The 60,948-nt window shown below is 33.8% G+C and overlaps 6 protein-coding genes across 10 annotated transcripts; 3 read left to right on the top strand and 3 right to left on the bottom strand.

Moving 5' to 3' along the window:
• The first annotated feature begins 521 nt into the window (after positions 1–521).
• LOC115981170 lies at positions 522–1,800 on the top strand. The gene is made up of 4 exons (XM_031103341.1): positions 522–862; positions 975–1,056; positions 1,125–1,320; positions 1,406–1,800. Exons 1-4 carry the CDS (start codon positions 522–524, stop codon positions 1,798–1,800), a joined length of 1,014 nt encoding a protein of 337 aa, XP_030959201.1.
• Positions 1,801–7,580: 5,780 nt separating this feature from the next.
• On the bottom strand, positions 7,581–8,625 carry LOC115979241. Of its 2 annotated transcripts, none has more exons than XR_004088995.1 (3): positions 8,454–8,625; positions 8,272–8,337; positions 7,581–8,183 (listed from the first exon to the last, which is right to left on the bottom strand). XR_004088995.1 is itself a non-coding variant. In XM_031101221.1 (3 exons), exons 1-3 carry the CDS (start codon positions 8,454–8,456, stop codon positions 7,909–7,911), a joined length of 318 nt encoding a protein of 105 aa, XP_030957081.1. In that variant the 5' UTR covers positions 8,457–8,625; the 3' UTR covers positions 7,581–7,908. The 2 variants fall into 2 exon arrangements, 1 of the variants encoding a protein (XP_030957081.1); XM_031101221.1 differs by having other exon boundaries at positions 8,272–8,311.
• Positions 8,626–19,694: 11,069 nt separating this feature from the next.
• Positions 19,695–20,427, bottom strand: LOC115978798 (ubiquitin-40S ribosomal protein S27a). Its single transcript, XM_031100668.1, has one exon. The coding sequence runs from the start codon at positions 20,340–20,342 to the stop codon at positions 19,872–19,874; it is 471 nt and encodes a 156-aa protein (XP_030956528.1). The 5' UTR covers positions 20,343–20,427; the 3' UTR covers positions 19,695–19,871.
• Positions 20,428–21,381: 954 nt separating this feature from the next.
• Positions 21,382–27,970, top strand: LOC115982524 (CRS2-associated factor 2, chloroplastic). The gene is made up of 6 exons (XM_031105148.1): positions 21,382–22,204; positions 22,845–22,972; positions 23,630–23,855; positions 24,750–24,877; positions 26,352–26,496; positions 27,407–27,970. The coding sequence occupies exons 1-6, from the start codon at positions 21,520–21,522 to the stop codon at positions 27,820–27,822; spliced, it is 1,728 nt and encodes a 575-aa protein (XP_030961008.1). The 5' UTR covers positions 21,382–21,519; the 3' UTR covers positions 27,823–27,970.
• A 1,202-nt stretch (positions 27,971–29,172) lies between these two features.
• Positions 29,173–35,318, top strand: LOC115982523. 3 transcript variants are annotated; one of them, XM_031105147.1, is made up of 9 exons: positions 29,173–29,572; positions 30,382–30,736; positions 31,354–31,387; positions 31,707–31,931; positions 32,437–32,526; positions 33,614–33,679; positions 33,777–33,868; positions 34,028–34,075; positions 34,737–35,318. In XM_031105147.1, the coding sequence occupies exons 2-9, from the start codon at positions 30,411–30,413 to the stop codon at positions 34,852–34,854; spliced, it is 999 nt and encodes a 332-aa protein (XP_030961007.1). In that variant the 5' UTR covers positions 29,173–29,572; positions 30,382–30,410; the 3' UTR covers positions 34,855–35,318. The 3 variants fall into 3 exon arrangements, with proteins under 3 accessions (XP_030961007.1, XP_030961006.1, XP_030961005.1); XM_031105146.1 differs by having other exon boundaries at positions 29,174–29,447; XM_031105145.1 differs by lacking the exon at positions 29,173–29,572 and having other exon boundaries at positions 29,608–30,736.
• Positions 35,319–36,452: 1,134 nt separating this feature from the next.
• LOC115982522 (signal recognition particle receptor subunit beta-like) lies at positions 36,453–42,073 on the bottom strand. 2 transcript variants are annotated; one of them, XM_031105143.1, is made up of 7 exons: positions 41,983–42,073; positions 41,658–41,886; positions 41,454–41,536; positions 38,497–38,583; positions 38,091–38,239; positions 37,596–37,727; positions 36,453–36,993 (listed from the first exon to the last, which is right to left on the bottom strand). In XM_031105143.1, the coding sequence occupies exons 2-7, from the start codon at positions 41,857–41,859 to the stop codon at positions 36,804–36,806; spliced, it is 843 nt and encodes a 280-aa protein (XP_030961003.1). In that variant the 5' UTR covers positions 41,860–41,886; positions 41,983–42,073; the 3' UTR covers positions 36,453–36,803. The 2 variants fall into 2 exon arrangements, with proteins under 2 accessions (XP_030961003.1, XP_030961002.1); XM_031105142.1 differs by having other exon boundaries at positions 41,966–42,066.
• Positions 42,074–60,948: the final 18,875 nt, after the last annotated feature.

Here is a 60,948-nt window from a genome sequence, read left to right as displayed (position 1 = left end):
GAGTTCATGGTGAAATCAATCCTCTTGGTGAGTTTTTGATGAGTGGGTATGGGTCCTGCTTAATTGGGCTTCCTCTATTTTTTTCTAAGTTTATAATGTGTGTTTATGTTTGGTTACCAAGAAATCAAAGAAAAAGAAAAGAAAATTTTTCAAATCTGAAAATAAACTAATTCTAAATATTTTTATTTTATAAATTAAGGACTTATGACATCCTACGTGGCAGCTGGCATAAAAAAATAATATATTAATATCATCATTAGCCATGTTAGCTTTTTCCATCTTTTTTTTTTTTTTTTGGAGAAATTAAATTAACACATTTGAAATGATAGAAATCAAATTGAAAAACAATATAAATGTTAGAGACCAAACTTGCACTTCACATTAGGGTTTTCGTTTCACATATAACTATTTAAGCAGTTCTTAAAAAAAAAAACAAAAAAACAAAAACAAAAACTTCACATTTAAGCGAGAGGCGAGAGCAATTGTTAGAGCGAAATACGGGTCAATATCTATAATCAAACATGGAACGGAGGAGTCGAGGTTCAGATCCAGGTTCCAGGTTCAGATCCAGGTTGACACCCTATTTAACAGAAGACTTGTTGGAAGAGATCCTCTCCTGGCTTCCAGTGAAATCTCTAACACGTTTCAAGTGCGTTAAAAATTCATGGTCCACTGCTACTTTCTTCCAGAATCCAAGTTTCATTGCCAAACAGCAGCGCCACCGTTTACAAACAAATGCAGATCTTGTCGTCGCGAGCTGCGACCTGATGCACCTTGGGGACTGTCCGTGCATCCTCATCCTGAAAATGTTGATTCTCAAGGAGTACGCATTGTTGGCACGAAGGAGATTGTGGAGAGGAAGGTGGCCAACCTTCATAAGATATAATTGTTTGCTTGCATCAACGGCATAATTTGGTTGGCAATACCTTTTATAGTGGCTTCTCTGGCTTTTTCTTGTGGAATTTGACTATTAGAGAATCTAAGGTTGTTCGTTATCCCAGAGTCCCTAAGTGTCCTGCCCATCTTGCAATACAACCTTCTCCATGCAACCCTACTGTCAGATATGGATATGTTCATGACCACAATTCTAATATCTATAAAGTGGTTAGAAATGTCAATTATAGGGGACAAATGCGGGAATCACACAAAGCTGCAATGTTGTTCATGTTTACGACCTAAGTACTGGTTTCTGGAGGCAAATAATGAACTCTGTTTCTATTGATCATTCAAACATCACATTGCTAGATTATTGTAATTTTGTTTTCTTAAATGGAGTTCATCATTGGTATGGTTCCTCTGTCACTGACGACAATGGAAATCGTAAGTATACTGAGGTAATTGTATCCTTTGACATGAGACATGAGGTGTGTGGATTAATAAGGATGCCAAATGGGGTGTTTAATAGACAGTCTCCCACAGCGGGACAGCACTGTTTTTTCTTTTATGAAAGAGCTTGCTTTGTTCAATAATTGCCTTGCTCTTATTGTTTTTAATGCTTGTCGTAAAATACCAGAGAAATACTTCAATATATGGGTGATGCGCGAATATGGGTTCGAGTATTCTTGGACCAAAAAACTTGTTGTAGGATCCCTCGAAGGAATTCGGAGACCACTAGGATTTGTCAGGAATGAAGAGCTTATTCTACTGCGTGACAATGAAGATCATACAGTAGCTTTGTATATTGGTTCTCAAGAAATGAAGAATCTTCAACATTCAGGGCTTCGAAACTCGTTCTACCCACGCTGTGCTCTGCTCTATGTGGAGAGCCTAGTTTCATTAAATAGTGGAAATGTGTTTTAGAATTATTGTGCTCCTAATGTTGTGTGTAATTCAGAGAATATGATATTACGTCTTTTATCGATGATATCTTTGTTGAATTTCAATTTTTTATTCCTCTTCAATCTCTGTCATTTATTGATGGATCAGTAAATCATTGATTTTTGTTATGCATCGGAATTGTGATAGACTTTTGGGGAAGGTTTTGTCATTAATCTATGTAGAGTAAGAGCTAGTAGACTTTTCTGCAATGGCATCTCAGCTATTACTTGCTTTGGTGTCTTTTTGTTCTAGGGAAATTCACAAAGACTTGGTCACTTTTGCCCAATGAGGCTCCCTACCGCGGGAAAAACTTAGATAATCCCAGACCAATGCTCCAGGCTCTCACAATGTGGGTGGGCCCCACACATGGGTCCCACCATAGGGCCCACCCACTTTGTGAGAGCCTGGAGCACTGCTCTAGGACTACCTAAGTATTACCCCTACCGCTGGGTAATGTGACAAATTAAATTTCGTATACTTTGATGGAAAACAGGTCAGTGTAGGAAGATGAATTTAATAGAGAATGTTTCAAGAGGTTATAATCTAACCTTTTTATAGGTTTTGTGGTCCTTTGCATTTCATTTAGTTCTGAAAGCACCCGGATGCGTTGTCTGAACCTCAATGATTGCTAGTTTTTGTGAAATTGATTGTGCCATTGAGATTTTTGCTTACAAGTTTAGAAAGATGACCTTTCACATTCTAGTATTCTTCATGACAAGCATCTTCTAGCCAAGCCACAATTTTGTGTTCTGTTCAACCTTGTTTCCATTTGCTGCTGCTCTATTGCAGTTAAAATAAATTAATGGTCAGTAGTATATAGCTAGTCATAGGCATGGGATTCATATGCTGAATTGTGTGGTTAGTAGACTGTACCAAGTGCATTCTACCAATTTCATGACAAAATTTATTTTTTCTTCTCAATCCCCTAAAAATGAGAGGCATTGAAAGATTATTACAATATGATGTTACTATCCAACATGTCATTTCCTTAATATCCTTGTCCATTGCATGCCCAATACTCCGAATTAGAAAAAACTCGCTGCTTTCCTTCCTTTCCATTCTTTTCTTATTCCAATGAATCCTATCCAAACACAAACACCCTCTTAGTGTCTGTTTGGATAGCTTATTTTTTGCTAGCTTATTTTACTATTTAACTTATATTTGCTACTATTTATAGGCCCCACTGCACTTTTTGGTATTATTCATGAATCTCACTATACTCTTTCAGCTAACTTTTACCTTTATCTACAATACTTTCAGTAAAAAAAATTCAGTTTTAGCAAAATAAGCAGATCCCAAACAAACCCTTAGAGGACCTTGTATTCGAGAATTTATATTTCATACAAGGTATTAAAATGTTATCTATAGGTTGTACTTCTAGTTAAGTTATTCCAATCATGTTGTAAGCGAAGTTAGATAGAAATTGGAATAGTGGTCACTTTGGATCTCTCTCTCTCATATTGACCGAATCCAATTCCTCTAATATAAATAATTAATGCACAAATATAAATAATTAATATATGCATTTACTCTATTGGCTAATCCAACAAAATAATACTCTATAGCCATGTGGCACATTTTTTGAAATTTTCTTTATTTAGACTTTCACCACAACAAAGTTTGCATTTTTTTGAAATTTTCTTTATTTAGACTTTCAACTCAACAAATTTGTATTTATATCAAAGTATTATTTCAATGTATTAGCCAATACATACAGTAAATATATATATATATATATATAAATATTAATTATCTATAGTTGTGCATTCATTATTTATATTAGAGGAATTTATATGATTATTTTTTATGAATTTTATATAAGAAACTATTTTTGTTTGAGATCATTAATAGGATAACTACATTTATTTTGTTCAATAATTTATATTAAGTGGCGCATTAATTATTTATATATAATGAAATTTTATTGTTTATAAGATGTATATGGGAAACAATTATTGAAATACGGTATTCTTACTCAAATTTAGTTACTTTGCAATAGTTGGAACAAGTCCAACATAGAAAATATATATATTAACACACAATCAAGAATATAAAGAAAATAATTGAAGGACATTTACCTTTTTTTTGGAAATGATATTTGCATTCTTTTTTTTCTTTTTTTTTTAGAGAGTTTCAACTTATGGCGTCCGCTCCTGATGATAGCTCTTTATCATCAAATCAAGACACCAATCAGTTTTTGGCGTAGGCAGGGATTGAACCTCAGATCTCTTATACAACCATCAGAGACTTTACTAGTTGATATCATGCAATATAGAACAAATATCATGCAATTTTCAAATTATAAAATACATATAGTATGATCAGATCACTTCACCACTCAAATTGTCTTTCTATTTTGTCTATAATATAGAACATGGAAGATTACAATTTTTTGTAAGGAAAATTAATAATATATTGGAGGAAACTAATAACAAAAATTATTGAAGTATTGGAGGAAACTAATAACAATATGCACCGCAAGTGAATACAAAATCTAAATACCATAAAAATGACAATTTTTCAATTTTTTTCTTTCAACATTGGAAAAAGAAGAAAGAGAGAGAAAGAAATTACATGTGAAAAAAAAAAAAAAAAAAAAAAAAAAAAAAAAAAAAAAAAAAAAAAAAAGGAAGGACCTACCATTTCCAACAGCAATTCTCCATGATTGAATGATCCACGACATATTCAATAGGATGTGTTGGATAATTGGTTGCATGGTGGTGGGTATAAGAGAGATTGTGGATTCTGAAATGGGTTTGTTTACTCGGGTTAGATCAAAATGGTTTATTCTAGGGTTTTATTATTCCTCTTCTTTTGCTTTTGGATTTTTAATGTTAGTTTTAATTTATAGAAAATGTGTAAAGCTGACAACTAGTCCGAGAATATGTGTAAGACTACATCATCGTCACTATTAAGATGGTGTTGAAAAGCCTCACAACTTAGAATAATACTTTCCACCAAACGTGCAAATGAAGCCCTTGCCCTCAAAATCCTCTGTCTAGCTGGTTTAATGGTGGAATTAGACAATACAATCCGAGTTCTCAGCAAATGCAATTGTGATCTAGACCGATGCAAATGCCTTAGCAATATAGTGGCAAAAGTTTCCCTATTTCAGCATATAATCCTCCTAGCATTAGAGTATCTCTGAAATTGCCTTCTTACCAAGTTCAAGTCATCGTGCACATCCTCAAAAATCCTCTGAGCCCATATTAAATAATCTCTCAAAACAAAAGCAATCAGAATCTAACACAATAGAATCTAAATACCATAGATACAACCCACTCTTAGCCTTGGAGTATTTCTGATATTTCCCTACGACCAAATTGAAGTCCTTGCACACAGCATCAAAAAACTCCTGAGACCATTGCTATTCCCTTGACAAATACAAACCCATTAAACCATTTCCCAAAACAAAACCAATTAAAAGAATCCAATAGAATCTAACCCAATATAACTTAATTACCCATGAAAGCACCCATTCTAGTTGCATATTCGTCTAGTTCCTGACGAGATGTATTAGTAGGAATCACTGAAACGACAACAACTTATAAAATAATAATAATAAAAATAATAATTTTAGTACAAAAAGAAAGAGAGAAAGAAACTTCAAAAAGAAAAAAGAAAGAAAGAAAGAAAAGAAGGAATGATCAAAAAACTTACCATCTCCAACAACAATTCTCCGAGCTTGAAGAATCCAAGGCAAATTTGATAGAATTGCCTTCACAGACATGGTGGTGTGGTGAGTATGAGAGATTTTGAGTGGTCTCTAAAAAGGGTGTGAGAGATATTTTTTTGGTTCTGAGTGAGAGAGACCTAGAGGAAGTTCTTGGGTGTGGACGTGGGTGTGGGTAAGTGTGAGAAATAGTACAGAGCGGGAAATAAAGCGTGTGGAGCAAGAAACTATTATTTTTTAGTGTTATTTTGTTGTTAATTAACTTGTTTTATTTCATTTTTTTTTAACTGTTATTGTTAATTAACTGTTGTAAGGACACGATTCGTGGCGGACCGTAACAGTGTCGGGTTCGCACGTGAAAAGGCCCTAACAATATCATTTGTAGAGCGTGGGTTTGGAAGGCTAGGCCTTAATCGACAGGCGGTGGGTTTTTCGTGGTGTCCGTACAAGTTTAAGTTTTCCTTCACCCTTGGAGTCTTTCTCCTGGAGGTGGGCTAGGAGGCTCTGGTTTTTGGCCATTTTTTCCAACCTCCTCTCTAGGTTCCTTATTTTTCCTTTTATACTCGTCTGCGTCCACTATCCTTCATCCACGTATGGGGTCAACATTTCCAAGGCTGATACTTGTCCCGTCAGTCCATACCCAAAGTCGTTGGGAATGGTTGTAAAAGCCAAAGAATGCGGCTCTGTCAGGTTCAGAGCATTAAATGGCAGTAATAGCAGCTTTCCCTGAATATTTTAGATCTTTCTTCCAAGTTTCAGTCCTATACCGTTTTTACCCTTCTTTCTGGGGGTACTTTGGGTCTGCCGAGGACTGAACTGCCCTCGGCGGTGTCCAAAGGCTATCTTGTCGAGTTTGGGCCATAGCCCTTCTCGGCTTGGGCCTTCGGATTCTCCCCGGGTAGATGGGTCTGGCCCATAAATCATTTGGGCCCCACAACTGTTATTTCAGTTTTAATCAGCTATTTTAGTGTTTTTTTTTTTTTAAATAAAGTCTTTCTCTAATCTTTTTTTTTTAGTAAAAAAAAGGCTATAACTAAGCTTGTGGAGCAAGCAACTAAAATTTTAGTGTTAATTTTATGGTTAACTAACTTATTTTATTTCAGTTTTAATTAGCTATTTTAGTGTTTTTTTAAAAAAAATAAAGTATTTCTCTATCTTTCTTTCTCTTATTGCAACGAAATTTTTTGTTGCAATTAAATTCAAATTGTTGCAATAAACCTCTATTGCAACCAAAAAAAAAATTTATGTTGTCCAATATTGCGATAAAGTCGGTTGGCAATAGACTATTACAACAAAAATTTCGTTACAATAAAATATTTTTATTATTATTAAAAAAAATTTATTGCAACAAAAAATACAATTGCTACAATTTGTTACAACAAAATTTTTGTTGCGATAGGTTACCGTAACAATACAATTGATCGTTATAAACAACATTATCATCATGTTAGCAACCACATGACCCGCATCATCCATTATATAGTCATCAAAATCTCCTAATATTGCATTTGGGGGTTTTTGTTGAAATAAACTTCAAATTGTTGCAATAAACCTCTATTGCAATGAAAAAAATTTCGTTGCCCACTATTGTGATAAAGTATATGACAATAGACTATTGCAATAAAATATATGACAATAGACTATTATAATGTAGAACTTTGGTATCCCCCTAAAACACAACAAAACAAAACCCAAAATAAAAAACAACCCACCAATCCAAAGTGGCAAACTAAATAAGCAATAAAGTAGAGAACTGGAATGAGAAGATAATTCAAAATTACACACTATTAACAAATGCCTAGGAAAAGAAAATCCAAACAAAAGTTTAAGGAGGGAAAATTTACCCTAAGACCAACTGGCAGAGCCTATCTTTCATTAAAAAATAGGTGAATTGGCAAAAAAATTTCGTTGCCCACTATTGTGCTAAAGTATATGACAATAGACTATTGCAATAAAGTACATGACAATAGACTATTATAACGTAGAACTTTGGTATCCCGTAAAACACAACAAAACAAAACAAAACCCAAAATAAAAAACAACCCACCAATCCAAAGTGGCAAACTAAATAAGCAATAAAGTAGAGAACTGGAATGAAAAGATAATTCAAAATTACACACTATTGACAAATGCCCAGGAAAAGAAAATCCAAACCAAAGTTTAAGGAGGGAAAATTTTACCCTGAGACCAACTGGCAGAGTCTATCTTTTATTAAAAAATAGGTGAATTGGCATATGCATCTCACTGGCTCTCGTGTGGATGAAAGGAGCATGCAAACTTGAACAAACCAAAGCAATAGTGTTCTGAAATGGAAATAAGCGATGCACCACCTCTAAAGCTGAAAATTGGCTCGAGGGGAAGATGTCGATGAATATCTCATCGCCATTATTATAACAGTGTTGAAAAGCCACAGCACTCTAAAAAAGTCTTTGCACCGATCTTGCAAACGAAGCCCTTGCACTCACCATCCTCTCTCCGGCCGGTCTGATAATGAAATTAGTCCATGCAATCCGCGTTCTCAACAAATGCATTCTTGATATAGGACGTAGATGGCTTCGCAATATAGTAGCAAAAGCTCTCTGATTTTGGCGTAAAATCCTCTTAGCCTTGGAGTATTTCTGATATTTCCCTACGACCAAGTTGAAGTCCTTGCACACGGCATCAAAAAACTCCCAAGACCATTGTTGTTCCCCTAACAAATACAAACCCATTAAACCATTTCTCAAAACAAAACCAATTAAAAGAATCCAATAGAATCTAACCCAATATAACTTAATTACCCATGAAAGCATCCATTCTAGCTGCATATTCGTCTAGTTCCTAACAAGATGTATTAGCGAGAATCACTGAAACGACAAAAACGTATAAAATAATAATAATAATAATAATAATTTTAGTACAAAAAGAAAGAGAGAAAGAAACTTCAAAAAGAAAGAAAGAAAGGAATGATCAAAAAACTTACCATCTCCGACAACAATTCTCCGAGCTTGAAGAATCCAAGCCAAATTCGATAGAATTTCCTTCACAAACATGGTGGTTTGGTGAGTATGAGAGATTTTGAGTGGTCTCTAAAATGGGTGTGAGAGAGGTTTTTCCGGTTTCAAGTGAGAGAGACCCAGAGGAAGTTCTTGGGTGTGGACGTGGGTGTGGGTGAGTGTGAGAAATAGTACAGAGCGGAAAATAAAGCGTGTGGAGCAAGAAACTATTATTTTATTGTTAATTAACTTGTTTTATTTTAGTTTTTATAACTGTTTTATTGTTAATTAACAATTATTTTAGTTTTAATCAGCTATTTTAGTGTTTTTTTTTAAATAAATTCTTTCTCTAATCCTTTTTTAAAAAAATTATAAAAATTAAAAAATTAAAAAAGGGGGGGGGGGCTATAACTAAGCTTGTAGAGCAAGCAACTAAAATTTTAGTGTTAATTTTATTGTTAACTAACTTATTTTATTTCAATTTTAATTAGCTATTTTAGTGTTTTTTTTTTTAAATAAAGTATTTCTCTATCTTTCTTTCTCTTATTTTTAATATATAAAAAAAATGCTATTAATAAGTCGGGTATTAAAAGTTTAAGCTTATTTATTTAAATTTTTTTCAAACACAAGCTTAGCTCGAGCTCATCACCTAACAAGATTTTTTGTTCAAACTTGACTCATTTTCTTATGTTCAAATTTATTCATGAGCTACTCAATTTTATGGACCTTCTCATATTCAATTGCTTGAAGCATTCCACGTTGGAGAAGTGCAGCGCTAAACCAAAAGAGGGGATTTGTGACTGTGAAGCAGCAAGTGCGGCATTGTATTATGTTTCTTTTCTTTTGGGCTAGTAGTTTTCTTTGTTTAGGAAATTCTTAGAAACTCCTAGTATATAGTGAAATTGTACTCCTTCCTTTCACATTTATGGTGGAACCCATCATAAATTTATTAGTGGACCCCACTATGAATGTGAGAGGAGAGAACATCATTCTTTGTGCTCCGGGAATACTTAAGAATTACTCTTCCACAGACTCTCATGACTTCGACAGACATTATTTGATTATGAGACTTAAGGGTTCTCTTTTAACATTTCAATAGAATATTCATCGTCAAACAAGGGAGAACAGTGGAGGTATATAATTTCTTTCCCAAAGCAGTAAAAGATTAATAAAGCTATAATTTTTTTTTTGAGAGAGAGAGAGAGAGAATAAATGCTATAAATAGATAAAGTGTTTTTAGATTTTTTTTTTTTTTTTTTTTTTTGAGAAACAAGTGTTTTTAGATAATTTCTATCATTTGGCGAGATTTTGCATTAGATATTTAAGGTAGTTTTAAATGGAAAAACATAGGCTCCAAAAATATGCATGGAACTAAACTTTGTTCATTTCTTCTTTTTTTTTGGAGAAAAAAATATAGTTGAAATCATTACAAATAATTTTTGTGGGGCCAGAGAATCTTCGATCCTGGCTCACTTTGCATTAGGGCCCAAAGCCCAAGCCGAGGAGAACCATTGTCAAGGACGCATAATGAAAGCCCAAAAAAGGGCCTAAGAATCTGGCCGAGGACGATCTTATGCGCAGCACCCCACAGAACGCCTGAAGGAAAGGACGAGCTCAATGCAGAGGCAGGACAAGTGGAAAAGCTGCTGTGGGGCCCAAATAATTTATGGGCCAGACTCATTTACCTGTGAGGAGACCAAAAGCCCAAGCCGAGGAGGGCTATGGCCCAAGCTCGACAAGATAGCCTCGGGATACAGCCGAGGACAGTTCAGTCCTCGGCAGACCCAAAATCCCACAAGAAAGAGGGGTAAAAACGGTATAGGATTAAAACTTGGAAGAAAAATCTAAAATATCCAGGGAAAGCTGTCCTTACTGCCATTCAATACTCTGAACCTGACAGAGCCATATTCTTTGGCTTTTACAACCACCCCCAACGACTTTGGGTATGGGCTGATGGGACAAGTATCAGTCTTGAAAATGTTGACCCTATACGTGGACGAAGGACAATGAACGCAGGCGGATATAAAAGGGAAAATAAGTAACCTAGAGAAGAGGCTGGGAAAATGGCCAAAAACCAGAGCCTCCCAGCCCCCCTCCAGGAGAAAGACTCCAGGGGTGAAGAAAACTTAACCATGCATGAACACCATGAAAAACCACCGCCTGGTGACCAAGGCTTAGCCTTTCAAACCCACGCTCTACAAATGATATTGTTTGGGCCTTTTTACGTGCGAGCCCAACACCGCTACGGTTCGTCACGAATCGAGTCCTTACAGCTGCCAATACAGTAATAAAGGACTCTGCGCCTGACAGGTCCATACTCTTCACCATGCTGTTCAACTTTTACAACTGTTCCCAATCACTCTAGGTATGGGCTGATAGGACAAGTCTCCACCCCAGAAAGTGAAACGGACACATGGATATTGAAAGGAAAGAAAATACCAGTATAAAAGGGAAGAAGAACGAGGGGAGAGAGGGGGGGGGGGCTCCTAGAAAAAGGAAGTCCTAAAGGAGGGACAACGAGGAGAGCATTAAGCTCCTCGGACGGGGTCCGAGGACTAAAACCCTACAGTCTGCACCGATGGAAGTTTTAGCTAGTCACGCCAGGCCCACCCTCATATAAACTTCCATAGAAACCACGATTAGACCACCGTCCGGTGACCAAAGCCTAACCTTTCAAACCCATGCTCTACAAATTGCATTGTTTAGGCCCTTTACGTATGAGCCCACTATCATGTGTGGGTCGTTACAAATTGTATCCCTACAATTTTATATGTTTATAATTTATATACAAAAAAAAAAAAAACAAAAACAAAAAACAAAAAAAAAAAGGAGGTCATAATGCCCATCTTTTTTGTTCATTTTAAAATGGGAAAACTTAATTGATGTCTAAGGGCATTGGTTTATGATATATTTTTTAAAAAAATTTATAAGAAAATTAACTGTATTTTCCTATAAAAGTGATGTTAAAACTTTTATAAATAGTTTATTAACAATTGTCCTAAGGTTACCTGTTAACAGAACCCTTTTAAAATATCCAAATTTTATAAGGAACATCATGTAATAGGAAACTAGACTCATCACACATGCTTTGCGCATGCGATGAGGTTTTTTAAAAACAAACAAAAAAATAACTTGTATTTTTATTTCATATATATAATTTTTATTTTGGGAATCTAATTTATAAGTGGATAAAATAATTTGAAAAAATTAGAGTTGTATTTTTACCAAATTGTCTTTTAATTTTGTCTCTACTTAAACATAGGGGTGCAAAGGCATTTTTGAACCAAAAAAATGAGGATTCCAAACAGGAGAAACCCCTTAAATAGTAGTATAGATAACTTTCTCAATCTCACTATGTAATGATTAAAACGATAATTTACGTGTACTTTTAGTCATATAACCTTTTTAATGAGTCTTGTAACCAGTGGCAACTCCAGAAATTTTTTCCAGGGTATTTCTCAAGAAGTATAAATTACACAATCTAATAAAAAGAAAATTTTATATATTGACAATAACAACAATAATCAAAAAACATGCAAATACATAAAATTTTACAACATAAAGCTTGTGGAGTTCAGTTGTAGTTGTTGTTAGTGTTGCTAAACAGGGATGGACGGCAATGGCTAGAAAGAGTAAGTGAGTTTCTTATTTCCTTTTAGCTTTTAGGTTTGATTTAGTTTTAGTTTAAATTGTTTAATGACTTGTGAATCCACGAGGCACTGAGGTTTTTTTTTTTTTTTTTTTAATATTTGTTGAATTAAAAATGTAATCGTGTTGGTGTTGGAGTAGTGATAGTCTTAGTCTGAAATGAGATTATTCTTGTACTGGGCTTTTCTATTGGCATTTGGTTTGGGCCTTGTTAGTGGTTTTATTATAATTTTTTTTTTCTAGATTTTTGTTCAAGTTTTTTTTGGGGGGGGGGGGGGGGGTTTCATGGTTTTATAAACCAGTACGATGAAAATACCGAAAAATAAACTGGTTACTGGTTCTTTGGTTGGACCAAGATCCGACCAATGGTCAAACCGTGACGTTATAAATAATATAATTAATAAAATTTTAAATTATATAAATAAAAATATAATAAGTTTATTACTAATAATATGATAGAAAAATGTAAAAACATAATATTTAGTGACAGTTTTCGTGTAAATTTAATCAAATTTTCTTAGAATGGACAATCACATGTTTAATTATAATCATAAAAATAAAAAGTTTATCTTATATATGTATATATATAATGAATTAATTGATGTTATATAAAAATTAAGTAACTTTTTAAGTTTATTCACATGATTAACTAAAACTACTATTTTTTTCTAATCAAAATTATCGGAAAAAGAAAAAAGAAAAGTACTTGTACAATGAAAAAAACTAAATTTACATAACTTTGACCAATTAGTTGTATAATATATATTATAATGTTTTTGAGGAAAAATAATCGTACAATGACAGTGTGTCAAGTAAAGCAAAATCTAAAAGTAAAACCATAGTATAAGCTTAAAAGAATAGCAAAAACTAAAAGTAAAGCCGTAGTATAGGTTAAAAGAATATAAAAGTATGTGGTTCTTTTTGCTTGAAATACCTAAATATATTGTTAAGTTGCTCAAATTATGAACCAAAATTTAATTTTATTGGCATAAAGAAAATTCAGGGTGTTCCCAAAAAATTTTTTAAAGGTAGATAAATATAAAATTTTAAATTATTATGTATAATTTTTTTTTTTTCAGGTCAGGTTGGTCCTAGCCATAAGGTGGCGCCCCCCCTGCTTGTAACCGGTTTACATAATACATGTGGATAATCTTATTATTTATAATGTAATGAGTTCCAATAGAATTCTTAAAATTGGTTTGAAATAAATTTACCTTCAAACTTGTTAGGGGAAATCTCTTCAAACCCATTACATGACAATTAATAAGATTATCATTTGTGTATTATATAAACAAACCATGTGATTAATTAAAAATGTTATGTAACTAAAATTATACATTAATTGTTTTTTCAAACATCACAAAGTGCACAGGAGGAAAGTTCCTCCATATAAAATTTTGACTTTAGTGTTTAATGCTTTGTCTTTTACCTATAAATGTACAAACTTTTAAAACTATTCTCATTAATTTAAACTCTAAAGTCTTGTGAAAGAATAATAGTGATTAATTTAGTTAATTTATTTATTAACTTGTTAAATAGAACTAAATTTTGGAATCGCCCTGGATTTAGATCTTCTAGATTTCCTAGGGTACTCTACCAATAGATTTCCTTAAATCCTAACCACTCTTTTATGATTTAAGGGTCTAGATTTTACCATGTCAGCATTCCACTAACAATACTCTTAAAATAATAAAATAATGTTGCAAACAAAAGAATTAAGATTATTATTAGTGGAATGCTAACATGGCAAAATTTAGACTATTAAATCATTAAAGAATAGTTAAGATTTAAGAAAATCTATTTAGTAGAATACCTTAAGAAATCTAGAGGATCTGGATCCAATGGCCCTAGGCAAAATTTAAGATAAACAACAACATAAACGAGTTCATACCTTGTTCCATCTTATTGACCCGCTTTTTAAAATTTATTAAAAAAAAAAAAAAAAACCACGTTTTAACACATTTAATACAGCATTTATAGCCTTGTAGCTATAGGATAGTGTTTTTTTTTTTTTAAGAGATAATTACAACATGCTACTAACCCTACAGCTCGAACCCTTTCCCCCCTAGACCCCAAGCACATTGTGTATGAGAAGGTGTCAATTCCGCTACAAGGTCTTTCGCGTAGCTGTAGGATAGTTTGTTTGTCTTGCCCGAAGTAACATCACTAGAAAAATATTTAATCATGAGAATTCATATTAGGTCATGCATTTTTGTTTTTAGTATAAGTATTTTTTTTTTTTTTTATCACACTACTTTTTAGCATGCACACATTATATTATCTAGTCTAAACTCTATCTCTTTAGGATATCAATTTTTTCTTTAATTTTAAAATTGTTTATCTTTACTTACACATCACAATCACTATTCACACTTTTCTTTAAACTTCGAGAAATATAATAAATAAATAAATAATTGAAATGCGCAATAACAATGCTTTTGCAAAGCATTTGCACAAGTACTATAGTAAAATGCATATATAAACTTATATGACTGGTTTTTGGGATTAGATGGACAAAATTTAGGTCTTATGTTATATTACATCTACTTTAGTCTTGAGAATTGCTAGATGTAGGTAGGCATATTTGCCCAAATTAGTAATTGGTATAACACTAAGAGCATGGTTGTCAAAATCGCGATCCGGATCGTAAAATCGTGCGATTTTATGATCCCACCTCACCAAAAAGTTTAAAATCGTAACAGGATCGCAAAAATGGTAGGATCGTATGTAGGATCGTGTAGGATCGCATAGGATCGTAGGATCGTATGGGATCCTACCGATCTTACCGATCCTACCATTTGGCTTGATTTTTTTTTTTTTTTTTTTTTAAGTGGGATTCATTTGGGTAAGATAATCCACCTAAACCCACAAGCCCAACGGGTTATTAGAAGTCCAATAATGAATTGAAGTCCCAAATTTACCCCCATGTCAACATAAAATCTCAAAAAAACCTATAGTACTTAAGTTTAATGTTTTCAAAAACAAAACCTAAAATATTTAGATGATGAAATGGGATATGACAATGACAGTGATTAGATTAAAAGAACCTTAGAATGAGAATTCTCTTTTGGATTTCGTATTTGTAATTAATTAGTTTACCTTAGATTGAGAATTCTCTTTTGGATTACATATTGTAAATTTGTAGTTAGCTAATTTTTTTGGATTTGGAACTTAGAATTTGGAAAACATTTTCCATTTGTGTAGATAATATTTTGGTATTTAGTTGCTAATTAAACATGTACTGAACTTTTTAAATACATTATGTCAAAAGTTAAATATATTTTGTTTCGTTAGAATGATATAAGAACGATGTAGTGCATGCAAATTACATTTTATGATGCAATTTTTTTTTAATGGATGGATTCATATTTTAAGTGATTATATAACATACAAAATTACTATCAATAGGTTTTTTGCTTAAAATCTGAAAACAGGTAGGATCTTAAGATTCACGATCCGATCCTACGATCTACGATCCTACCTACCTCTCACGATCCTACGTAGGATCCCGATTTTGACAACCTTGACTAAGAGAGTTGGATGTGGTATATACATGCTAAGAGCATTCACATTAATTCATGCAAAAAGACAAGTCTATTTGAGCATAAGAAACTACTTTCTTTTTTTTTTTTTTTCCACAACCACTTTTTAAAAATACTTAACATCATATTATCTATTCTACCCACAATTTCAATATAATATTAATTCTTCTTTTATTTTTTGAAAAAGTTTGGCAACAAATTTTGTTGTAGCCCATAACTACAACTATTTAATATCTTATATGAATTTTAACAAATTCATCATTGAATGACATTTCTTTCTTATATCTTCTATGCTTGCAAATTTTTCGGAAGATCCAAAATCAATTGTTATGTTATTAATCAAATGTTTAAATTTCAAGTTTTTGTAACATAAAATTATGCAAAAAAATAAGTTTATGAATCAAATAATAAATAACATCAATAGACACAAAATTTTACATGCGAATTAAGAACATGTAAACACATACAATCCGATAGTTAAATTTTTAAAATATGTAGTCATATTAATTGTTTTTAGTGAAAGTTGTAACTAATGGCTACAACTAGATCTGTAGCCAAGTGTAGGTGAATTTTGAATTTGGTTGGCTAAAGTGTGTTACTTTCTATCATACAAACACTTATGCAAATTCTCTAAAGGTTGTTATAAATGTTATTATCAATCTTTTTCATTTTTTGAAAGACGAGGACTCCCTAGAATAAGTAATTTAAAATAATAATAATAACATTCTAATTTGAGTAGAAACTACTAAAACAAAATAGGGTAAATTGTATAAAATAATCCCTAGCCTTTACACTAACTGTGTCAATTTAGTGCCTTTCAATTGTGTCAATTGTTCGTGTCAATTTAATCCTGTTGTTCAAAGTTGGACATTATTGACGTGTTAAATATTATTTCTCTGCCACATAGGCAAACACATGGAATGCCACATCATATCACGCTAAAAAGACAAATAACAATATGGTAAAAGAAGAACAATGGGAAACTGAAGAAAAAATTAGGGATACCCAAATCGGATTACAGTGTTCATGGCCTGAATTCACTTTCCTTCAATCGAATTAGCACATCAGGTCGATTCTTGCTGATTTCAAATGGAGATAGAAATTCATTCATTTATTTCGATTGAAATTCATCAATCGAAATTCCTTTTTTTTGAAATGTTCCTGTACGAAAATAGGTCGTCTCCACTATTAAATAATTCATCATACCAATCACAAAATACAACTCCACTCACCCTCTTGCTTTAGCAATCACATTCACTAGTTTCTTATCCAACTAATACCATCCTACTCAAATCATCAGCAAATTACCAACCTCTAGCAAGACATTCCAGTCACTATGCAAGCTCATGGCTAAAGAAATGCCAAAAGTATCAAATACCATGACCAGTCACCAAACTCCAATTCAAGTTAACCACTTCTGCTACAAAATTCCAAGGATTCTTCTTCGTAACCTTCTACCTAATGAGTAAGATCCTAAATCATAATTCAAGTGAAGTAGAGCAAAACAACAAGTAGGGCTCTTCAACACATCCTTAATTTGGAAGTCAGGAGGTGCTCTAATGTGCAAGACACACATTATCAAAACGTGCCAGCATTGTCTTTAATGCCATAAAATCTAGAATAGCCCCTGAGCAACACATATGCCCTAACATAGAAGGGACTAGACAGTTTTACCAAGAACATTGCCCATATGGGCCATATCAAACACCCTACTTAATAACTTTAAATTAGTCATCTTACTACTTCCATATGTCTAGAAAAAGAATACTAGCTGAGTACTAACTAGCCATTTACACTAGGTGACTAGACCAATGGGACAAGCTCATATCAAAGCAAGATCTAACAAAACTTTTTCATACACTACACAGTAAATAATGCAAATAAGTGTTTTACAAAACTATGAAAATGATAAATTCACATGAAACAAGGACATCATCAAACCACAATATGCAAAAACACAAATTCACATCCTCCATTAGGTTAATAATGGATAGCATTTTCATCTTCTACACAAATTTCACATAGAATAACAATACATAAGCTAACTCTCCATTAACAAAGTCGTAAATATCATTTTTGATAATTCGATAATTAGGAATAGGGAGATTAAAACCCTGGATGTCTAAATTGAGATACGAGACTCTTTGAATCAATATCCCACAAAGACACATATTGCATCAAATTTTTCATTTTCCTATGTTGTTTTTTTTTTTTTTGGTTGTTGTGTGTGTGTGCGTGCGCAATATCACACTACAACAACACAATCCTATAAATTCAATTTAAGATAGCAAAATCAATAGGAAATTAAAATAACAGAGAAATTAAAAACACAACCAAACAGAAAATCAAGCAAAATCCCAACAAAACTGTACGTCTCTCTATTCTAAAAGGGTCACGGTATAAACACTTTCATGCCAATTGTTCTAGCCGGTCCCAACACCTGGGTTCCAGATCTGTTCATGTTTTGCTCAGGCAAACAGCCAAGCTCAGTTTCAATATGGGCTTAGAATTCCTCAATTCAACATGACCATGTCACACTATACATACATCGTATATACTAAACCATCTGAAGTGTCTATGGATTTGAATGTGTATGCTGCTGCAAGTTGCTCCTGTATTATAGGCTTGCTTTCATGTCAGAGATTCTAGTTGCACTATTTATGGGACAAAGTCTATTGTCTATAAGCATCATCATGACTCAAGTTTTATTATTTTTATTGGTGATCAATTCAAACTATTTATTTCCTTCTTTCACATTGCACCAAAAAATGGAGTATACATAACCTTGGTGAAAGATGTTAGGAATGCTTTTGACGGAAGCCCACTAGTGAAAAATTGACTGCAAAGGGATGCACACAAGTGATTACAAGAAGTTAGGAGCTAAGCTTAAGGTCTATAACATTTGTGTTCTTCTAACTTTCAAGAAGTATTAATGTAGCCCAATACATTGTTAGGTATTAAATTTAAGAATAGAGTTTGGTCACATATTGGAAAGAAAATATATAAGATTAAAAGAAGGTCTGTTCTAGCACTATGTATATATTTGATAAGTACTCTCGCAATATATATTAATCAGGAATTTTATGTAAACCATGGGCAGGGTCTATGAAATATGAACTTGGGGTTAATCTATAAAGGCCTGAGTTTCAGGTCCTGAGTCTTGACCTAATGAACTAAAATGATGAACAGGGTTTGTCCTCTGAATCCCCAAAAAGTTTGGATGGGGGAGGATATGGATGCTGACGAAGGAACTCATTGGATATGGCTCTCTTGTCAATACATTTTTAAATTGATTGTGGTAGATTAATTAAGTTATTGCACTGCTGGGTGTCCTTTTCTAATTTTCTTTTTCCTGATAAGTAATAACAAAAATTATTAAAGAAAAGAAGAGTTAAAATGCTAGAGCCTCCTAAGAATTACAGAACTATATTTTAATTATCCATCTAATCTAGTAAATTACAAGATAACCCAAATCATAGTACATCTCTCCATGCCTAGGTAACATTACTAGCCATTTACACCAATGGTGACTAGACCAATAGGACAAAGCTCACATGAAAGCAAGATCTAACATAACTATTTCAAACACTTCACAGTAACTATTCAAAGAAGTGTTTTCCAAAGCTACAAAAATGATAACTTCACAAAACAATCGAACCACAATATGCAAAAACACATATTCACATCCTCCATTAGGTTAATAACGGATAGCATTTTCATCTTCTACACAAATTTCACATATAAAAACAATACATAAAGTCACTCCCCATTAACAAAGTAGTCAATATCATCTTCGACTATTTGACAATTAGGAATGGGAGATTAAAACCCTGGATGTCTAAGTTGAGACACGAGACTCTTTGAATCAATATCCAACAAAGACACATATTAAATCAAAATTTTCATTTTCCTTTTTTTTTTGTGTGTGTGTGTGTGCAATATCACACTACAACAACACAATCCTATAAATTCAATTTAAGATAGCAAAATCAATAGCAAATTAAAACAACAGAGAAATTAAAAACACCAAACCAAACAGATAATCAAGCAAAATCCCAACAAAACTATTAAGTCGAATAATAGTACGATAATCATCCAGGAAATTCAGGAAAAAAAAAACAACACAACCTAGTAGTTCAGATCCATATCATCCGCTATTTCAAAATTAAAACATATTATAACTCAAAAAAAAAAAACCAAAACAAAACATAAAACCTAATCACCACCAGCCTTCTGGTACACATAGGTCAAGCCACACTTGCCACAGTAGTGACGGTCAAAGTGGTTCGCCATGAAAGTTCCAGCGCCGCACTCAGAGTTAGGGCACTCCTTACGAAGCCTCTGGACCTTTCCGGAATCATCCACCTTGTAAAACTGAAGGATCGCGAGCTTCACCTTCTTATGCTTGTGCTTGATCTTCTTGGGCTTGGTGTAGGTCTTCTTCTTGCGCTTCTTAGCGCCGCCGCGGAGGCGGAGCACGAGGTGGAGGGTCGACTCCTTCTGGATGTTGTAGTCGGCTAGGGTTCGGCCGTCCTCAAGCTGCTTTCCGGCGAAGATGAGGCGCTGCTGGTCCGGCGGGATTCCTTCCTTGTCTTGGATCTTGGCCTTCACATTGTCGATGGTGTCTGAGGACTCGACCTCGAGGGTGATGGTCTTGCCCGTTAGGGTCTTCACGAAGATCTGCATGGTTGCTTGGTTCTGCGATTCGCAGCAACCAGCCGCTTCAAATGGGATCTCTGTGAAAAGAGTCTGAAATAAAGGATGAGAAGGGATTTGGGAAATGAAGAGTGGTTTATATATGGTGGATGGGTCTGCTAGGGTTTGTGGGGTTTTGATTGGGTGCGGTGAGGGTGCATGAGTGGTATGTTAGGGGTATTGCGCAACGCTGCGTTTTTGTTTGTATTAATATTGGGGTGATGCAAAACCGCTGCCGTTTTATCTTACTCTTTCATATATATGATAGGTGGTCTTGTTGTTAGGGACATATGCATGGGATGATTTTGTGTTATATGTTGTTTAACAACTTACAAATGGTATTTTCTTATGTTTTTCAAGAGATGTTATAAGTAAGAGTACTGTTTATCACCTGTAAAAGTGACTTAATAGTAAGAAGCTCTCGTGACTCATCACTTTAGGAGTATGAGATTATGGATTCGAGTAGTGGCAAACTATATTATTGTTACAAACAAATTTTTTTTTTTATTGAAAAAAATGAAATCTAAGGATATTTCTAAATATTTCATTCAAAAATCTATTTTAAATAGTACTAGTCCGTATCAAAATTTTATGTTAATTTCGATTCAAGTGATAATCAAATAATTTCAACGCTTTTTGTGCTAATTGGACAATGTGTTTTAGGTCTCACCAATCCCCTCCCTCCTATTTACCCAGTTAAGAAAAAAAAATGTGCCAATTAGCTTGGAGTTCAATGGCATCTAAACCCTTATTTGAATTATAAATATTTCTATAAAAAATACTAAGAAATGCTTGTGTCCTAATCTTATTTCAATTCAACATAACTTCTCCTTTCTTCCTTAAAAAAAAATAAAAACATCAAGATAAGGGGAGCATCATGAATAACAAAAACCCAATTAAAAATGCACCCACATTTAACAAGAGCATTTGCACACTTGATTAAGAACGGCGTCGTATGTTAGCAAAAAAATAAAAAGAAAGGGGGTTAAGAACGGCGTCGTATCATGTGACAAAGCTCAACAAAAAAAAAAATCATATTCTCTTTCTCACTCTCTTCCCTCTACAAAACACAACGGAAAAACCAGAAAACTCTTTATCACTATCATCACACTCATCATCACTCATTTCTCTGACTCATCCGAAAAAAAGCTAACACTTAGTATTAAAAATGGCCATTGTAGCATCACTACCAGGCTTCAATCTCTTCTCTTCACTCCCTTCAACACCACCCTCAAACGACCCCAAATTTACAAAAAACTCCACCCCTCCTCCTCCTCCTCCTCCTCCACCTATTCCCATTCCCAAATACCCTCCGCCTCTCAAAATATCCCAAACTGCCCCTCCTAAATCTTCCAATTCCCAAACCAACCCCGCCTTCAAAACCCCACACCGCCGCTCCAACTACTACAAGCCCGTCAAGGACGGCGTCATCGCCTCCGACGCCGGCCGCTCCGTCGTCATCGGCGACTCCGGCGTCTCCTACCTCCTCCCCGGCGCTCCCTTCGAGTTCCAGTACAGTTACTCCGAGACTCCCAAGGTCAAGCCGCTCGCGATTCGGGAGCCGGCCTTCTTGCCCTTCGCTCCGCCGACCATGCCGCGGCCGTGGACCGGGAAGGCGCCGCTGAAGAAGAAGAGGGATAAGGATAGGAAGATTCGGCTGCTGGAGTCGCTGAATTCGCCTCCGGCCGGTACCGACGGAGTGAAGCGCGTGGAGATGGCGAGGCCGTTTCCGTTGGGGAAGTTTGTGGAGGAGAAGAGGACGAGAGAGGAAATACTCGGTGAGCGTTTGAAGAAATGGGAGATCAAAATGCTTGTTGAACCTCGCTTGTCCGATAATCGCCAGGTTAATCTTGGTGAGATTTTCATTTTTCGTTTTCCTTTCTTTTCTCAGAAATGGTAGCTGAATTTTCATTCAAACCACAGTTTTTAAGGACTCGTTAGCTCATTAGGTGGCGACTAGAGACTTAAGAAATTGCTATGTTACATGTGATTAGTGGATAAGTTTACAATGTAGTTCTTAATTCCTAAAATCATATTCATTCATTTTGAGACGAGTGGACTGGATTTTGGCACGTCGCAAATGATTTATTTATTTAATTTTGATAATTCATTAGTTACAATTGGTATGAGGGATTTGAACCTGGAAATGAGGTGCCAGTTGAGCTACAAGTCTCTTGGCACGTCATCAATAATTTAAATAGAAATCAAAATGGTGATTGTCAAAGCTTGTCTAAATATCAATAACAACAAATTTTATAACTTGTTGATTAGTATACAATAAAAATAATGCATTGTTGAATTCAGTCCCCTTATTTAAAAATAGATTAACTGGATTTTATGAGCTCGATTATGGAGTAACCTTAAGAACTTTAAAGGATCCTAGTCCATGATTTATGTGTTTTCTTTAGATGATTTAATGATCCAGTCATGTATGGGTTGGAGGAGGTATTTTGTCGTGGATATTCATGTTTGGTTAAATTTGGGTGTGCATAGGGAGGGATGGGTTGACGCATAATATGTTGGAGTTGATACATTCGCATTGGCGGGGGCAGAAGGTTTGTAAAGTTCGATGTAAAGGGGTTCCCACTGTGGATATGGATAACATTTGCCGCCATCTTGAGGTATTAGTCTCTCCATTTTTCTTGTATTCCTCACTTTCATTTATCTAAGCTGTTGCTTATCAAGCATGTGATAGAGATGTTTTGCTAAAGGTGCCATTTTGTGGGTAAAGTTTCTTTTCAGGCTCCCATTTATTTTGCAAGGAATGGGATGTGATGATAAAAATCTCACTCTATAAAATCTTATTGTAATTTGGCAGAGAAAAAAGTTGGAATAGCATTCTTTCAATTACCATCACTTTGCTAAGAGATGGAATGGGATATTGGGTGTGAGATATAGAAGCAGCCATGAGCCCATGCCAACATTTTGTTTTAACTGAACAATGGCACATTGCACTAACCATAGATGCTACTACTGGATTTTCATGTATTCTGTTTTAAGATTTCACTTCAATTGCAATAAATAGTGCCTTTTGTGGAAGTGTGTATGTGCATAAATCACCTTAGTTGCCTTTATTTTTCAATTTAAAGGCCAGTTTTTCGACTTATGAAAATGTACATCAAATAAATCAAATTTTATTCTCCTAAGAAGTTTAAGCCTCCTAAGTTAATTATGCACCAATTAAGTTCATTATCAGGCTGAATTCAAATTTTATGTTCTCTCTGATTTAGTAAAGAAAGCTCATGCTTGCATCATGCTCAAGTTTCTTATAATGTCAGGATAAAACTGGGGGAAAAATCATTCATCGCGTTGGTGGTGTAGTTTATCTTTTCCGTGGCAGAAACTACAATTATCGCACCCGTCCACAGTACCCAGTAATGCTCTGGAAACCAGCTGCTCCGGTTTACCCAAAACTTATCCAAGAAGCTCCAGAAGGATTAACAAAAGCTGAAGCTGATGAATTTCGGAAGCGGGGAGAAAAACTTTTGCCAATTTGTAAATTAGGTAAATTCACCAGGACCATCACTTGTTCTTATAAATAACCACCTTGTCATAAAGTTTGTTTTATATTTAATTCACATTGTCTTTTTTATCTGTTCTCTGTAACTAGAGCCATAGGATGTGAAGCAATACTTTGGATAACCAGAAATAGCTGAACCCTGAACTGTATGTCTCTCTATTCTAAAGGGTCATGTTATAAACACTTTCATGCCAATTGTTCTAGCCAGTCCCAACACCTGGGTTCCAGATCTGTTGATGTTTTGCTCAGGCAAACAGCCAACCTCAGTTTCAATATGGGCTTAGAATGCCTCAATTCAATATGATCATGTCACACTGTACATACTTTGTATATACTAAACCATCTGAAGTGTCTATGGATTTGAATGTGTATACTGCAAGTTGCTCATGTATTATAGGCTTACTTTCATGTCAGAGATTCTAGTTGCACTATTTATGGGACAAAGTCTATTATCTAAGCATCATCTAGACTCAAGTTTTATTATTTGGGTAAATTGCAAATTACACCCCTAAAGTGTGGGGGTGATTGGATTTTACACCTTGAAGTTTCAAAATTTGGATTTTACCCCCTGAAGTTTGAGGTGTTTGGATTTTACACCCTAACGTTTCAAAACTTGGATTTTATCCCCTAAAGTTTAGGTTTTATGGACTTTACACCCCCAAATTCTGAAACTTTGGGATGTAAAATTTAAACACCCCAAAACTTTAGGGAGTAAAATCCAAATACTTCTAAAATATATGGGGTAAAATCCAAATTCTGAAACTTCAGAGTGTAAAATCCAATCACCTCTAAACTTTAGGGGTATAATTTGCAATTTACCCTTATTATTTTTATTGGTGGTCAATTCAAACTATTTATTTCCTTCTTTCACATTGCAGCAAAAAATGGAGTATACATAACCTTGGTGAAAGATGTTAGGAATGCTTTTGAAGGAAGCCCACTAGTGAAAATTGACTGCAAAGGGATGCACACAAGTGATTACAAGAAGTTAGGTGCTAAGCTTAAGGTCTGTAACATTTGTGTTCTTCTAACTTTCAAGCGGTATTAATGTAACACAATCTTATATATAAGCACGTACACATTGTTAGGTATTAAATTTAAGAATAGAGTTTGGTCTCAAATTGGAAAGAAAATATATAAGATTAAAAGAAGGTATGTTTTGGCACTATGTATATATTTGATAAGTACTCTGGCACTATATATTAATCAGGAATTTTATGTAATAAACTATGGGTATCTAATGGCTTCTATGAAATATGAACTTGAGGTTAATCTATAAAGGCCTGAGTTTCAGGTCCTGAGTCTTGACCTAATGAACTAAAATGATGGAACAGGGTTTGTCCTCTGAATCCCCAAAAAGTTTGGATGGGGGAGGATATGGATGCTGACGAAGGAACTCATTGGATATGGCTCTCTTGTCAATACATTTTTAAATTGATTGTGGTAGATTAATTAAGTTATTGCACTGCTGGGTGTCCTTTTCTATTTTTCTTTTTCCTGATAAGTAATAACAAAAATTATTAAAGAAAAGTAGAGCTAAAATGGTAGAGACAGAACTATATTTTAATTATCCATCTAATCAAGTAAATTACAAGATAACCCAAATCATAGTACACCATTCAAACCAAAAATATAAGAAAGTAGACTTGATCTTAACACATCTCTCCATGCCTTTGAAAATTTGGCTCCCTCCAAACTCCCCACATAAGACAATGAAAAGGTCACATTCCAAATGAAGTTATTGCTATGTCAAACAAAAGTGTAACTTCTTTCTAGTGTTAAAAACATTCTATGAAGCTGTTGTTTCCTAGTTTTGAAATTTGTAAAAGCACAAGGTGGTACTTGATGTCTTAGTTAAACAAAAATTTTGTAGTTCCTACGAACATTTCTAGACAGATTTTTTGCATTTGCTTGAACTTGTGATTAATTTGCACATTTTTAAAGCCCAGACAGCCAAGCTACATATGAGAAGAACCTAATGACAGGCTTGGCATGGGCTAACAGGGTTATCCCATCTGCTAGGGCTTGGCTCACCGCAAAGTGAACTCTCCTCAACAATCATAGTCCATATGCATATATTACAAACGTTTTGAATTCTAGCATCTGTATATGTAGGTCCAAAGGAAAGATGCCTAGCAAAAAAAAGAAAAAGATGTTGTAGCTCAGAGGAAATGGTACCTTTCTAAAGTTTTACTTGTCATTATATGGATCATTATGAGTGTTAGTCCCACCTAGGTAGGGTGGCTTGGATAGAATCCTACCTTCAGCATCTTTTGCATATGCACTTGTTAGCCTGAGACAAAGCATTGCATCAGATGGTGGCCCCTTTATACTGTTAATTGATAGGCAGTCCCTTACACAAGTGTGTTATGATATGTTGAATGTTGTTTGATGATGTTTATATTCTTTACTAGTTTACCTATCATTCTGGTTGCCATGCTGTCCTAGTTTTTAACCTTTTTTCCTCTCCATTTGGACAGGACTTAGTTCCTTGTGTGTTATTATCTTTTGAAGGTGAACAAATATTGATGTGGAGGGGACAAGATTGGAAATCAATGTATACAAATGCTCCTTTACCTGCAATCCCCCCTAAAATTGGCATTGCAGGTGGTTTGGAAAGTTCAGGTATGCATTACGAAAAGGAATGGGACAAGTCACATTGCATTTGTACAACTTTCCTTTGAAATTTTATCTGGAACCGTTGACACACTATCAAGGGTACTATTGCATGCAATATTAGGTTATTTATGCTGTAAGATGATATTATGCAAAGATCAAATTGTAGATAACAGCTGGATGATTCCATGCATGGGTGTGGGAAGGCACTTGATTTTGATGTACTTTATAGGAAAACAATATGTTGTTGAGAAGGGTTTTAGTCTTATAGATGATGGCAAATTGGGATACATCATTTCATATGCACAGGGACTACCATGTCATGGATGGTAAACGATATGATAAAAGTTGACATAGTAGCATGTCTTAAAAAAGCTTTTCATTCCAATTTCAAGGAAGCCGCCATTGGCCACTAGATTTTAGTTAAATTCAGGAAGAATAGCTGTAGTGGCCCCACAGTTAAGGAGACAACTAGACATTATTTTGGATAAGGCAAGCTACTTTGCAATTTATTTATATATTTTGGTTAGTAAGCTACTGTGCAATTTGGTTGGACACCACTTTGAAATGATTTTGGTAAAGGAAGGTACGCATCCTGTTTTTTGTGAAAAAGTTAAAGAGGCCCTTAGTAGATGCTCCAAGAGTAGTTTCCTTGAAATTGCATTACCAGTAAGCAAGTGCTCTTTTTGTATTCTCTTCTGAATTGCACATTTGAACAACTTGGATGGGAGGTGGGATTTTTGAGGTTGCTTTCAAATGTGGTATATGTTAAATAATAATAATAATACTAATAAGAAAAACCAGTTCTAAAAGGATTGACTTTTCCTAGCAGTACTTTGCAGTTATGGTAAATATTGTGACATGATGACAGACTCTAAAATGATTGGCCTTAATTTTCATTTTTCATCGTGTTTTTCAGGTAAGGATGATGGTGATTGTTGTAAGGGTAATGCCACAACAGTGAGAACAAGCTCTAAAATGATGTCACTATGGAAGCGAGCAATTGAGTCAAGCAAAGCATTGTTGCTGGATGAGATTAATCTTGGTCCAGATGCTCTTTTGAAGAAGGTGGAGGAATTTGAGGGTATTTCACAGGCCACAGAGCATTCCTATCCAGCATTAATATTGACAAGCGAAGATGGTACAAGCAGCTCAATGGCAGTGTCTGAAGATGATCCCCAATCAGAAGGTTATGATGAAGATGACATCTATAATGATAGTGACGATGATGAGTACGAAAATTATGATAGTGATTCGTTTGAAGAGGTGGAGTCATCAGTGCCTCTAGGGTCATTACCCGTTGATTTGATAGCTGATAAGCTCAAATGGGAATGAAATTGCAAAGAAGGTTCTGACACAGATGAACTGTTCAATTGCAATGTTGCTTATTTTTTCCAGAAGAGAACAATGAGCTTTGTAAATAATGCTACAGAATACAACTTTTTACAATATTTTTATAAACTATTGATGTGATAAATTATTACTAGAACTTATTACTAACATCACTTATTTACTTCCCAATAATCATTCTTCACATCAACAGTTTGTAAAAAAATTTGTAAAATAATTTGTGACTTTAGTATTTTCAAGTAAATTAAGATTGCGATATTTGGAGGAAGAAATGGGGAAAATGAAATGTAAAGTACGTATTGAGAAAAAAGAAAAGAAAAATGAAATGTATATAGTCCCATCTGTTTGGTAGTGCTGCTTCAGTGCCTTGTTCTTTTCCGAAAGCTAGATCACGTGGGTTTGGCCAATCAAATATTTGTGGCAATAAATAAAAGATAAGGTATATTCATCTATTCATCAAAAGAAAGTGAAAAGTTTATAAGGAAAGATTTTTTTGCTGAATAGTTTATAAAGAAAGATTGGGTTATTGTTTTCCCACTCTAATAATTTTGTTTATACTTTTGGATAAATATTATATTAGTCCAACATACATACTGTGTGTTTTATTTTTATAAACTGTATCATGACAAGGTCATGATTTAACTTTACAAATACACATGCGTGAATTAAACAGTCATATATATTTATGGTGTGTTTGAATGGCAAAATGTGGATATACAAATTTGAATTTTGGTGATTAAAATTTAAATATTTTATTTGTGTAGTTTACAAAGAGTCAAAAATTTGGATTTGACAAATCTACAAAAAAAAATTTAAATCTTAAAATTCTTGAATTTGAAATAATTTCTGAACTCATAAAATTTTAAAAATTCATATGATATACTTCAATATTTATAAATTTAGAATTAAGGCATTTTAAAGTTATTACTTTAAAATTCAAATACAAATCCAAATATTCAAAGTTCACACCAACCTTATAAGATTGTTATATAAATGACATGTCTTTTTAATGGAAGAGTCATGACAAATAAGGGTGCCTCCATATAAAATGTTGTAAAAAATGTTTTTTTTTTTTGGCATGTATAGCAAGATTTTGTGAACGGTCTGATCAATTTGTGGCTTGGGACCGTTTCTTTGCCCAAAAAAATTCTCCTTTTATTCATCTCCAAGTACTTGGGAGTTGGGATGAATAAATTAACACCACCATCATAGCCTGTTGACAAAAGAAAAGGGAAAGGCAAAGACTGACCCAAATTCTGCATCAAAATTATTATTATTATTTAAAAAAAAAAACATAAAGAAAGAAACAGTGTATTTTGTTTCCATTTGAGTAGGTATTATTATTATTAATTACTACCTGTCCAAAATTCGGTGAACGTGTGACTCTACTGTGTCTGTGTCTCTTTGTGTGTGGGTTTTCTGGTTCCGTATAGGATTTGCATTCTCTCTCCAAATAAAACCAAACCCATGTTGTAAATAAAATCCATTGTGAGAGAGGAAAATCAAAGAAAAAAAAGTGTGTAGTGCGTTATCTTCTCTGTTGAATCTTCTCCAATCCCAGAAAAGTCTGCTACATCAGACAACGAAAGCATTCCTGTCTTTCGTAAAAGGTTGTTGTGTTGTACCAAATCTCTCTTTCTCTCTCTCTCTTTTAATTGCAATAGAAAGAAGCAAAGCATCTTCTTTTTTAACATTTGACACCTCTGTTCTCTCTGCATTTTAGTTTGGCGAAACCGTAAGTGCCACACCTTTCTTTTTCTATAGGAATTTACGTGTTTTTTCTTTCTTATTATTGTTATTATTATTTGATCATGACCTTTTGGGTAAAAACCAATCCAAAGTAAAGAATCTCTGTTTGTGTATGATAATATTAAGGAGAAGAGAACCCGTGTTAGTTCTTAGTTCCTTGTGTTGTTTGTTCCTTACTTGCATAACACTCACAGTGAAAATTCTTAAACTGAATTATGTTGGGATTGAATTTTTGAAGTCTGGCCTTTGTTAGCCATTTGTTTTTCCTGTTGTTTTCTTTTTTCTTTTCTTTTTTAGACACTGGGACTTGTTCTTTTTTATTCATTAGTAAAGTTTACTTATAAAAAAAAAATTGTGATTTGGGTTCCATTTCATTGAGGCATAGTAGTTTGTATTGTAAATTTGTTGGGTTCTTCAAAGTTTTAATCTTTAGAATGTGTTTAGCAATTGAAGTGTTTGTGGAAAATTCAGATGTTTGAGTTTCCACCGTAATCTCATTGAACCCTTAGCATAGCAGGCACATGCTTCTTGTTTTTTTTTTTTTTTTTTTTTTTTTCTTTTGGAATCTTGATTACATTTTTGTTTTTCTTTCATAAAACTTGTTTCCCCATTTTATAGTTTCAAGTCATCAAATTTTAAGAATAACCTTTTTTGGTTTTTAAAATTTTCACCATCATTTATCTGTGCACTTGGTATTGAATTCAATTTTCACCCAACATTTGGCTCTGGGAATTAAACTACAAAATATGATAAAAAGTGAAGCAAGTAGAAGTAATATCTTTAGATTCTTAACAGGATCTTCAACCCATACTTGGGAGCCTGTCATGACTAGTACTGATACAAACACTCCAAGTTATTGGTTGAACTGGAGGTTTTTCCTCTGTGCACTATGGGTCTTAGCCTCGATGGTTTTGGCATCATTTCTAATATGGAAATATGAAGGTTTCAACAAGTCCAGACCAGAGAGGAGAGAAAATCAGCAAGAAAAATCAGGGACTTTGTACGAGGATGAAGCCTGGAAGACATGTCTTAAAGGAATCCATCCTGCCTGGCTGCTTGTTTACAGAATGATAGCATTGATTGTGCTTTTGGCATTGCTCATCGCAGATGTTGCTGACGCTGGAGGTGGCATTTTTTTCTTTTACACTCAGTAAGCCATCCTAGTCCCATCTATTATCTTTCATCTATTTACCTGGAAATATATGTACCTAAGGTACACTTAAAGAAATCTCTTCTAACTTGTATTGTGATTTTAGATGTCACCAATTGATACTTTCCTGCTTTAAGTATCACAATCTGCATTATTCTTCAATTCTTGTGCAACCTGAGTGGGGGGGCCCTAATTTTTCTTTAGCGGGTTATTCGGCATGCTGTAAATAGATAATGGTATACTTTTTCACATTATAGTGGAGCACGGTTTCAATTTATGGATTTTTGAAAACCCCTTTGAGAGAATATATTGTGTACTTTTGTCAATAACAAAGAGCTTACGTCAGATGCTGCAATGGTTCCTTATTATACTTTATATTTTTTTGCTGTGTGAATAATTTCAATACCTCCATGAACAATCTGAAAAGGAAAAAGAGTTTTTTTTTTTGTTGGGTGTTGGGGGTTGGGGTGGGGAAGGGATCTTGAGATTGGTTTTTCAATGAGGCAGTATTTCTTTAACTAGCTTTCAAGTCTCAAGTTTGATCATGAGTAATAAAAAGAAATGATCACTTTGCTGACTATATTTTTTGTGATTTTGTTTTTTTGGGTGTTGCACAGGTGGACATTTACTTTGGTCACGATCTATTTTGCGGTATACTTTTCAACTCTAAAAACACTCTTGTACAGATCCTTGTTTTTAAATTGTAGTAAAGTCTCATAGAGATGAAATTGGAACATAAACCTCTTTTGTTCTTTGGACTAGTTAAATTATTGTTTATTCTTTTTTATTAATCATCTTGTCTAAAGATGTTTGCTGCACTACTTGGCTATTGAGTTCCTCCTTGGGAACACATAACAGCCATCTGTCTTCAATGTCATTAATTGATTTTGGGAGTATGGTAGCTCCTTGTGTTCAATTTTACCTTACATCATCATTCATAAGTTCTTATGGTTTCAACTTCAACTTGTAGCTTGGATCTTTATTCTCCATTTATGGATTGTTCAAGCACAGTAGAGTTGGAGGCGATGAGGTTGATCATGCAAGTTCAGATGCAGAGCAAGGAACATATTTAGCTCCCACAATAGGACAGAGTGCAGATATGGCCAATATGTCCAAGAGTCCAGATACCCATGAAGCACCTCATTCTCGCCAGACTGCAGGTGTATGGGGTTATATCTTTCAAATCATTTTTCAGGTGATTTTTCTTCTAAAATTCAGTTGCTAAATTTTTTTGTATGAATTTAAACTATGTCATTCGAGTTTCTTTCTTGCTTTCAGTGTTTTCTATATTCTCTTCATCTTGTTCCTTTAGTTAGGACTGTAATTTTAACGAGCTGATTCTTTAGGGGAGAAAAAATGTTAAACTTGCTATGGTTTTGTTTTGTACATTCCCTTGATTAGTTAGTACTGAGAATGGAATACCTGGCTTGTGTTTATTTATTTATGTATTTATTTTTTTCCTACCCTTACCAGTTGAACAGAGAAGTTTATGAACTTTCTTTTCTTATTCTTTTTTTCCTGAGGAAATTTAAGAATATATATGGTTCACTAATCTTGAGCACTATGCTGTCATTGATTGCTTATCTGTATGAGTTTAACCACATTTGGCAACTACTGTTCTTTTAACTTGCTTTTAATACTCGAGTAAACATATCTTAAGTGGTTCTATATCTACTACTTCATTTTTTTTCTACCTATAGATGTGTGCAGGTGCTGTGACGCTCACCGACTGCGTATTTTGGCTCATTCTTTATCCTTTTCTTATGTCCAACGAGTATAAACTGGATTTTGTAAGTACAGACCTTATCATCACACGCCTGGTTTGCTTCCTATAATTTAACTGTTTATGTTTCTGTACATGCAAACCATACCTTGTTCAGACCCCTTCGCCCTTTTTGCTGTCTTTAAGGTTGAATTCTAATGCCCTTTTGAAGGAGATGTTTTTACTAGCCAAAAAGGGATATGCTTTAAATATAGAATACTGATAGGACAGATATGGTATCATTTGGAAAGGGTTTAAATCAAGGACTTTGGTTGTTCTTGAAAGAAAAAACTTTTAAGTCAGAATTGGACCCTGACATTTCATTGATCTTGAAGTCTTCTCTACCCCTTCCCAAAACCACCAAACCCTGAAAGCAGAAAAATGAGTTTTGGTTTTGAGAAAGATCTTTGGGGGTATTGGCAGTGACAAGTTTTGTCTTATTTTGTGGGGCTGAAGGCAGTAAACTCAGTTCCTTTCAACTATATTTTCTTGTTTCTGCAATTTAGCAAGTCAGGCCTCAAAACAAGCAGAAAGCAAAGAGTTAGCAGTTTTATGCAAATGTCACATCCATCATGCCTGCTGACACAGGACAAAAACAATTGAAATTCTACAGCAAAATCGAAAGAAGAAAGAAAAACCCTAGAAATCAACACCTAGGATTGCTTGGAGTTAGCACCTACAGTTGGCTAGAGGCAAACACCAGACAATTGAAAAGAAAAAAAAAATCCAAAAGAAATTTTATTCATCGTAAACTTTTCTCCATAGGAGTACAATAACCTGCTTATATAGCCCACTAAAACTAAACCCTTAATCTAACTGATTAGGAAATTCTCAATTATTGAATAACAAAAATACCCTTTAACTCTAGGTAATTGAATAAAATACTAATTACCTAATTACCTAATAAGACATAAAACAAAATCCAATTGACTAATAAAGATACACTTGACTTTTAAAATTAAACAGGACTAAATTAAAATAAAATTTTCTTTGCACTTCCCCCATCATTTGCTCCCTCCCTCTCGCTCTTTTAGGTAATACAAATTGAGTTTCTCTTTGTATCACTAATAATGAATCCCTTTCATTTGAGGAATGTGTTGCTGTTTCAATTGCAGTTGCTTGCTAGTATGCACTCATTCAATGCTGTTTTCCTGCTTGGTGAAACAATGTTAAATTGTGTGGTAAGTTTGGTTCGTCAATGGTTGTATTGTTTTCTACTTATTTTAATCTTCTCAATGATCAGTTGCAAGTTTATAACTATATATCTCTTTGGCCCAGCGATTTCCGAAGTTTCGGATTGCATATTTTGTGTTGTGGACAGCTATATTTGTCATTTTCCAATGGGTCATCCATGCATGTATTTCTATATGGTAAAACATTTTTCCCATTTAGTTGTCTATTATTATACTTTTGATAATGTTGTTTTTGTTGTTGCTATTCTCTCTCCCTCTCCATTTTTATTCTTATGTTCTTAGTTACTTTGTCATTTTAATTATACATTTTCTTTTTTCTGTTTCTTTTTTTTACAGGTGGCCATATCCATTTCTTGATTTGTCATCTCCATATGCTCCCTTATGGTATGGTGTCATTATCTATTTAATTATTACTATTGCTAATACTACTATTATTCTTGAACCTCCTTATTCTGTGAAAAACATGCATTTAACTCTCAACATGAAAAGACAAGTTTGTTTTCCAAAAACATAGACAAAAGAAAAGTTTTGAAGAAATCATATATACTGCCAATTGGCCATCTATGCCACCAAAATGCAAGAAATTTTCCTCAATAATATCATTCTTCCTTTAGATGGCAGCCAAATATCTCATTGAGTGCAGTTCAAATCACTGGAATCATGTTATCAGATAATGATTGTCCAGATGTTATATAACTTGGTCTTTTTAACTTTTAGGTTAAGTACTATATCTGGTAGATTTCTATCATTGCAAGTGCCAAGGGTGGGTCCAAAGGGCCTGCCTTGGTGAGACTCCATGTCATCAGAAAAAAATAATAATAATCTATTGCCAATAATATGCCTCCACATTAAAGAAAAAATATATTATGTTGCTTTGTGAGTGAGAGAGACTATTGAAAGGATGGCAGCACCGGTTGTGCGATTTCCAATGTTCAGTTGGCAACTCTCCACTGTTGTGAAGATGAGACTAATCTCACCAAAATGTATCTACTATTCTATTGCTTCTCATAATCCTACCATTCTGCTGCCATTGTGGATTTTGCAGGTACTTCGCAGTGGGGTTGATGCATCTTCCATGCTATTTCATCTTTGCTTTAATCCTTAGGTTGAAGCGCATATGGTTGTCAAGATCATTTCCAAATTCGTATCAGATTATTAGTTGAGGAAACAGAAGCCTAATGCTGCCCTCGACCATGTTAATTACAAGGGTCTGAGCGTAAAACAAGGGTCCACACCATTTCATATGAAAGACTAGTTCAGTATTCATCTTCTAAGAGAGTTGCTGCTAGTGTCATTATTTTTTACATCGAGCAGCAATGGAAGGATGTAAAAATTGTTGATAAGCTGGTGATCATTATTTTTCCCAGGATACAAATCAGACAAGCATGTTTTTGTGTCCACCAGAGGGGGTATATGTCCTAAATATTTATGTGCTTGGATAAATTGCCAAACATTGTTAATTGTTTCTCAATTCAATTCTACTTCATTTTTGACCTGCCAAGCACTCATGAATTATTTAATGGGGGATTTGTAAATGAGTTCAACTAAGTTATCATCAGCCATATGGTTTGGTTACCTCAGGATTGCTATATTTGTTATATCTATCTCCATTGCCAAATTCGAAGTCCACAGTATTGGTCTTTAGCTTGTAATGATTCTTCCATTTCCCTGCCTTTTTTTTTTTTTTTTTTTTGAAAGAGACTTTTCTGTTTTCTCTATAAAGTTGTTCCCACTCTTTAATACTTTATAACTTTGATAACGCTGATCTTGACTAGTAACGGATTTCGGCAAAGTTTTTCCGTAATAACATTTCTTTTCAGATTCACCCCTTTTCTTTGATTTGAAGTAAAGAAACACTCAGTTTACTATTCTTTCATTAACCACAACGCTACTGTTGCCCTTGACAAATACGTAGTATACACGCTGTGAGTTACAAAATTGTAACTTGGGACTGCCTTTTCTCATGTTATATGTTGGATTTGATAGGCATATAGAAAATGATCCAACGGGGTTTCCCTTGTTGAATATCAACCAAAATGCAACCATTGATGAATTTCGCAATAAATTTGAAGAACATGTCGTACAATCGAGTAGATTTGTACAAGGTCTTATAAGGTTGGAAGAATTTGTTCTTAGAATTCCATAGTAAAATTTGATTAACTGAAGATAAACACACCAATTAGATTGACAATATCCTTAATATACTAAGATGAGAGAAATGGTAAAATCTGTTAAACACGTGTCACGATTTCAATTTATGAAAACACACTGTAATAAACATCTCCCGAGAGAAATACTCCATTCACAAATGTACTTCCTTTCATATAAAGATTCACAAGTGGGATCCACTTTTTAAGTGATGGAAGTTTAAAGCACTATGAATAATTTCAATTTCAACTAAGATAAAACATGTCTCATAATGCTCAAACGAGTAAAATAGTGGATTACTACTGTTTACTATTTCCATTGAATATAATTGAGACAGTCTGTTTCATCAAAAGAACACTGTGATCTGTGATGTAAGGATTCCAGAAATAGGGTTGAATTGGTCGATTACTTAATAATACACACCATTAAACTGGGTTTTGGAAATTGGAACGCAATGTCATGCCAACATTACATTCCAAATTAGGGGATTTGGCCTTTGGTATGGTCTAGTCCTAGATTATTGTGATGGAGCTGTGATATTCCATATTATCAGAAAATTGATGGAGTGGCCCATGATTCATTAAAATAGAATGAACCACAAACAAGGCAAAGATCAACGAAAGACTATGGATAATGCAAATGAAATCAAAAGTCATGCAGTTGGTCAAAAACTAGTTGGTGAGCTTGGAGAGGCAAAGGCATGATTACTCCAACTACAGTCAATACTCCTAGATTTTTAAATTAAATAAAATAACATATTCAATTGTATCTCATTGTCAAATTCACTGACCAGACCACTACCATGCACCCAAATGGATCTCTGCCCACTTTTTTCCCCTCGTTTCTCTCCTTGAAGTTCAATTGGGAGTCTAAAGCTTCCTAGAGCTTTTCCAAACAGCATGAATACTCAAGCAAGCTCTAGAGGCAAAAACATCACAGTTCAAGAAATCTAGAGAACATCTTGCTAGGCCTTTACATGTTCCCTGATAAACTGTTCCACCTGATTTGTCACACCAGTCAAACCAGAAGCTTCTGCAACAGTAACTTTGTTATCACAGTGAGAGAAAGAAAATGCTTCTCCAGGTATCCCAAGTGTGTAGTCATTTGCAATGTCAGCTTCTGAAATTGAACTTCTTGATGCCCTTAATTTGTCACTGTCAAAAGATAGAAAATATGTTAGAAATATGAGTCATAAGCATCACATTGTAATTTCATTCAGCTAAGGAATATAAATCCAAATTCAACAACTAACTCTTGAAGGATTATGAATGAAAATCACAATGATCATACTGTAAGCAGAATTTTCTTGAAAGACAATTGGTGTAATGGCAAAGATCTCTTCCTTCTATAATTTACTTAGAGCGAATCATAATCAAAAGCAACCACTTGCAAAAATGTCCAATAAGATGCAATTGATCAAGGATGAAACATCAAGAGAATAACTTAATGCATACATGTCATAAGTATTTTGCAAATATATAGAGCACCATCCAGTGAGCTGAGAATGAAGGACACACAAAAGATATTGCATCGAACAACCACTTTCGCAGTGACTCAAGGATGACAATCCAAAATACTAATGCAACATTTTCTTACATAATGGAGAGATATCTCTTCTTCATCTATGAATAATGTAGAGCAAATCGTAGCAAATTGTGGCAAAACAAGCAGTTTAATCCCATACACAGCTTGCAAAATGTGCAATAAATGTAATCAACTATGAACAATTCGATATAAAAGAACTTAGAAGCCATACACTTCCTTCTCCATCTGTTTCCTGATAAACTCCTTGGTATGTGCTGTCACTTTGTCTGTTTTGTTGCAGACAATGAGAACTGGAATTTTCTTCTTCACGACACTTGCCTTAGTCAAGATGTCATACAGGTACCTTTTGCAATCAAGTAAGAAATGTTAGTATCCTTGTGTGCAACATATCTCTTTGTCAATTCTAATTTCCATTTGTTCACTAACTGTTTTGTTTTTTCTTTTTCTTTTGGGCTAAGATAATTAAGGAGAGGAGGGGAGGGTGAGGCCCATAAGAGTAGATCCAATGCCCACCCCAAAAGAAGTACACCGATTCCCATGGTAACCATGTGTTGCTCACACATAAGGATGAGCTCGGACTCATTGGGGACCCATGAGGTCCAAGTCATGGTTGCAGGATGTGGAAAATTAGTAAATGATGGGAAAAGAACAGTATTTTTTAACCACATATTGTGGCTTTGGCCAAAAATAAATAACAATCATTTACTCTGAAGCAGCACGGCAGTTTGGTAAGAATTCCAGAGCATCCACCACGAAAACAATTCCTGCTGCTTGAGGCAAGAACTCATCTAGCTTGGGTCGAAGACGAGAATGTCCAGGAACATCAACCAGATGAACAGGCCTTATTTTTCCCTTCTGTCAAATGGAAAGATAGAAAGGTTCAGTTCAATTGACTCTGAGATTCAATAACCAATAAATAAAAAACAATATAATGACAAGGAAAGAAACTACTAGAATTAATCTTATGTTCACATGACAGTTGAAGGAGTTGGCATGCTTTCTCTCATTATACAGAAGAAGTGTGATTTGAGAAAATCAGTATGCACAGAGACATTTGGCTGCACTTGTTTGCTCATGCATTGGTTTTACAAAAAGAAGTTAAAATATGATACCTTTGTTGTTTCAGAATGAAGCACAAACAGGCCCTCATTTGGTTCCATTGATGTAACAGTACCCTGATGGGAAGAGCCATCCCGAAGCTGGACCAAGCATAAAACCATGCATAAAAGGTAAGATTGACATCTGTAAGGCATAAACTATGTCATGTAATAAATTAATTAGTAGCAATATGAGGAGTATATGGGTTCTGCTAAATAAAAGCTTCTTAGGAGAAAAAAGGGAAGCCCCTAGTAAACATGATGCCAATAACGGGAAAGTCAGCCTATAAAATTAAAATTAAAAACAGAGCATAGAAGAATCACTACTGAAAGGACCAAGAGCCCGAGATATTAAAAATAAAATAAAAATTGAAGGAACACCATCTAATGTTGTGGATAAAAGGTTCAATCACCTTGAATGCTCAACCACTGTGCTATTGCAAAGGCACTAAATCAAGCATAACATCACCGCCTTATAAACAACACTACACTTTATTTCCTAAGTTCCTAACTGCCACTCTCCGACACTCCAAAAGCTTCAGAACAAATTGGACAATAATAATAAATAAATAACCAAATAATGCAAAGACCAAGGAATAGAACTTCCAGGTTGCTGAACAGCACAAAATAATGTTTTCTAGTCTTTCATTAAGCATTCAACCATATAATTTAACTAGTCGCTAACATGTGTGATGCATGGGAAAGCTATTGAACATGAGATTTTAAAAAATATTTGAGCAACAGTAAACATCATAGGAACATAACAGTAATGAAATTAAAATTCAAAGCTCACCTAATATTATTTACTACAAAGCCCTCTAACACAAGTGATTATAATATCTGAATCATTTCCATTTTCTTTCTTTTTTTCTAGTGCAGGTTAGGAAAACTATTGCATTCTTTAGAAACAAACTTCTAAAAACTCCATGAACTAAGTAATCTTGTTCTGCTTAGGGGAAAAAAAGACTCTTTTACTGAAGATAAGCGCACTGAAAATACTTCTCTCCAAAGGCCATCCAAGTTATTTTACCTCTAATGCCATGGCATGATGATAAATGAAATGATAAGGGTTTTGACTAACCACAAGCATGGGCTATCTATAGATTAACACTAATATATGAATTGAAGAAAATAAATTGTGCTATAAAGTATGAAGCTTGAACTGTACAAATTACTAAACAACCAATATTCAAAAGACTGCTCATTCAGCTGTCACAAAAATATCCTATTCTTTGCTAATTATTTAGCTAAGAATAACAACAAAACTCGACAAGACTCTCCCCACTAATTCTTCCCCAATATCATTGAATATAAGAAAACCAAAAAATTAAATAAAACTTATTCTTCACCATGACACCAAACTCCCCAGCCCCAACCATAGTATGTAATTCTCGTTGTCCATGACAAAGTGTCTCCAGTACTCATTCACCCAATTTGGTGTGTCCATATTCTCTTTTAAGTAATAACTTACAACTACTCCATGCTGCCTTAACAGGTGAACTTTAAAGTTAAAGAAAGGATAATTTCAACATGTGGCATTTTGCAAGGCCACATATTTATTTAGCTGCTGTTATTAACCAATACAAAGGCAGGGAAGGTACCAATTTTATGGTACAAACAGCTATGCAACAGAACCTGAGTCCTCAAACAAAGCCTGAAGCCTCTTGGCCGTGAATTTCCAACAATATGGCGCCTCAACAGGCATAACAGAAATACGACTCCTACATAACTGAACAACTATTACTCAACTAAGCCATATTTCTACTTGCAGTATGGGTTCATAGATGCAAAGATTACATTTATGAAGTTTTATCAGCCCAACAGGTTGGATATTGTTTGCCTACCAAGTTTAATGTCAAAGGTAACTTTTAAAGGGGATCTCGCTTGGGGAAATCAAAGCAAAATTTAGCTCATTAGATGCCCCAATCAGATTCAGAGCATATAACTAACAGAACAAAGATTCTAAAAATAATAGTTGGGGCACCATGAAATACTTTTCAAGCCAATGACCTGTAGGTCAAACAGCACTTCCTTCTCCCATTACAATGGTATAAAGGGTGAAGTATTAAATTCAAAACCTTTTCGTGTGTATAAAAAAATTAAAATGAAAATGAAAATTTACAGCTTACATCATGACAATTATTTCTTCCATCTCACAATGTATTCCTAATCCATGGGTTTTGAAAAATTATAGATTAAGAACGCTTTCTCTATTCTTTCGGATGAATCACTATCCAAGACACTTAATCTACATTATTTAGCTAGTGGTGTTCACATGAAGTGTCAGATTCTAGATAGTTCCTTGTGCCCATAGGTGAAAATGTAAACCTTCTTCTAACAAAAAATGCAATATAACATAATGAATCACATCAAGACATAATACTACATGATTGGCCAATATAATAGTCTAAATGGCATGCTCGAGATATGTAAGGTTTGTTGCAGAAATGTAAGGAGACATTATTCCAAATTAAAAGCAAAAAATATTTGATAGACGTTATAATGAGTAGAAACTGCAGCTCACTGCATAAGTAACAACCCATTAATGCCCATGAGTTGAGACTGCTTATCTTGGATCAACAGTGGGACATCCAAATTTATAATACAAATAGCTAAATTTCCCGATTCAATCAAATTGAAAAAAAAAAAAAATAAGAATACAATAGTTGAGTAATTGGGTTTACATTAACACTACACTGTATACATACATGTGTTATTTGACAAAACTTTCCTACCCTACTAGTTTGCCCAAATAGATTGGTGCCGTGTACCCCAAAAATTAAGTTATGAGAGCAAAAAAAGACAAGTATGCAGAAAACGTTTGTTGCACTGGACCTAAAAGTCCTTCATGCGAACCCTTTGTTGCCTCAGCCAATTCACTATCAATGTTTATTATGAACGCAATGAATTATCAAATTCTTCACAAAGAAACACATTTCAAGAACACAAATCCAACAATGCTAAGTGCTTACTTGATAGAATAGAACAGTTTTCCCACTCCCACTAAGCCCAGTTAACACAATTGTATCCGATTTCGCACGTTTGAACAACCGAACTGCCACACAAAGCAATTTAAAAAACAGAAGACATTACTAACCTTTCAAGATTCACTGAATATATTGAACATCAAAAAAATGAAAACTTTGGGTTTCAAAGAATGTGAGAGAGAGCAATACTGAATAGGAAGAAGAGGATTGTGAATAACAAAACAGCGAGAGCAGAGTAGAGCTGGGTTGGAGGAATCTGATGACTATATTCAATCCCTTGGTTCAACCATTGCGTCGCTTGATTCTTCCACGGCTCCAATTGATTCTTCCACTGCTCAAATTGATTCTTCCACTGCTCCAATTGATACTTCCACTGCTCTGTTCCTTCCATTTTTTTCCTCAACACTAACACACAAAACTGAACAAGACACAAATTAATGTTAAAAAACACACACAGAGACAGGAACTGGAACTCGATTAAGGTCGAAATTACTAACGTAAATGGAAGTCTCACCAGAAACTATTTGCAGGGAAACAAATTGAAACATAAAAGATTATTCAAAGCCCTAGAATATAACGATCCTTTTCTTTCAGATCTCTCTCACACTCTTGACTACTGTTTTTTTTTTTTTTTTTTTTTTGCTAAAATGCAAAACCCACCTCTAAGTTTCATTATTTTTCATTTCAGTCCTTTTAATTTCAAAATATTTCAATTCAGTCCTCTGTTAAAGTTCCGTCTAGTGCTGCTGTTAATGTTTTTTAAAAAAAAACTAATGCCCAAACGGTGTCGTTCCTTATATGAAGAGCACAAAAACCAAACCTCACTCCCCAAAACTCAAATATTAAAATCAGGCCTAAACGTAATTGAACGGCACTTTGACGGAAGATTGAATCGAGTAGTTTTGAAATTTAGAATATTGAAATGAAAAATGATGGAATTTAGAAGTTTATTTTTCATTTAAGTTTTTTTCTTATCTTAAAATTTCACTTTAAGAAAGGTAACAAATTAAACCATAAACTTAAAAAATATAGTAAACTAATTCCTACGTCAAATTAAACTAACATGGTAACACCCTTGACCATGAAATAAAAATTATAAGGAAAAAATACATAAGAATTATAAAAATTATTATTTTAAAAAATATATATTTTAAAAATAAAAATCTTAATATTTTCCTTCTCCTCACTTTTTTTTTTTTAATCAAAATGCTTTGATTGAATAAAGGTGAAACTTAAAAAACTCAATGTTTCTTTTTATTTTTAAGAAATAAATTTTAGTAAAATTTAGAGTGTGTAATTTACATTTTAGCCAATAATAAACTCAAACAATCTATATATATAATAATAGGTGAAGCAGAGAGAAAATCCAATTAGATTTCAATTGGATTCTCAATTTTGCGCCACTTGTCCTAACCAAAACTCAAAAAAAATTTTAATTAGATTATAAATTTGACTTCAATTTTGTGTCATGTATCTTATCTAAATTTTCTAATTTTTGTGCCCAAATAAATGATACATTAACATTTAACACATAAGCCAATAAAACCACAATAATAATGCTCATTGGCCTCAGCAAAAACATCTTACCTGCACACTTTCATGGAGATTATAAATTGGACTCCAATTTTGTGTCATGTATCTTATCTAAATTTTCTAATTTTTGTACCCAAATAAATGATGCATTAATATTTAACACGGAAGCCAAGAAAACCACAATAATAATACTCATTGGCCAAGCAAGAACATCTCACCTGCACACTTTTATGGGTGATCTCAATAGAGTCTGGAGCTCTTTTAATCCCACAACCAGAACCAAAGAGTCCAACGAGAAAGACTATAAAAGTAAAACATCATCTCCTCCTAATTCCATATCTTCATACCATGTCTCCTCCTCTCTCAACCTCTACCAACTAGATCCACACACTGCCCTCTCCTCCTCCTTACGGATTTTTTAGAGCAAGGTCGGGTTCAAACACAATGTTCAATCCCACTCTTCCTTGCTTCACACTCTCATACATTAGCGCTTCATTGGCACCTCCAAGAAGATTCCAAGCTCAATGATTAGTTCTTATTTTTTAATAGTTTTTAGTGTGTCTGGATTAAGATTTTGTTAATTTGTTAAAAGTGACAAAAATATAATCATATATATTATATTAAGTTGAAGTTCAATTTTAGAATTCAAATTGAATCAAATTGATTTCTAATTGTAGTTTAATTTTGTGCTATGTGTCCAATTTGATTTTTAAATGTTGGTGTTAAGTTACTTCCATTCATAATGCTCAATGTGGAAATTGAATCTACTAAGATAAACATCTTATCATCACAATTGTTAATATTTCCGTGCGTAAGCACGGACTACATGCTAGTTTAACAATAATAGAGTGTGAGTGTGATACTCATTTTCTATCTATCTGGTAGCAGTACTAAATTGGAATTAGTGGTCTCAAACGGAACTCGATTCTTTTGGAATTAATTGGGTATTTGTGCTCTAGGCTGACCTGGTTTACGTGAATTTAGCAACCATAGATTGTGTTTACAAATTCCTGTTTTTGCGGACTCTGTTTCTGGGAGTAGACTGTACTCTGTAGTTGATGTCTCTTAGACTTCACTGAGAAGCGAGAAGGAATGTATAGATTCAATTGGAGTATACGGTCTTTTACTATGAAACTGCCGTTTAATAAGTGTCTTCGCTCTTGGTCTTTTTTTTTTGCTTATTTGGGGTTGTTTGGTATTGTTTTTTAAACAACAATCTTCATTGTTTAAATAATACAACACTATTTTCATAATATTTTTTCAACACATGTATCTTCACAACACTTAAACAATGATACTAGAAATTTCTTACCAAATGGGCCCTATAGCAATTGCAATTTACAAACTATGTAAAGGATGGTATAGATTCTCTTTTTATTTGGCTTGAATAATTTCATATATGTTTTTCTGCCTTCTTCGCGGAGTATTAGACTTTAAATTTTCTAATTAAAATTTTTTTTATAAAAAAAAAATTAAGGTTTAATTTGTTAGTTTTAAAGTTTTTGTTAAACTGTCTTTTTTTTTTGTTAGAATATTATTTTTGTCCATAAATTTTGTATGGGTTACATTTTCATACTTAAATTTTTTTTTTTAAAAATCATCCTTCTATTATTTATAAATAAATATTTTTAAAAAGTTTAAGGATAAAAAAAAAACTTTTTTAAAATTTAAGGACAAAAAAAGAAATCCATACAAAGTTTACCAAAACAATATTTTAGCATAAGTTTTAATACATTGATAAAATAGAAAAGATTTTCTTTCTATTTTTGAATAAAAATTGACATAATAATAATAACAATAATAACAATAATAATTGTAAGGACCCGATTTGATCCACAGCCCAAAAGATTTGAACAATGGCCTCATAAGCCCAAAACAATAGATTTGTTAGAGAGTGGATTTGTTACTGAACGTTTAATGAGTTAAAATACGAATCACAATAGGCTATTTGGTGTTGGAATGACTAGAGCAAACAAGCTGAAAAGAAAAACACTCCTCGGTCAAGTCCGAGAATGGTATGTTCTTATGTATATTGTGGGGCCCAAATGATTTACGGGCCAGGCCCATCTACCTGGGGAAAATCCGAAGGCCCAAGCCGAGGAGGGCTATGGCCCAAGCTCGACAAAATAGCCTATGGATATCGCCGAGGACGGCTCAGTCCTCGGCAAACCCAAAGTCCCCCCCCTGAAGGAAGGGTAAAAACGATATAGGACCGAAATCAGGACGAAAGATCTAAAATATCCAGGGAAAGCTGCTCTCACTGCCATTCAATGCTCTGAACCTGATAGAGCCGCAGTCTTTAGTTTTTACAACCACCCCCAACGACTTTGAATATGGGCTGATGGGACAAGTATCAATTTTGGAAAGGTTGACCCTATACGTGGGCGAAGGACAGTGGACGCAGGCGAGTATAAAAGGAAAAATAAGTAACCTAAAGAAGGGGGTTGGGAAAAATGGCCAAAAACCAGAGCCTCCCAGCCCACCTCCAGGAGAAAAACTCCAGGGGTGTAGGAAAACTTAAACTGGTACGAACACCGCGAAAAACCCACCGCCTATCGATCAAGGCCTAGCCTTCCAAACCCACTCTCTACAAATGATGTTGTTAGGGCCTTTTCACGTGCGAACCCGACACTGTTACGGTCCGCCACGAATCGCGTCCTTACATATATATTTCTCTTAGACTTATACAAATATTAAAGTTCTTGGTTACATAATAGTTTTCTTTCTTGTTTCTCATAATCCCTTCTGTAATGGAATCCTTCCCTTTTATACTCCCTTCCATTCTTTCATCTTAGCCTTCCATGTGTAGATCAAATTGCTAATCTCCTTGATACTTGTTTCATCAGCACCTTCCTGAAGTCTATGTGGGTAGCTGTAAGGCTAGAAGTCACTGTTCAAATATCACTTTCACATTAATGCAACCAGTTGGTTAGGTACAGAGCATTCAATGCGGTGGTAACAGTTTTCTTCCCAGATATTTCTCAATTCTCTATTGACTCACCTCTCTTTGAAGCTTATCCTCCCAAGCACGGTTGCCCATTGCCCAGTACTTGATGGGTGGTCGGACTTTAGGCTTCTACTCTGTTGGCCGAGGAAGGGTGGCTCCTCGGACAACATCACCTGTTTATTATGACTAGACCTCTTCCTTGGCCCAACAATCTGCTTGTCTTCACTAATACTTGTTTGTTTTCAGGTTCTTTGACGTCCTCGGGTGCGGCCTATGGCTCAATATCCTTATCCGGGCCTTTCATCCCTACAATAATAATAATAATAATAATAATAATAATAATAATATATTTATATAAATTATTTATATAAAAGTAGTATATCACCAAGAACTACATAAAATAAACAATATATATATATATAATATTAGGGAGATTAAATTCTATAAAGATGTGGTGTAAAACCTAAGTTTTACATTCTCCAATTTCAACATGTCACATCATCATATCACGTATTAAAGAATAAATACAACTACACCCAATTAATTATAACACTCATTTGAAAATCCAACTCAATTGGGCATTTATTGAGATATTATTAGGTGTGGTAGATGTATTAAGTTTTAAGTAAAAAGCTAATGTGGCAATCTATTAATGGATGGTATAAAACATGAATTTCACACCTCATCCTTACCAAATTTGAACTCATAATTTAGTGGTGTTTTGGCCCTTTGAGGAAGAGGGGGAAAGTCTTACGAAGGAGCATTTTATTTTTTGAGGGCACAATGGCCTCCCTCAATGCCCTTGCTCCAATCTTGGGTCCAATAAGAGCATACCATATGCTAAATGCTAAATTTTTAACATTTAGCATACCAAATACCAAAAAACAAGCTACATGAAATATTTTAAAAGCCAAAATTTTTAAGCATTTGTAACTGTACCGTTCTACCATTAGAATGGTATGAACCCAAATGCTAAACATAAATTTTTTTTTTTTTTTATTCCTCTTCTTTCTCGCCTCTCTCTCATTCAAACCAACCTTCAACATCTCACTGCCACTGCCCATCGCCATCTCGCCCATCACACCTCTACATGCCATCTAGTTGCCTTTGCCTTGTTGCTATCTTGCCTGTCATCGATTTTGAGTTTTTTGGGTCATGGGTTGATTTTGGTGATGATTTCAATGGGTTTATGATGTAGGTCATGGTTAATTTTGGCTACTACTTGGTGGGTCGTGGGTCGGTTGATTTTTTTTTCCCCTCCAATGGTGTTGAGTTTTAGACACGCGGTAATGGTGTTCTGGGTTTTTCTTTTCAAACATAGAATGTGATTGGTTCTGGTGGTGGTGGTGGGTAGTGGGTTTGAGGTGGTGATGGTGTTCAAGAATTTTTTTAATATATATATATATATATATATATATTTATGGTGGTAGTTAGTTTCAAACATAGAGAAAGAGATATAGAATTAGTATTAAAATTTTAAGTAATATCCCCTTTAAGTTGAATTTAGATTTAAAAATTATATTAGTCTTTTTTTTTTTACATTAATTTTCTCAATTTAGAATTTACCCTTAAGTATTCAAATGACATGTTTAATTTAAATTAATATTTTAAGTTAATAAGCTAATTATTATACATAGATTAATTTTGGATCATTTTTCTATATATTTTTTATATGAAATAATATATTGTATCAACAACAACTAAACCTAAGTCCAAAAAAATTTAGGTTGGCCATATGCATTCTTTTTCACCATTCAATTCTACCAAGACAAATTTTTAATTATCTTCTTTATTGATATATATATACCCACACACTCCTTACTAACATGAAAAGCCTCACAAGCACAAAATGATTACTCCCACAAATGACAAAACTAATATCATGCTTGTATATAATCTCCTTCATCCTAAGTTACCATGTGAGATCAGCTCAAACTCAGCTTTTTATCATTGTCAAGAAAAGACTATTGATCCGTCTTTCTCGTAGAGAAATGAATGCATTCAATTCATAGGTGAACTGTGCATCTACATGGGCACACAGCTACCAGCTCTTCAAGTGTGGCATTAGCCATCTCCTCTTTCATTGGTATGCTTCAACTGTTCACATTTATTTTCAAATCTTTAGGCATTACAAAAAAAATTTCTATAGCCACGTTTTTAAAATGCGGCTATAGCTCAGAAAAACATGGCTATAGGACGATTTGACCTATAGCCACTTTTTTTAGGCCGCGTATTCAAACGTGGCCTAAACCCCGTGACTATTGGCCTGAGGGATCTATGGCCACACTTTTTCAAACGCAGCTATAGGCCAGGACCAATGGCCGTGTTTAAAACGTGGCTATAAAAAACCAAAAAAGCAACAAAATTGAGCATAAATACATTCAAATGAAGCTAATTCAAAGACTCTAAATCTCCAAAATCTAACTAGATGTATCAAATCTGAGAAGAAATTCATGAGTAAAAACAAAACTCTAAGACCCAGATCGTGAAATTGAAAATTGCATACAATAGATCCAGAATTACGAATCAAATAATCGGAGATCGCGAAATTGAATATCGGAATTTGAAGGAAAGAGAGAAAAGGGGGGTGAACTCGCTTGAGTCGACTCGGTGATTGAGAACTCGCTGGTGTTTTTTTGAAGATCTTAGAAAGTGGTTTGGGAATTAAAGAAGACTCTCTCTCTCTCTCTCTCTCTCTCTCTCTCTCTCTCTCTCTCTCTCTCTCTCTCTTTATATATATATATATAGGATGATGAATCGGGTCGGCGATGGTGTGTGGGTCGGCAATGATGCGTGAGCTTCGACGATGGTGCATGAGCTTCAGTGGCGACGGTGAGGAGGTTGATGAATCAGTGAGAGTTTATGGATGAGGATGATGGGAATCGGTGAAGCTAAAGCCTTTGTGGAGGATGAGAGTTTGAGCGCTATCTGTGAGAGCTGACAACTTGAGAAGAAGAGAAGAAAGAAAAGAAAAACGTGGCTATGGAGGCTGATGAAATAGGGTTTGTCCATTGTTTACTATGCTATTTATACAAGGCCTAAAGTCGCGTTTTTAACCTATGGCTATAGGCAAAACCTAAAGCCATGTTTAAGAAATGTAGCCCCATCCCAAACTAAAGCCACATTTTAAACACACGGCTTTAGACTAAATTTGAAGCCGCATTTTAAACATGCGGCTTCAGACTAAATTTAAAACCATGTCTATAAAATGCAGCTTTAGGCAAGCTAGAGCTGCATTTTTTAAACGTGGCCATAGTTAAGAATTTAAAAAATAATAATAAAAATATGCAAGTCCTATGGCCGCGTGTTTTAAACGCAACCATAGCTCCACCCCAAAAAATGCGGCTATAGCTCAAGAAAACGCAACTTTAGACACGTTCTATGGCTGCATGTTTAAAATGCGCCTCTCGTGTGTGCTTTAAGCCGTGTTTTTAAAAAACACGGCTTTAGACCGTTTGTAGTTGCATTTTTGCAAATGCGGCTTCAAAAAATGCAGCCTAAGACCCACGTGTTTTGTAGTGAGGCCTCATCTTCTTCATGCTTTCATAGGCCATCCTTATCAATCCTAGATCAGCCATGATCTACAAAGCCAATGACATAATATATGTATAAAAATTGACCACTTTACAAAACTATACATATAAAGTAAAAAATAAACAGAAGCACATGAACCCCCCCCCCCCCCCCCCCAACCTTTTGATATTTATTCAAGTGGTTGGTAAATCAACTCTGACAAAATTAATAATGTTTGGAGGAACAGATTCCATCTAAACTAATAAAGGTAAACCTTACTTTCATAGCTAAAGCACGTGCTACAACATTGCCTTTGCCTATAAGTATGAGAGTCTTTGAAAAGATTAAACTAAAGACAACATATCTTTTACCAAGTAACCAAAAATTAAACATAACACGTCACCCCTAGAAAGAGAATTGATAATCTCCCTAAAAAAATTGAATGACTGATCCCAATTTCTTGAGCGAACAAAATTGCTCTTCTTGCAGAAACCCCATCAATTTAAACATGCAAAAAAAGTACAGATGTGAATGGTAGTTAAAGAGTCCTAATCATGCCCAATATGATTAGATTTCAAATATATAAGGATAACTTGAAATGAGGTCAACATAATGGACCCAGTTTTTCCAGATGAAACTAACACAGCAAACAACTATTTATGTTTTCTAAGATACCAACTTCTCTAATTTCAGAATTTCTTCAAATAAAAAATGGTAGCTAATCTAATTAACCAAATAGGGTTAATAACGTTAGCAAATTTATACATTTGAGAGAAGAACTGATAAGGATACAGATTGTGTAATCAAAATTAGAGGTTAAATAAGTAAAGCTAATAATAAGAAAGAAACAATTTAGAATTAAAGAATAAATTGAAATCGTGGCAGCAATTTTTAGCTTGACTCATGGGTCTTGCCCTTCCGTAGGAATTGAATTGAAACCAAACATCAACAACTATAAAAAGTATGAAACGTCTTTTTTTTTTTTTTAAATAAAAATAAAAAGAAGAAGGCAAGTAAAACGATTACTCAAACAAACCCATACCCAACTCAAAATTTAAATAATAAAAAAAACCATTACCCAAAGCTCAAATCTATAATTAATCAAATCCATACATGATAACAAAATTAAAGCAAGATTACCAACCCAAGAGGCTATCTTAAAACACAAGAACATGAAATAGATCTAAGAATCTATAAACAAAGAATAAAAGAGACCAAAGAATATTGGCTGGACGTCCCTAGAGAGTGTCCAAAGGGCCCTGCCCTAAATGGTATGACATAAATGTTTAAAGGATCTAAAGAAATTCACATAATGTTAACAGAGATTAATTTAATAAAAAAACGCTTTTTCACACATCTTTAAAGAAAAAAAAAAAGTAATATCAGTAATATAACAAACCAAAACTTCAATTTCACATAACATTTCAATAAGTTTTGGTGAAATTTATGTAAAATTTTAGCAAACCGGCTTTCTTAGCTATTTTAGAAACAATCCAATGCTCATGGGCAACCTTGATGGATCCAGTGGATCAATTAGAGTGAAAATTTTGATAGAGAAATTTAGTGTTTGTGCGTGCGTGTGGATCTTGATGTTTTGCGCTTGATTTTAGTATATACTAGTGTGTAATCCCGTGCATATGCACGGTACATTTAAAAACAATCACAATTATATATATATATATATATATTTATTTATATATATATATATATATATTTAAATAAATTGTTTGCTTATTGATTATGAATTAAAAAACAAATTGAAATTAACATTTAGACTAATAAACGTAAAGATAGAATTAGTCATGCCAAGACAATATTTCCTAAGGGACCAATCCCTTCACCAAAATAACTTGGAAAAGAGTTTGACAAAAACCATCTTTCTAAGACGTGTAGCTTTATTAGCATTCCTATACACCCAATTAAACTCCAACCGGTCAAATCTTGCATATAGCAATCTGACTTTAACAACAAAATTAACAATTCTCTAGTGCACTAATTTGGAGCTATTGGTCACTACCTCAACTCAAATTTTGGAATTACCCTCAATTACCACATTCTAAAACCACTTTTGACCTACTAATTTCACTGCGCACAAAAAAGCTTTGGCTTCCACTTGAATAGGGACCTTAGTATTCACTTTTTTTGAGAAGGCGAATAAGCTACACTATAAGCCACTTTCCAAGGGTGCATGTAGGAGCTATGTTTCATACATGATTCTGATATCAAGTTCAACATGACATAAAATGACCATGAATGACAACATTCAGGAGAAAAAGTTTTGTCTTAAAAAATTTAAAACTCAAAGCTTGCCTTGAACTATGGACATCAAACAATGACAATGCCTCAAGAGTCAATGTTAAGTTATGTACATTTGATTTGCGAAGCTTAAGGTCAAAGATACAATTATCAAATGACATACACACACTATTATCCTCTGGCTCACAAATCAAACTTTAAAGTATCTTCTTTCTCAACCATGGCATTCACCCACTATTATATTATGTTACACAATTCTTATATGAAATATTTCCAGATTCATTCATATGTGAATCTTCCAAACCAAAATTCACTCACCAATTAAGACAAATAAATAGCTTTCGTTGAGAGCTTTCATTTGTTCCACTATATTTTCTGCTATATGATACCATTTTTTCTAGCAATGCTTAGCTTCATTAAAAGTCACACATAACTAAGTATATACTTTGAAGAGCATAACAAACTAAAAAAAAAAAAACTATTATAAAAGCTCGTAAACTAAACAAATTTCTCTGAAAATGGGCTAAATTTATAATTTTCTTGTTTTTTTGGTTTGTTTGTTTTTGGATATGATATTTTCAAAGATAAGTAACAACACTCATATGGAATGCTATATTTTAGCTATCGATGAATGTTTACCGCTTTTGACTGCCATCCTCCATATTGGATCTAAGTAAATACTATCTCTCTATATTTACCTATTGAGAAACTAAATATATTTTTAATTTTTAATCGATAAATCTCATCTACCTAACTGTATAAAAAACTTGTATTAAAGTATGGTCATTGTTACTAATTGTATAACTAAATTCAACTATATATTTTTTCATTATAGATCTTATCTCATGCAATACGAAAAATTTCAAGAAATACCACTTTCAACTTAGTGTATGCCCATAATAATTAAGAGTGTAAAAAATATGCAATACAATTGTTAGATTTTCAAAATATGTAACAATATTAAATTTTTTTTAAAGGAAATTGTAGTCTTAAGGTACAACTGCAACTTTGTAGTCTCCAAAAAACAAGTCATGTACATTGGACTTGGAAGAAAAAGAACTATTGGTCTTGCCCAATCATACCCTTATATTCTTACCATAAATAATTGGATCATTGGCTTTGTTTATTGTTGAGATGCAACCCAAAACAAAAAAGGCATACGACAACAACAAAATTAATAATAAATAAAATCTCCAAATAGCATTATAATGAAATATTGTTTCCAAAAGCCATATTTTTCAAATTCATATGGTTGCTTATTTTAATCCTCATATGGGATTTAAGTTTCATTTATACATTTGAATATTGATATTGTTAAATTCAATGGTTAGTTATGAAGCAAAAGAGTTGTTAACCGTAAAAAAAAAATATATATATATATATATATATGTGAGAAAAGGAATTAACAATGTTTCATAAGTCAATGAATATGAATAGAAAAGGGGCGCAAGTTTACTTACAAATTTGTTTGCTGTACATTGGGGGGTTACTGGTGTGTTGTTAAGAGTTGTTTGCCAATGGTAGCAAGTGGTTAGGGGTTGAATTACTATCTCTCTACTCCCCCTACCTCCTCCCTCAATCGGAATGGGGACCAATTGGTTTTTAATGTAGGCGAATATCAAATTTAATGAATAGATCCCTCTATGAATGTCAGACTCCTCCTCTACTCCCCTTACCTCCTTCCTCAATCCAAATGGGGACCAATTGGTTTTTAGTGTAGGCAGATAACAAATTCAAGTTATTTTATTCGATGATAAAAGACTTTACTAATTGAATTTACTTAATCTGCACCCTTTTTTTTTTTTGGAATTTAATTTTTTTGGATCTATGGATTATGGGTGGATTTCCCATTCCCTTTGCGTAACAGATGATCCATTGATGAATTGATGTATGGATTGGTAGCGGAGTACAACACTCAATTATTGACTAATAGGGCTGGTAGCAAGTGGTTAGGAGTTGTTTGCCGATGGTAGCAAGTGGTTAGGGGTTGAAATTATATTTAGAGAAACATTTAAGAGAGAGAGAGAGAGAGAGAGAGAGAGAGAGAGAGGTCTACATAGAAGTGTCTAGGTGACATGTTCTTGTTTAGGTTATTTTTGTGGTCTTCTTAGTTTTTGTATTAGGTGTTAATATATTATTTATTTTGGCACAAAAATTTTAAAAATTTAGATGGGACACATGGCGCAAAATTGAGAATCCAATTAACTCACTTGACCAAAAAAAAGAAGAAGACACATGGTGCAAAATTGAGAATTCAATTGAAATTTAATTGAATTTTCTCTCAGTTTCATCTATTATTATATATATAGATAAGGGAATGAAAAAGAAGTAAGGAAGTGCCTAAAAAACCAAGAAAACACTTTTGAAGGAAAAAATCTTAACCCAAATATCAAATCTATTAAAAATCCCAAATATGACACACATAAAACCAAACAAAAACTATACAATTAGATATACCCCAAATCTTTTAATTGAGATTTGAAAAAAAAAAAAAATCAGGCATAATTCAATAAGAAAAAATCAGGCATATACCAAAATTGTTCAATAAAAAAAATTATGAGCTATGATTATGATCCGTGTATCTCTATCATCTTATTGTCTCAACGGTGCCCTTGATGCTTTCATTGAATAACTTTAAGAAGTTTAGAACTTAGCCAAAAAAAAAAAAAAATTAGAATTTTGGCTAAGATGTAAAACTCATCTTTAATTTTAAATTTATTCAGAATTAATTTCAATCATCTAACTTTGTTTTTGTTTATTTCAATCTTCCAAGTTTCAGATTTATTCAATTAAAGTCTTTCCTTCAACTTTTGTTAAAATTTTTGAAAAAATAATTAAAAATATTTTTCAATCATTAATTGAATTTTTTTAATTTAAAAAACTTGAAGAAAAATTTCAAAAATTGAAAAATTAATCACAACATATAACAAAAATAAATGGAAAAATCTTAATTGAATAAACTTGAAATTTAAAGAACATAAATGAACAAAAACAAAGTTAAAGGACTTAAATAAATTTTGGTGAAACATATAAAGTGAATTTTGGATTTTAACCATTAGAACAAATAAAATAAATAAACTGTACTGCTACGCATTTTCCCAACTTTTCTACAACCACACGTAGAAGGGAAAAATTATGAAAAGGAGAATTACGCAATCTTTCAAAAACAAAGAAGAAAAAAATTATGTCACCCAGCGTATTCATATTTTGTACACATCAAAGTCAATAGTCAGCTGCAGCACTATCTTCCCGTGAAGCCCAAAATTCCAATTTATACACTCACAAGCCAAGACTTCAAAAATGTCCCACGTTTTACGCAGTCTAAAGATTTCCATGGTTCTTTATTAGTGCTTGGTTTCTGCTGGTTCACAATGTGTACCAAATTTTTTAAAATAGGTTAGGACGTGTCGTCCATTCTGGTTTACCCAAAAAGGAGGTAAAGATCCACATTAGCATTATTGAGTTGCTATGAATTTGACAAAAGACTTTATGCTGCGTGAGTTTTTGTCTCAAATTATGTTTAATTTTTGGAGCAAATTATTGAATACTCTAAGCTCTGGGTATCATAAATACATACTTCATCTCTCTTAGTTTTACATGAATTGTGGATCATACCATGAATGTAATTTATAGAACCTACTATTTTATAAGAGGAATAAATATGCATTTATAGTACTCCGAGTATTCTAAAATTACTCAATTTTTGGAGTCTATGGTCTTATAGTCTACTAGCAAATGGTGCCAAGTCATAATCCAAGGAGGAAAAACAAAGAATAAATACATTGAAAGTTTGCTAGGACTAGGAGTATATTTGAAGTCATGGCTGAAATGTTAAGTTGTTTACTCTTTCACGGTCTCCGTGGAAATTAGAGAGAGTATCATATTGTTGTTGAGTATGAATCTATATTATTACTTGCAATTAGCAAAACCAAGTCAATGATAGAGTGCAGCTGTACAGTGTTGACCAAAGGGTTTTGTGGTGTGTCAACTCATTTGGTTGACTGTGGTTGGTAAGGGTGAAGCAACACTTGTGAAATTCCTTTATTTATTTATTTATTTTTGTGGCTGAGTGCCTTTTGAATTCCCATTAACATCCAAATCCAATGTTTGTCTCTTTTACAGTGGCTCAGAATTTTACACGAAATTTAAAGCATTGTCTATAGGTTGAAGAAGGAGTTTGCGGGTCAATAATATATTATAGGACCTTGGTGAGCAAAGCAATATCAAATGAGGGGTTGAAATTTCAAGCCAGCTATATATGAATAAGATTAATAACTTAAAAACTTATAAGTACGCACTACAATTTTGAGTTTTGTTTATAGAACTCTTAAGTTGAGATATTAGCTTTCAAATTATGACAGATTAATAAATTTTCTTTTTGGGTATGCAACTGATTGATATTTTCTAGCTTTCTGGCAAAATACGAAAGCAATAGATTGATATTTTCAAACCTTACAAATTATTTAATTGTCAAAATGAATAATGGAATGTACTGCTAATAGTTTTTCATTGTTAAAATATGTGGAGATTGACAACTTGTTTGACAATGACTTTAATGGCATTCAAAAATATTATGCGGCAAGCTTATTAGTAAAATCATTTTCATGAATAGGGCTAACTGCTAATGTGAAAACAACAATTTTAATATAAGTAGCCATTATAGTTTGGTGCCAACTTTGATTTGATTAATAAAAAGAAGTAGCAAAATCATGTTCAAATTTGGACAATCTTGCCAGTCATCAAATGGTTGGTTATGCTTGATGAAAAAAATTAAATAATGTATATAACGGGAAATTATTGGGTAGTCTCATAGCACTATTTCAAGGCTACCTAATAATTTGCTATATACAGCATGTATAATTAATAATGTATTAATAACTTAGCAAAAAATAAGAAAAAAGCCTTTAAAGGGTTTGGGCTTTGTTCTGCATCCTTAAGAAGGGAGTTTTATATTTGTTTTGTAACTATCTAAACTATCTTGTAAGAGAATTGGGTGAGATTGGTGCTTATATTTGAGAAAGTCTATGGACACAAATTTTGTACCACAATAAAAGAAGTGATTACTTATAAGGGTTTCATTTGCTATTCTCTTTCTCCATAATTACTTAGCCAAATAAAAGATGTATTGACGTTACTCTGCTACATTTGTTACATATGAATATGTGGCCTAAGCACATCTACTGTGAAGTTCTTTGTTGTGCAGATATTTTTGACAAACAAGTGTGGACAACATACCGGTCGGAAAAATAGTTTATCATGGTTGCCCTCCTTTTTTTTTTGTATCAAGCTTTTCTTAGGGATCTTTTGGGATGTACAAAATATAGATTAACTTTCTCTCAATTTGTAAATTAACCCTGATGGGGGGTTTGCTTAGTAAATTTAGAGTTTGATAAAAAAAAAATTAAAAAAAGAAAAAGAAAAAGGGAGAAAATCTAGGACCACAGCTATTTTTAGAACAATTTTGTCATAACTTTGATGTGACAGACTATGTGAAGAAAAAATGGAGGTCTATGTGAGAATATGGCAGGTTGAAGGTAAGAGGAAAAGTTGTAAACCCCTTATCCAATAGCACACAATCACGTGATAATATATATAAACAGACATGTAGACAGGTTGGATGGGTAATTTAACACCCAAAACTTCCCTTCATAAAAGACTCATGGGTCTCAAGGATCTATAATTGAGTTAATAATGAGTAACTCCAATAAATGTTCATTAAAGTGATAATTTTTTTTTGTAATTGATAATTTATTGTAACATGGAAAATATCCAATACACAATATGTTGAATTGTAAAGCCATCTTGCTAATGGCACCAAAAAAATAAAATAAAAAATAAAACACCAAATGGTGACAAGAGTAAAACAACACCCAAGTCTCTATCATAAATTTTAATTTTGGGTCTCAAAGATGTAAATAACCAAAGTGTCATACCAAACACATTTTTTTTTTAGAATTTATTTTTGTTTTGTGAGGAAAAGGGATTTATTGGAAGGGACCACTAGCTAAAAGTTTGGGCTATATGACTATTTTAAATTTTAAATTTCAACTTTGGAAGGGGTTAGATCTGAAGTTTTTCTTTAACCAAAAGTTTCAAATAGTAATTAGTAATTACTAGTATACACTTTTTTTTTTTTTTTTTTTATATACAAAAATCCCCCTTGGTGTCTTTCTAATGGGGTTGTTCACAAGTCAGTCAGGGTCAAGTTTGGTGTTAAGTTGTTAACTCGCCACCTGGCCCCAGAATGTTAGGGTTGAGATCATGAAACCCATCACCAATGGCAAGGAATTTAGGTCATTGACTACCAGGGATCTATAACTGAGTTACAAATGAGTAACTCCAATAAATGTTCATTAGAGTGATAATTTATTTTTTGTAATTGAGAATTTATTGTAACATAGAAAATATCTAATCCATAATGATGTTGAATTGTAAAGTCATCTTGCTAATGGCACTAAAAATAAAATAAAATAAAATAGCAAACGGTGACTAGAGTAAAACAACACCCAAGTCCCTATCATAAATTTCAATTTTGGGTCCCAAAGATGTAAATAACGAAAGTGTCATATTAATCACATTTTTTTATTAAAGAATTTATTTTTGTTTTATGAGGAAAAGGGATTTCTTGGAAGGGACGACCAGCTAAAAGTTTGGGCTATATGACTATTTTAAATTTTAAATTTCAATTCTAGAAGGGGTTAGATTTGATTTTTTTTTTTTTACCAAAAGTTTCAAATAGTAATTAGTAAGGCAAAAAGTAAATAGAGAAGTTGACAGATTTTATCTTGCTACTTTTGCTCTCACAATTAATTTTTAAGAGGTGGGAAGCTCAATCAACCCTAAATACCTTTAATAGGAGGGATAACTTAAGTAGAATTGATTCCCAACGAGGACAAAGTATATTTAATTCAGAACAGTCTTGGAATAGTAATATTGATGTCCTCGGGTTTAGTCAGAGATAAGGGCTACAAGTAATTTCTCTGTCTCCCCAAAAAAAAATCCTCCTCCGATCCAGGGGCTTCTTGGTTTTATATAATCAGTCAAGATACATCTAAATCCTACATTTAGAGGGCTAGGATTGGATTTTCTTAATACTTGTCCTATCAAGGCCTAGCTAGAAGATTTTTACATTGAGGTATAAGCTTTGTGGATACTGTTCATAAGTCTTTTCTTCATTAATGTGGCCAGCTAAGTGGTTGTAGTGCATTTAATACAGAGGGGATGGTTGATTTTATCCTTCCTCTTTCCTTTCTTCTTTGCTCAGTGCCAAGTAACCTTTTTCACCCTTGATTCACACCCAACTTCCTTTAGCTTTGGTTCTTGGCTTGCTAAGGGTAAGTTGGTGTCCTCGGAGTCCTCGTCCGCTGTAGTCTTTCTACCTTTGCACAAGGTTGCTAGTATTTTTCCAAGGACATTTTGCTGATGTTTCCCGAGGTTCGCTTTCTTGATGCTGTCCTTAATCACTTTATTTGTATTCTTGGATCCTCGTCCCCTCACAATACTTTTTTTTTTTTACAAAAATCCCCCTTGGTGTCTTTTTAATAGAGTAGTTCACAATCAGCCGGGGTCAAGTTTGGTATTAATTTGTTAACTCGCCACTTGGCTTAAGAATGCTAGATTTGAGATCATGAGACCCATAGCCAATTGCAAGGAATATAGGTCATTGATTACCAAGGGTTGATTTTTCTGGTGGTTAGATTGGTTGAGACTGTAAGTGATGGTGACTTTTCAAAGTCTTGTGTAGACTCATCGAACCTAAGCGTTATCTCCCTATATTTGGCTGCAATCTCCCTAGATTTGATAGAGATCTTGCCAAATTTGAAAAATGGCATCATAGACATAGGAAAATGTCGACGTTGAAGCGGCTTAGGTGTTTTCAATAGGATTGGTTAGAGTAAGGTTGCAGAAGATGAGAATTGACACCTAATCTAATATTGGGTTTCAGAGTTGGAGACCTGCGGTCAATCAATCGATTGATCAAATTAGTTCGGTGTCGAGTTAGTTCACCTCAAGTTTGACGGTCTAGTCAAGTCTGATTCTCGGATGTGTTAGGACATATGTGATTCACTTGTTAGGAACATATGTCACTATTTTATGTAATTGGTTAATCCTTTGACAAAACGCACTTTACTTGTATTTGGGTAGATCTAGGATGTGTTTAATACTTCAATAAACCTTATTTTAAGATCAAGTGTTAAAGCCATGCAAGTCTATTCAATATTTAAACTGAAAAGAATCTATCATTAAAGTTCGACAGCTAGCCCGATAGCTAGCATCTATCGAGACCTGTAACGCTGTTCCAGCCCGTGGCTCGACAGCAACTCGATAGATAGGTATTTGTCGAGATTTATGAAGTTCAGTTTTTTAGGACTGTTTTTCATTCAATCCGTGATTGTATATTTGGACTTTATTTTCTCATAACCCTAGACATATAAAATTATTATTTTAAGGTCCGTCAAGGGTAGCACGAGTTGCACAAGTGTTGAGTAAAGTTTGTTCAAGCAAATTGTGACCAGAGACAGAATTTGTTCTAGTTCATCTTTATTGTGAAGAAGCTGCTGTGTTTATGTACCGTAGGGTTTTGTAACCAAAGAGCTTCTCGATCTTCATCGTGTGATGAATTGAAGAACTTTGCAACCAACAACCTTCTCTAGTTGGTGATTAAAGTCGCGTACTGGAATCCGCGCAATTGGTTAGTCATGTACTAGGAGCTATGCATTACTAGGAGAGATTGTCACTACAGAACAAGTCCAATTGGGTATTAGGGTTAGAGTTCAACTGTAGGTTGGTATAAAGTACTGAAATTGTTTTACTTGTAACTGCTTGTTTTGATAATAATGGATTCTCAGGAGTGGTGACATTAAAATCACCTAGTGGGATTTTTGCTGTGTTAGTTTTTCCCATTTGTAAACAAATCGCCGTGTCAATTTATATTTTATTGCATACTTAGTTTATTGGTGATTTGTTTGTGCTACTACGTATTTGCATGTTAATTTGATTAATTAATAAACTTGACTAATTAATTAATTAATTTATCATAAGGGATTAATTCGTTTTTAGCCTCTTAGGATGGACAACCCATTCCAAACCCTCCAAGCTCTTTTTGGTAGATAAATAAACTTCATTCATTGTTGCTTGATCTTGCCAAACGCTTGAACTCGAACCACATGCCCGGATGGAACTAACTACCAAAACAGAATCGTACATTTTAGTTAAAGAAAACTCCAAGAA

Source organism: Quercus lobata, chromosome 3, assembly GCF_001633185.2.
Source record: "Quercus lobata isolate SW786 chromosome 3, ValleyOak3.0 Primary Assembly, whole genome shotgun sequence".
NCBI lineage: Eukaryota > Viridiplantae > Streptophyta > Magnoliopsida > Fagales > Fagaceae > Quercus > Quercus lobata.
The sequence above is the reverse complement of the archived record's forward strand: the minus strand, read 5'-3'. Positions and strand labels throughout refer to the sequence as shown.

What these genes read in the sequence shown, in the direction of transcription:
- LOC115979241 (XM_031101221.1), bottom strand. An exon ending in TAGAATGGATGCTTTCATGG is followed by an intron (nt 8,184 to 8,271) that starts GTAATTAAGTTA and finishes TGTATTTGTTAG; the next exon opens with GGGAACAACAATGGTCTTGG.
- LOC115978798 (XM_031100668.1), bottom strand. Translation starts at nt 20,342, where the DNA reads ATGCAGATCTTCGTGAAGACCCTAACGGGCAAGACCATCACCCTCGAG.
- LOC115982522 (XM_031105142.1), bottom strand. Translation starts at nt 42,016, where the DNA reads ATGTTTCAATTTGTTTCCCTGCAAATAGTTTCTGGTGAGACTTCCATT. An exon ending in AAACTGTTCTATTCTATCAA is followed by an intron (nt 38,584 to 41,453) that starts GTAAGCACTTAG and finishes TGCTTGGTCCAG; the next exon opens with CTTCGGGATGGCTCTTCCCA. An exon ending in AAACAGATGGAGAAGGAAGT is followed by an intron (nt 36,994 to 37,595) that starts GTATGGCTTCTA and finishes ATCTTTTGACAG; the next exon opens with TGACAAATTAAGGGCATCAA.
- LOC115982523 (XM_031105145.1), top strand. Translation starts at nt 30,333, where the DNA reads ATGATAAAAAGTGAAGCAAGTAGAAGTAATATCTTTAGATTCTTAACA. An exon ending in ATTTTTTTCTTTTACACTCA is followed by an intron (nt 30,737 to 31,353) that starts GTAAGCCATCCT and finishes GGTGTTGCACAG; the next exon opens with GTGGACATTTACTTTGGTCA. An exon ending in AAACAATGTTAAATTGTGTG is followed by an intron (nt 33,680 to 33,776) that starts GTAAGTTTGGTT and finishes TCTTTGGCCCAG; the next exon opens with CGATTTCCGAAGTTTCGGAT.
- LOC115981170 (XM_031103341.1), top strand. Translation starts at nt 522, where the DNA reads ATGGAACGGAGGAGTCGAGGTTCAGATCCAGGTTCCAGGTTCAGATCC. An exon ending in AGGAGATTGTGGAGAGGAAG is followed by an intron (nt 863 to 974) that starts GTGGCCAACCTT and finishes TTTGACTATTAG; the next exon opens with AGAATCTAAGGTTGTTCGTT. An exon ending in CACTGACGACAATGGAAATC is followed by an intron (nt 1,321 to 1,405) that starts GTAAGTATACTG and finishes GGTGTTTAATAG; the next exon opens with ACAGTCTCCCACAGCGGGAC.
- LOC115982524 (XM_031105148.1), top strand. Translation starts at nt 21,520, where the DNA reads ATGGCCATTGTAGCATCACTACCAGGCTTCAATCTCTTCTCTTCACTC. An exon ending in TAATCGCCAGGTTAATCTTG is followed by an intron (nt 22,205 to 22,844) that starts GTGAGATTTTCA and finishes GGGTGTGCATAG; the next exon opens with GGAGGGATGGGTTGACGCAT. An exon ending in AGTTAGGTGCTAAGCTTAAG is followed by an intron (nt 24,878 to 26,351) that starts GTCTGTAACATT and finishes CCATTTGGACAG; the next exon opens with GACTTAGTTCCTTGTGTGTT.